The following is a 69567-nucleotide window of genomic DNA, read 5'->3' as shown; positions in this document are numbered from 1 at the left end:
TCTGATGGTGATGCTAGAAGGAAGGTGAGGTGGTCGTGGATCAAAATGTTGCTCAAAGGGAAATCTTGACTTGACAGTGGTGCTTGACGAATGCTCAAGGGGTTACCAACCAAAATGACTAGGAAACATCTATCCTGATGATCAGCCTGAATTGCCATTTGGTTCGTTCAGCATAACATTGTATTCATGTTAGCCGTTATGTTGTTTTGTTCTGCCCTAACCAATCGGCACAGAGTGACGTTCACGCTGACGTCACGGATCCTGCAGTAGCGGTTGCAGCAGCTGGCCAATTGAATGTTTTTCTGTATGTTGACTTACAACCTGCACAGCTGTGTCAAGCTCATCTACTCTTGTTGCCTGTGTTGCTATTTTTGTGGATGTAGCTAAGTAGCTAGCAAGCAACGTAGGAAGTTGACGTCCCAATTCGTAATCAAGTCAACGAAGCTCTGATTGGCATAAATAGCCATCAGTGAACACAACACCAGACTTGAATTGCTGAACAAATCAGGGATGTGGGTGGCGATTCAGAGGTCTGAAACCAGACTAGGAATCATCCTCTTAGGACCATGAATATTCAGACCAAATTCAATAGCCATCTGGCCTGCAGTTGTTGAGAAATCTTGCTCTGAACCAAAGTGCCACAACATTTATTTTACTGCTGTAGATGTTTGCAATGAGGTTCTTGGCCTCCACATTTAATTCCCACACCCCTGATGCAGCATGAGGGTGTGAACTGGAGTGTAGAGGATGATAGTGCATCGACACTCCTCATTTTCATCCTCTCATCACACCCCCTTGAACAAACCCCACCCCTCCTTTCCTGTGGCTGGGCCTGAGGGGAACAGTTGCAAACCCTGATAAGCCGCTCGGAGGGAAGCCTACGCAGGCGGGTAATCAGCATGTTAGATGCTAGCAATCAAGAACAATCACAAGCTCTCATCATGTTTATGTTGCAGTGGCCCTTTAATGCTATTTAAGTGAAGGGCAATTATATAGCATCCCATAGTGTTTTACACCACAGGTTTAAGAGGGGACACATCTGGTAGAATTTGTATTTTTCAATTTCAGGCGAGATAGAAAGAAACTACAGCAACAAGTAGAGGCCAAATAGAAACATTTAAGCCTTGAATGAATTGCATCTTCATAACTTGAACTATCCTTCTCACACCAGGACCTGTGTACTTAAAAGGTTTTGCACACACAACTGCAGACGCTGATAGGCAGCTCTGTTTGAAGATGGCTGAGAGCACTTGAATGCTTAACAGGTGCGTGTAGGATTTTGCGCCATGCCTATCGTGTGACCGTGGGATGTGCAACAGGCATCAGTCAAAACAGAGTGCAGACAGAGGAGCGTGAGTACAGTATGAACGCTGTGGGACCAAAACCACATGTGCAAAACGTGATACAGAGAAATTGCAGTTATGTGTTTTTCCATGACAGCAGGAAGATGTACAGTAACTGACCCTCTGATGCCAGATCAAGCTTTTTATAAAGAGGCGTGGTTGTTAATGGAGGGTTTACTAGTTTAAATCTAAAAATGTAAGATTTAAATAAGCTCAACTTTCAGCAGTATGGCATGCAGTTTGCTTGCAGCTGTGGAATTAAAATGAATAAAATTAAAGATGCATCAAATTTTCAGCATTTATGAAAGATTTAAAGAGAATAGATTCACTTATAATTTACATAATACTTTGATGCCATTAGCTGGGTTCCTGTGTAAGTTTGGCTTCATGAAGACCTATTATATCTACAAATACATTTCAACTCATGTTTGCTGTTTACAGCTACAGTGTGCAGTCGGGAGGGGGGCTTACATTGGGTACTTTGCAGTGTCGTGGGACTCACACATGGAGATAAATCTTGCTTTACTTTCTAGTTTCCTCAATTACAAAGATAACAGAAGTTGTGGTCCCAGGCCACTGCAAGTACAAAATGTATGATAACACTCTGTTAAATTTATATTCGGACTTTTCTTCTGGTAGAGAAAGTGACGACAAATGCATTCAAACAGGGGGCGACGTGTGACATGTCAAGAGCTACTTGAACACATAACACATAATGTGTCTGCGAAGCCACATTTTCCTGTTTCAGTTTTAAATGTCAAGGTAATTGTATGCATAACAGAGTAAGAGCACGAGTGCAGATGCATTAAAGGACACGTAATACCACGTCTGTTGTTGTTTTTTGCTTTTGATTTCCCATAGTCCTTATCCTTACACTTTTAAATCCACCCAGTCTGAAAAGAATTGCTGTCATATTATTGTTGGATGAAAGCCTTTGATTGTCAGCGCTGCAGCTTCCTCTGTAGTACATCCTGATGTCATGCTGCCTCCCTTCAGTGATGTTATAATTGCTTTATCTAGCGCAGGCTTCTTTAAATGACGCCTAATTGAGGGCCTTTGCCGCACCCTTTCCTCATGTGGCTCCATGTGGCAATCAACCTGCCACGTTATCACCACATCTTAATAAAAACTTAAATGATTGGGCCACAACCCAGGACTTCCCATAGAAATAGGAAAATGAAGGAGGGGGGGGGGGGGTGAAAACATCCTGACTTAAACGACAAGGGGAGTGGGCTCTCAATGCACAGGATGTAGAGAGATTGGTGGTTTGATGCATGTCGGTGAAGTAGAGGAGGGAGGGAAAAAAGAGAAAATGACTTGTCACGCAAACGACGGAGCAGACCACACAACTAGGAGGAGCTACCGAGTCTTTGGTATTTAAAACATATACACACTGAAACAGTCATGTGAGTTTCAGCCGTGTAATAAAATCCCTTGAAAATATTGATTTAAAGCAATTTGCCAATTATATGAAAGAATTTCCAGCAGCCACATAAAACAGAACATATGCTGAATGTTTCTTTTGTATAACGATGCGGCTGTTTCCCCCACATGTTAGTTATTACAGGAGGCATGTTAATTACATTACGGGTTACAGAGATGTACAGTATAGAGTCCATTTACTGTATATGAGAAACCATATGTTTGTTCTCTCCTCTTAAAGCTTTTCTCATGACAGTTTAAGACCTCAAGCGGAATCAGTGATACAAACACCATACATTTGGAAAGACATGGTTAGCTTCAAATGTAACAAGCTGTGTTTGGGTTGTATAAACAGCTTGATGTGATAATATTTGCAATTTTCTTTGAAGGTATGCAGGTTTGTATATGTGTGTGTGCATGCAGTGTTGATTTAAGTTTACTGTTAAGGTCACAGAGAGGCATATTGAAACTTTAAATTCCAAATTTTATACTGCATATATTTTCAGCTATTATGATGAGAATTATTTGGGAAAATAGCTAAAGCTCCAGAAAGGAAAGATTCAATGGCACCTCATCAGTCTATGCTCAGTAGCCATTAAAAACTGCATTTTCTTTTCCATTTTTATTTATTATGTTTTTGGGTTGTCCGTCCGTACATACGTACCGCTCTCATGAAGCCTTGAGGGAATTTCTTCACATTTGGCACAAATGTCCACTTGGACTCAAGGATGACTTTGACTTACTTGACCTAACCCCATTTGGAGGCAGGGGGCATCTGCCAGAGCTCGCCATCTCACTCTCTTCTGGGCCTGTGCTTTTGCTTTCTACCAGCTTACTTCCATTTTCTTCAAGCTGGTCTTAGACTTGAACTGGATCAGGCTTTTACTCCCTCGGGCTTCCCTAGAGGTTTGGCCCAAGGGTCTCATCCGTCCCTTACTAGGGTGGTCTGCTTGATTCAAGGGAGAATAATTGCTTCTGGTTTTGGTTTCAGTAATCTTGGTTATGGCTGGGTGGGTGATTGGCTCAAGCAGTCGAGGGTGGAGTTGACCTGTTGGCTTTATGGTCGACGCAGTGTCCCTGGCGCGAGGGTCCGTGCTCCCAAAATGATGTCATTGCTTGATCTTGCGTCACGCCTGAAGGCTCCACAAGTTGTCGCGGCTCGTGGTCGTGCACCTCTGAATTTTTGGTCAAAGGTCAACTTAACTGTGACATCATAATGTCCTGGAAAAACACTTTTTGACCCTTATTCAGCTGGAATCATACATATGTATCATCAATATGGTGATAACTTCCATTTAGCATAAAAATACACTTATATACCTTTTATTCAATTCCAGTATTCATTACATATATTACATGAGTCTGGATAGACTTGGATGGAACTTCAGCTTGACTGGCTGGCGGAGGCATACAACCGCGGGGTGGTAATTCTAGTTAGTAATTTGATTGAACCAACCCTTTTAAATTACATACATTCATCTATAGAGAAGGATTAGTAGTTAAGTTAAATATCATTTTGCCTCCTAAAAATGTTATTTTTGATGGTCATATTATACTCTTGATGCTACAGTAACTTCCTGCTTACATAGTTGATAGCTTTCGATCAGACAATGCTACAGATGTTTTCTAGCAACTGATCTACACATTACTAAAGTATTTACTATCTAGGACATTCCTTAAGTAGTAAATAGTTTAGTAAATTATTAGTTTGAAACTAGCTGGTTGTAGTCCCCAAGAACTTAGGACTTAACACACAAACTTAGTGAAGGATTTACAAATAGCTGGTGCAACCCAGTCCTGAACTTCTTTCCAGGTGAACTTGACCTTTCAAACTATCTTCTCGCATGTCACATAACTGCTGTACCAGGAATGCATTGACTACCACTGAAATAATGAACCGTGAGTGATTGACCCTTGCATGACCAAGCCATGTGAAGTGAAGCTTATGGATTTGGCCCCTGCATCTGTCTGACACGGCTAATGGCAAACAGATTTACCAGGATGAGAAAAAGGAATGTTCTCTGCGTCTTCTGTGTGTAAATGTCAGGCCCGGCAAACGTCTGTGTCAGATTACCGTGGCAGCAGCGATAAGCAGATGTAAAGACCCGTGGGGCTTATTTATTATTAAGGCAGAGAGTGGAAAAAATAGCCAGAGAACTGCAGTGAGAAGCAGCGCTCTGGGGAAAACAACGCGCTCTCATGCGATATTTGTCGGGTCTCACTTGTGTCATAATACACCAGGGTGGATATACAGTTCATGCATTTTTCCCAGACAGAAGTGTTCAAGAATTTCATCCAGAAATAATGAATATCAAAATTGACAGAGAAGTTTGCATACTGTAAGGCACAGAAGCCAACCTTAACCTTAAAATGGCTCGGAGAATGTATGAGAATGCATAGTTTTTCTGAACAGAAGTGTATTTGATTCTGAGCAGAGTAAAAGATGTGGTTGCCTTGAAGTTGTAGTATGTTGAAGAATGACTTAGTGACATATATATATATATATATATATATATATATATATATAACTCGAGCTCTCTCAAAAATTGAAAAATGATTACCATGCTACAACACTCAGTGAGGATCAGGCCCTTCCATCACGTCTATGGGGCCCTAGCTTCTAAAGTAAAGCAGACAGGAACTCTTTCATCCCATCTGCCATTGCACTTAATAACACACATACATCAGTTGCACACTAGGGAGCAGGTGCCCACATGCATTTCTTCCAACTGTAGTTGGCACATGGAATATGTGCCAATGTAGTATTGTGTACTTTTTGTCGCTGTATTGTTTTTCTGCACTAATATATTTTTCTTATATAAGAACTGCAGGCCAGTATAGTACCAGTATAGAGTATTGTTAGTTGTGTTGTTTTCTTCTGCCTGCATGGTTTGGTATCATGTGGGCTGTCACCACCATTGGTCGGACTATGTCTGTGGCTTGTTTGTATTGTATTGTATTTTTTTTGCCCAAGTTAATGAAACAATCAATCAACGTGACAATATACATTCTGGTGCTGAAAAATAGATTGAAACATTGATCCATTCTGACTTCCAAAAGGAACTTTTTTTTGTTTGCATACATTGAAGCGGTTTCAGTGCTGCTTCAAACTATTTCTTCTTAAGTCTGTTCTCACTCTCTTGACTTTATTTTTCTTGTGTTTGCGTTTGAGTGAATGTTTTGCCATACATTGTGTTTGTGATACGCCTACACCCACTATAACCATTTCCTCCACTGCTGGCTTGGGACCCCTCTCCCAATGTTTGTTTAATGTACATTTGCCGGAGGACCATTGAGTGAGAATAGCTATCAAACAGGCAGCGGGTTTGAAGAAAGAACAACACCCGTCTGCTAATGGCTGACGTGAAGCAGGCCTGTTTTATTTAGCTCTGTGTGCTGGGAGAGCTCAGGCTTTGGCCACTGGTTGAACTCGTAGCCATCACGCTCACTCGTAAAACAAATGATCACTAACAGGCACTAGAGGAAGCTTAGGGCACACAAAAGCCCCATACTGTGTACCCAGTCCATAGGTTATGAGCTTCTCAGGACAATATGGGGAAGTATGTGGTTACTATAGAACCAGCTACCACATACAGATTAGAAATAAAATGTTTGCCATGGCTACAGTCCTCCTTCCTTCAGGCCTTTATCGATGAAAGTGGTCTGTCAGTGCTTTGGCATGTGACAGAGGAGATCTGTTGTCAGTGGGCTTTGGTTCGAGGGTGGTCTTACGATGTTCCTGGATTTGTGATGACAGCTTAAAAGGCGAGCTGAGGAGCCCTGTTAGCGAGTTTTGTTGTGCTGCATCTCAAAGCACTCAATGAAAGGAAGGAAGCTGCACAACTACAGCGCTCTGCTTTCAGTAGAGGGAGGTCTGAGGGTTTCTGTAACAGGAGCTCACTTCCCACAGGTGACACTTCAATACAGTGTGGAGTGGCTGTATGACGCCTAAAGCCCTGATCTGGGGCAGTTATACTGCGTAAAGGTCCTAAAGGGGCAAACAGATGTAACCTGAATGTTTCAGTCACTCAGGAGTGGAGTATTGAAAATACAAACTCATTTTGTTTTTAAAATCCCTTTTTACTGCGAAATTTGCTCATGGCAACCGCTGTATGGTTAAAGTTAGTGAAAGATCAAGGTTATTAATGGCAAAATATTGTTAAGGCAACTAAAACACTTAACCACACACAAGTTATGGTTAGGGATATAATATCAATAAAACCTACCATCCAAGAGTTTGGGTGAAGTTACCCCCGATAGCCATCACACCACAGTCAAAGCCCTGGATCTGAGCTATGTGAGGCCTAAAGGTGCAATGACACCTCCAGTTATTTTCTTTCAGTCTGACCCACAATAGGAGAGTTAACGGTTTGTAATGGTACAAATACTATTAGCACTTAACATGACTCTAGTATGACACAAGTATCCCACTACTACGATGATAACTTTATTCTTACAGGACTTAAAATAAAGTTACAAAGTGCTTAAGAGAGAGAGACACACAAGAAAGGAAACTGGTAATAATATCAGGCCAATCAACAGGAAAAATATAATAAAAGTGCTATACTATATACCCACATAACCCCAGACTTGAGACCAAGTCATAGGATTTTCATTTTGATTTAAATTTAAAGTATGGATTTGGTGTAGATAAGGTCAGAGTAAGATCTTGGGAGGATGGGAACTTTGGCTGTTTGACTAGGTTCATCTCTTTATACCCACAAACCCTCATCCTTTTTGTCGGCTCAGATTATATTCTTGCTCTTAATGAGGTTTTCTTGAAATGGCATTGTTGTCACCTGCCTGAGGAACCCTCTCAACCACGACTGAACTGCTGTTTTTTCTTAAAACTTGTTTCCTATATTTTCCTATACAGTCAAATACTCATTAACCAAATGCACAATTTTATGACAGCAACAAGACGGAGTGATACTTTATGTAAAGCTTTCTTTCAGGCAACACGTGTGCCGGATGTGTTTACACGCAGTAAGAGATGTGAATGAACAATGAGCACTTTGGGGAATCACAAGTGATACCAAAACATTTTCTGATTGGTCCTGGTGCAGGGTAAAACCCTCCCATCTAGTTCTCCATGCAGTATAAAACAAACTCAAGTATTGTTTTCTAAGGCTAGTTGACCCAGTGTCATGAGTATTTAATCTTGGTTTTAAAGCAAAGCTGAACACAATAAATAAAATACAGTTTGCTGCACTGAGCGTGGAGATCTTTGTTCAGATTCAAATGGAGTGAGCTGTTTTTTTTCAGCATCCTGTTTCTAATCCAAAGGGATTGTGATGTGGCGAGATAACAGCTCAGACTAAATGAACTGTCTTCAGTCTGGACAGACTGATGTAACTGATCTTCCAGCGTCTTCCTGCCTATGAAAATGCCTTTTTGTGTTTCTGCCAACTTATTTCCCTCTTTCTCTTCTTCTTTTTCACACTTTTATCTCCTTCTTTTCTAAGACTAGTTAATTAAAAGAAATAGCAAGGGAAATGTATCCCCTTCACTTGATTATTTTCTCTGTCACTAGACACACAGAGAGCTGTCTGGCGGAGCTGTCTGGCGGAGCTGTAGTACGCTGCGTTAACATATCTGATTTGAACTCAGAGTTTAGATGAGGTCAGTCTTTTCTGCAGAAATTTGCAGCATTCACCAGGTGACATTGTTGATTTATATGAAATCTATAACAGCTTTAACAATGCAGAACATATACATAGTCATTATTTTCCCCATATTACACAATCTACTTTTCAGGAAGACAAACTGACGCCAAAGTCATAAACATTTTCTGGCCTTGGGACTAACTGTTGAGGCTCGCTGGTGGAGTTGATAAGCCCCACAGGATGGCACAGCCGGGCTTATCAAGCTCTGCCAAGCCAGAGGACCTCTGCTATCGTTGGAGCCACTGGCAGAGGAAAAACTCATCCCCTTATCTCCCCTCTGCTGGGGGAATAACGCTCCTTCCAGCTCCCCTGTCCGCTCAATTCAGGTGGTGCTTTCATATGTCTCCCAAGTTAACCTCATGAGGAGTGCAGCGACGGAGCAGAAACAGACTTTTTATTTGACTCCTACATGCTGCTGTATGAAGAGCGAGGCTCTTTTGGCATGCTGACAAGATGACAGAAATTCAGCCCAAGTGTTTATTTTCAATGAAAGGAGTTTGTTATCACATGAATGGGAGCTAATTTAAACACAATAGCAGTGCGTGTGACAGTGTGGCGATAGGAAATCTAATGTTGAAGTTAGAGCGGATTATTTTATGAGCTAAAGAGAAAACAACCACTTCTGTAAGTGCAGAGTGGAAACTCATTACAGACTTGTAACAGCAAGAAAAAAAAACCTCAGCAGATCCAGTCTGGATAAATTCCAACCAGCCAAGACTGTAGATCCATCTGTGCTTCTCAAGTGTAGACTGCATGAGTCTAACTCACACAAACACAGCCTTATTTGAACCAGGAGCCTGCTGTGCAGTCAGGACATGTGCAGTTGACCCCTGAGGAGAGGCACACTCTCTCAGCCTCAGATGTGGGAAAATAGGAGCATCTTCTTTTTCGAATGCAAAGTAAAAGCATGCAGTTTGAAGGGAAAGTTGCAGCCTGACATGACTAAGGACATCCTACTGGTCATCGAGGGCTGATTCTGCCACCAATAATGACGTCAAACATCTGTTTCCGGATGTCCAAAGCCTGATGTTTTATTCCCCAGCTACAATAACAAAGTGCATTTGATTAATCATAAATCACTAGTGCTCCATAGGTTGTGTTTCTTTACCATGATACCGTGATGTCACAACTAACGTCATTGCAGTAACAACACTGTTACCCCTTTCCCCTCATTGTTCCTACCCTGTTACCCAGTAATAATATTACAGTTGTCTGTAATTATTAATAGGTACTCCCCCTGTACTACTACATATTTGTAGTAGTGCCCGTAAGTATTTCATTGATTAAAGCATTTCTGTACTAAATCATTACAATGTAATTTGTGGCCTGGGATCCAAAACTTATATAAAACTTTAGGACTCACTTTCACACTAAAATGAAATGAAATGAAATGAAAGAGGGAGATTTTTGCAAAATATACAAATAAAACTAGTGGAGTAGAAATATTATGTATTTAAAATGGAAATACTCAAGCAAAATACCTAAGTACAGTACTTGAGTGAATGTACTTAGTTGTACTTAGTAGAACATGAATCAATTACATATTTGATAGATACCACACAAAATATTGAAGGAAGTCTTGGATATCTTCCATAAGGGCAAAGAGACACATTATCAGTAGTCTTTATTATTAACCACAGCAAGCAGGTGTGGTCTCAAACTGTAGTTGTTTCTTGGCTCAGCTTTGGGAAGTCTCTGTGGAATCAACTTTTCCTCCCCACTCCCATCAAATCCACCCTGTCAAATGTGTTCTCCTTCCTCTTTGTGAGTTTACCTTACATACAGTCAAAGGGCACCTGGCTCTGCAGGCAGTGTTTGTCCAGGAAGGCACCATGCCAAAGTAAATTTCCTTTTTAATCTCTGCTAGTTACTGAACTGGTCAAATAGCTTGAAGTATTAAATCAGACGGACACAAGCTTTAATGATGAGTATATTTATTGAAACTGAGTGATGAGTCAGAGCCCATGTGCACATGTGGGCATTTAAATGATCTCATTGGTGCACTTGCAGGACGCGGGACACCAAGAGGCCACGTCGCTGTTGCCGCAGCCCCACTGCTGCTTCAGATCAGGACAGTTACTGTACCTATTAGTGTATGGACAGGGGTTGGCTGGAGGAGACAGAGAAAAGGAGAAAATGAATGGATGCATAAATAAAAACTGCACTCACTGAGGTTTAACTCATCTAGTTATAACTTATATGTAATCTTTATATTTTACTTTTTGCTGTTTGACTTGACTTGGAGTGATTTTACTGATTTAGTGTTAAGTTACTCTTTAAAAATGTCCATATATCAGCATACAACTGTTGTTATAGTGTGATGTTAACCACTTATTAAATGTTTGTATGGTGCTTATAAATGCCAAATGGGTGGGGTTGAAGTAAAGTGTTACCCAAACTCCAATCAGCCATTCTCATTCAAACAAATGGCTGAGAAGATGAAGTCTTCCAGTGCTGTACTTACTGCACAGTTTGTTTTCACAGGCATTGGGGCAGTCACCGCAGGTGCGTCCTGCCTTGTAGGGGCGAGTCTTTTGGCTCCTCAAGTTTCCACTGTAATGTAGTCCAATGCATCAAATATTAAACGCAACAGCATAAAGACTCACACAGCCCTAACATATATGATCTGAGGAGGCAAAACCCTTTTGAATCATATTTAATGACTACTCAGCATGGTGCAGAGCATTAGAGTGCCTTTGTTGCAACAACTTTAGTAATTAGCTTTCAAGAATTAGAGGTAAACCACAAAGTGCTTGTGCTGATTTTTTAAATATTATTTGTATTAGAATTGACACTCTTTAACTAACCCCAGAATACATTTAATATTACATAATGGAACTTGATCCATTTAACTCAATGGACACACAAATATTCATGTAAATATTCACTAAAAGTGAGAAAAATGCTAGACTTTCCATTGAAAAAGAGAATGAAAATGTTGGTACTTACGATGGGCAGTACTGACAGACGTAGAAGTATTTGTATTGAGAGTTGGGACAGTGGGCCATAGCACAGCCAACCTCGTTGGACCTGTACCAAACAACCTGTGTAAAGAACAACAGATAAAAGACAAAATCATCAGCTCATGGCATGTACGGTATAATATTGTTTTTATAGTCACTGTTTGCATAACTGAGTCCCTTTTAGCTCATTCCAGTTTTCAGCAAGTGATGACCCATAGTCAGAATTAACAAGTGCTGAACAAGCTGTGGTTTAAGTTCACCTGTGTGTAGTGTCCGACCATATTTCCATTGATGGATCCCCTTCCGTAGCGGAAGTCCTTCACCTCGTCGTACCAGGCCTGGATAGCGTTGCTCCAGCTGTTCTTGTAGCTGGCCATGTACAGGTTCTCTCCACAGCCGCTAGCTACAGATCAAGAAGAGTAGAGAGACTTTAGTCTTCTTAAAACCCAATTTGAAAGAAAATTAATTGATAGTCCACATCTATCATTTTATGCATTCAATCCAAACGCAAACACGATTAAATGAACTATAATGATTGATTAAATTAAGTTTGTTCCCCTCAGATGTAAAATAAATTTACTCCGTATTCCTACATTCCTACATTATCTCACATGATATTTTTCTAATTAATCCATCGAACCAGATTTTAAATTTCCATTCACTAAGGATCAATCTGATCATCACCACTCATGCATAATATATTTACCTGTATTTGATTCAACCCAGCTACACAAGAGAAATTACACAGTAAACTGCTACATGAAACTAGTCTAGAAAACCTGCCAATTCACATTTATTCACTGCAATGACTAATATTTCTGCCATTAATAGTGGTGGACACAGGGCCTTAAATAGCTGCTAAATTAGTCTGGATGTCTTAATGTCACATGATAGGTCTAAAATGCTGTTTCAGATGACTTTACGCCCTGACAAGAATAAAAAGGTTTTAAGAAGAGGTGTTATAATGAACTTACTGCTGATCTTTCTGGAACTCTTAGGGCTGTGGTTCATGGAGCAGGTGTTGGCCCATTTCTGAGCGTTGGCTGCAGCCTCATCGTTCCAGCTCTGTGGGGAGCAGACCACAGATCAGCCATTAGAACATGTAGACTGCTACAGTACATACACCGGAAAATCTCCAAGTGCTTGTCTGGAAAATCAGTTTATCTTTTACTGATATGCTGCACGAGGGAGCATGTGTGATATCAAATCAGGGCTAGATCAAGTGACAACTCATAAAATTCAATGAAGCACACTGTGCTAAATTATTAAATCATTTTAATGCATGTTACCATTTTCAACATGTTGCTAGCAGTAGGTCGAACATCTCTTCTCAGGGCGTTATGCTTGTTCACAATCTCTCTCTCTTCTGAGGAAGTGGTCTCGGTGCTGCCTAAACACAATTAAAACCAAGAAACGAAAGACAGAAAGAAGAAAGATTTTGTTAAGTTTTAATGCGTATGAATATACTGAATCGTATAATAATAATGATAATAATAATAATAATAATTACAAACACTCACCTCCGCTCTGCCCATTGTTGTTTGAGTTTCTGCCCCCATTGCCCCTATTACCGCCATAGCCTGAATAAACAATTAAAACCGAAAATCAAGATTTTGTAAAGTTTGAATGTGTATGAATGTACTAAAACTTATAATAATAATAATTCCAAACACTCACTCTGCATCAGTTGCGGTTTTCAGAGATGGGACGGAAACAATGGTTAGTCACATTGGAAGCAAAAATAAAGAAATGCATGTTTAGAAAAAGCTAGATTTTTAAAATAACAAAAACAAGAAATATACATTCAATGGAATTCCCTATTAGAGAGAACATTTCATTTTACTTACAAACCAGAACGCAGAGGTGCCAGGCACCAGAAGAGCAGCAACGATGCCAAAGGCACACAGGAAGCTCAAAGTGTACATCGTCATGGCTGAGTCCAGGACTGTTGACCTCTGAGTGCTACAGGTGCAATTTATATTCGCAGGACCACACAGACACGTGACAAGTGGACAAACAACCTCAGGGGCATCTTAGTCTCCAAAGAGAGACCATGAACACACAACCTCAGGGGCATCTTAGTCTCCAAAGAGCGACCATGAACACACAACCTCAGGGGCATCTTAGTTTTCTTTTCAATAGGGTTTATTGTCTTGATGTCCAGTCCATTCAACTTTCTAGCTTATTATTAAACAGAAAAATACAACTGCAAAATGACAAAAATTGCCCACAAAAATACAACCCTATAACCTTAATACAAGCACGCTAATGTTGGCCAGCGAGCTGTATCTTAGCTGCTGCATGGATCTGGCCTTCGTGTTGTGAGCTGATAAAGTGATTTGCAAACGGCAAGCGAGCCAAGTCATCAGCCAGATCAGCCGCGGGAGTCTGGATGAATTAGCTGACGTTATCCACTCAAGACAGCATTTTGTTATGTTTGCTAGCGTTAGCAAGCAAGCTACGTGAACTTTGTGTTTGGCTCTGTGTTTTGGTGGGTGACGGTCTTTTGTTGACGGGAGCGGACTGAGCTGAGTCCTTTCCATAGAAATCAGTCCACAGGCTGTTATAGGCAACCAAGAAAGTCGGGGAGGGTTGTTACATATGGCACCTTTAAACAGATCGAAACAAGAGAGGACAACGAGCTAGAAAATGTAAACGTCTCCAAAAAGATCACCAATTGACACAGTTCTTCTGTTTATGTACATGTTTTTATTTCACACTTGCTTTGGTTATGTAAACGTCTGTTTCCCATGCCAATAAATGAAGCCCCTTTGAACTGAATTCACACACACACACCTGCACTAGTCACTTCAGACCGTCCCTCACTTTACTGGTAACCTGTCGGACTACTTGCACCTCACTAAATAGATGAGGCCAAGCGCTTTGGGAACCTTTGAGCTTGAAAAGCACTAGACTATAAGTGAAGTCCATTTACTGCACTGTTAACAGATTGGTTGATTATAAAGTCTCTCTTAATTGTACATTGTAAAAAAATTCTGTATTATTTGAATTGCTTGATTTTATTTGCCTCAGTCCTGTAATGCTCTAATACTAGTTCAACCATGTAAGGCACTTTGTAACTCTGTTTTTGAAAAGTGCTGTGAAAATATAGTTTATCATTATTATTATTACTATTATTAAAAGCTGCACAAACATAAAGATCCTCTAGCCCCTACCCGCAGGCTGTCAGAGTCACCTGACTGCCCCCAAGCTCAACATGACAAGCACACAGACCCATGGACACCACTCCCCATATCCTGTATACACAAATATTTTCAAGTAGCCACAAACTGCAACTGCTGCTATTGCACTACTTACAGTTTACACTTATTCTATACTCTCAATTATATGTATATAGTACAGTCTTGTACTAGTTTTTGTGTTGTGTAAAAACTATTGTCAATAGTCTACTTTAAAAATGTATCAATGATCTACTTTAGACTAATGAACAATTTCCCACAAGGGACATATAACGTTTCTAGATGCCAACATTGTAATTATAGTGACAGTATCATGCATCATGACTTTTAAGATTGATTAGGAGGACCGGGTGTTACAATCCCTGAAGTTTCTGCACCACAATTGACTTGAGGGGGGCTGTTCTTGGATGATGATGTTGCTGCTTTAAGACACGTCTTGAGTTGTGTACCTCGACGTCTCTGGGTGTTTCGGCCCTTTATCACAGGGCACCCTCAGCCAGGCCCACCGTGGGCTGATCAGTCCTGGGTGTGTGTCTCATGGTTTGTCTCTAGGTGGTCACTTGGCAGCCCAGACAGTATTTCAGTGGCATTGGCTCCTATTTCCCTCAGGAGTCTTGCGGTGGAACTGGCTACAAAACCCCGGAAACCCTCTTCAACTGGACGCACTTTTACATTTCAGCCTCGCTCCTCTGCATCAGCTGCAAGGTTGGAGTGTCGCAGCCTTTTTCGATCTTATGCTTGGGATGTGGCTTTAGCACACCTAGCTGCTTAATTTTGGCAGTGCACCTCCTCCACCACCAGGCGCTGGCGTTCACTTGGAGTTGCCTTTTGCTAGTAGGTTTCATTGTTCCCAGGCCAAAGCCTCCTCTGCCTTGTTGGCAGAGGGGAGATTTTGCGTCCAGTACTTTCCTCCCTGTTGCTAGGGTTGGAGCAACGCCTCTTACAATTTAGTCCCGAAATTCTGTGAGTGTCATGTCCAACCTTGCTTTGGCACATTTATATTCCTCCACCAGGCTAGAGATTGGCAGTGAGAGAGCTTTGTCCCCATAAAGCCAGTCTCGGTAGCCCAAGCCACTTCCTCAGCCCTTTGCCAATTGGGCAGCAGTCCGAATTGAAAGCACTAAAGCTTCAGCATCCCTGGGAGAGAAGTGTTGTTGAATTGCTTGAGGCCGCTGATAAAAAATATCTTTGTTATTAGCCTGTCCTGCTATGAACTTGTACCTTCCTGCCTGCCTACCCACCTGTACCTTTTCGGAGCCCTGTTCCTGTGGATTAAATTCCACTTCTGTTTGAACTCGCCAGTAAGCGAGTATTTATCTTCACCTCTTCATTAAATCCCTGAACTGTTGCTGGGTTGTCTGCATTTCACACTGACAAGTCCTGTCAAAGTCCATTCAGCTTTCAACTTTCAAATTCAACTTTATTGTCCTCAAGGGGAAATTTGTTTCGCAGCGAGGTGAAACACACAACAGGTACAATGCTATACATAAAACATATTATAAAAATATGTAAAACATCTGCTTATAGCCCCCCACACAAGCTTATATATCACATAAGCGATACAAACGATGACATGTCCTGCAAACATTGCCCTATTTCCTCCTCTTGTAAACTTGCCCATGGTATTTTGTATCTTTTCAGCTCAACATAAAGACCCTAAAGGTGCAATGACCGGAGTTGACGGTTGCATTTGTAATTGTACTAAAACTACTAGCACTTAATACAACTCTAGTATTACACAAGTAACCCACTACTATGGTGATAACTTTATTCTTATAGGACCTTTCAAAATAGAGTTACAAAGTGCTTAAGAGAGAGAGACTAAGGCTATGTGACTAGGTAGTCTCCCGTCATGTCTTTATACCCATAAACCCTCATGCTTTTTGTCTTTCCCATTAGTGGGCTCAGATCATATTCTTATTCTTAATGAGAGAAGCCAAGACAGAAGTGTTTTTCTTGAAATTGTTGACATTGTTGTTGTCCTGAGGATTACACAGTCAGAGTTATGATAAATACCTCCACATTTTCTCCATGTTTGCATGCTTTGCATAAAGTCAGTTTTCTTTTAGTCAACATGTTTGCCAGATGTGTTTACACAAGAGACAAACAAACACTTTCTGATTGGCCCTGGGTAAAAGTTCTCCAGGCAGCTTAAAACAAACTTTCTGTGGAATTAACCTGATGGTGTTTTCAGTGTATCATGATACATTGTATTCTCATTGTTTTAGAACATTAATCAGACGAAAACATATTTTAAGAATACTGCACAAATGTAGGAAGTCTGGACAATCTTGGATATCTTCCATAAGGGCAAAGAGACACATTATCAGTAGTCTTTATTATTAACCACAGCAAGCAGGTGTGGTCTCAAACTGTAGTTGTTTCTTGGCTCAGCTTTGGGAAATCTCTGGAATTTCTTTCCCCCCCACTCCCATCAAATCCACCCTGTCAAATGTGTTCTCCTTCCTCTTTGTGAGTTTACACCTTTCATACAGTCAAAGGGCACCTGGCTCTGCAGGCAGTGTTTGTCCAGGGAGGCACCATGCCAAAGTAAATTTTTGACTTTTTAATCTCTGCTAGTTACTGAACTGGTCAAATAGCTTGAAGTATTAAATCAGACGGACACAAGCTTCAATGATGAGTATATTTATTGAAACTGAGTGATGAGTCAGAGCCCATGTGCACATGTGGGCATTTAAATGATCTCATTGGTGCACTTGCAGGAGGCGGGACACCAAGAGGCCACGTTGCTGTTGCTACAGCCCCACTGCTGCTTCAGATCAGGACAGTTACTGTACTTATCAGAGTAGCGACAGGGGTTGGCTGGAGGAGACAGAGAAAAGGAGAGGAATTAATGGATGCATGAATACAAAACAAAACATCACTCAAGAGAGCTCACTATTTAGATTGGAGTCCTACAACTTATTTCAAAATTTTCTGAAGGCAGAAATTATCTCATTGGTTGGGTCAAATCTCTAAGACAGTTTTCCTGTCTCGTTTGTTCCATTAACATCCAGGAAAAAGACTGTAAACTGAGTAAAACTGGAAGTAGCCAATATTATGAAGCTGGATAATTTCCCTACTATCTCAAAAAACTAACTACTTAGCTACCCTGCAACTAAAGATCAGGGATACCATGGTCATTCATGAAAAGTCATCTAGTTATAACTTGTATGTAGTCTTTATATTTTACTTCATTATTTTCTATCTTTATAAAACGAGAGCAGGATCAAGAGATAGTGTAATAAAGTGACATGTTTTAAAGTGTCACTCAAAATCCATTCTCATTCACAAAAATGCATGAGAAGACTCCAGTGCTGTATTTGCCACTTACTGCACAGTTTGTTGTCGCAGGCATTGCGGCAGTCACTGCAGGTGGGTCCTGCCTCGTAGGGGCGAGCGTACTGGTAGTTTCCACTGTAATGTAGTCCAAAGCATCAAATATTTAACGTAACAGCATAAAGACAATCCTAACATGTCACAGATATGATCTGAAAAGGCAAAACTCAGATCAGTTTTTCTCCTAATTGCTTCAGAGCATTACAGCACTTTTGTTGCATCAACTAAACCACAAAGTGCTTCTGATGATGTTTTGACATATTTATCAGGACACACAAATATTCATGTAAATATTCACTAAAAGTGAGAAAACATGCTAGACTTTCTATTGAAAAAGAGAATGAAAATGTTCTGTACTTACGGTGGGCAGTACTGACAGACGTAGAAGTATTTGTATTGAGAGTTGGGACAGTAGGCCATAGCACAGCCAACCGCGTTGGACCTGTACCAAACAACCTGTGCCGAGAACAACAGATAAAAGACAAAATCACAAATCATCAGGAGCTCATGGCAGTAATGTACTGTTTTGGAAAGTGATGGAGGTTAGTCATGCTGAACAAACTGTGATTAAGTTCACCTGTGTGTAGTGTCCGATCACTCCTCCGTTGATGGCTCCCACTCCGTAGCGCCAGTCCTTCACCTCGTCGTACCAGGACTGGATAGCGTTGCTCCAGGTGTTCTTGTAGCTGGCCATGTACAGGTTCTCTCCACAGCCGCTAGCTACAATTAAAGAGTGACACTTTTTCTTTAGAGTCTTTAGAACCCAGAAAATTATCGTCTCCACTGTCCAGTCTTTGTGAAAGCCAGAAACGTGAGCTGTACCCTGACCAACCCTAGCTCTCACTCCTGAGGACATAAGGACACTTTATCTATTCCCTCCACACAGCATTCATGTAGTTCTTTGTTAGAAAAAGATCATTTTTGAAGTCCTGATGATAAACCACGTGTAAGATCTAATCTGCAATTAAAAACATTTGCTCTGTTTTCAAAATATTGCATGATTGGGTTGAGAGCCAACATAGTGGCCAACATAGATTCACACAAATCTATACTGACTTTTTATTAAATATCAGACACTGGCTGCTCATTTCATCGTATGATAAAGTCCCTGAGGTTTCCTGCCATTAAATACTGTAGACATGGTGGACACAGCACCTTAAAGTAACTTTGTAATTTCATTAGTCTGGATGTCAATGTAGGGTTTAATGTCACATGATAGGTCTAAAATGCTGTTTCAGATGATTTTATGCTCTGACAAGAATAAAATGCTTGTTAAACTTAAGTAACACAGTAGTTCTTGCTTATCTGTGTGCTTGTAGAATGACAGTGTGGCTGACTTTTTTTAAGGTATGGTTTTAAAAAGAGATCTTACTGCTGATCTCTCTGGAGCTGGCAGGACTGTGTTTCATGGAGCAGGTGTTGGCCCATCTCTGAGCGTTGGCTGCAGCCTCATCATTCCAGCTCTGTGGGGAGCAGACCACAGATCAGCCATTAGAACATGTAGACTGCTACAGTACATACACCAGAAAATCTCCAAGTGCTTGTCTGGAAAATCAGTTTATCTTTTACTGATATGCTGCACGAGGGAGCATGTGTGATCAAGCAAGTATCAAATCAAGCACTAATAGACTCGATCAAGTGAGAAGTGTTACCATTTCCAACATGTTGCTAGCAGTAGGCTGAACACCTCTTCTCAGGGCGTTATGCTTGTTCACAATCTCACTCTGGTCTGAAGAAGAGACCAGGACGGTGCCTAAATAAACACAATTTAAACAGAAAAAAGCACGATTTTGTAAAGTTTGAATGTGTATAAATAAACTAAATATTAATGAAGATCATGTATGAATTATAATTCCAAACACTTACCCTGCATCAGGTGTGGTTTTCAGAGATAAGAGAGAAATAATGGTTAGTTTATTGTACATTAGAATCAAAATTAAACAAATGTATCTTTAGAAAAGGCTATATTTTTATAATTATAAAAAAAGAAATATACACACAATATACTTCCCTATTAGAGAGGACATTTCATCTCACTTACTGCCAAAGGCTCCACATCCTCCGCCAAGGTGCCAGGTACCTGGAGAGCAGCAAAGAGGCCCAAGGCACACAGGAAGCTCAAAGTGTACATCGTCACGGTTATGTCCAGGACTGTTAACCTCAGAGTGCCAAAGGTGTGATTTATATAGAAGGACCACACAGTCACGTGTCTGACACGCAAACTCAAGGGCACCCTAGTTTTCAAAAGAACGACCAAACTGAAGATAGCATTTTGTCAACGTGGCACCTGTGAAACGTTCTCTGTGATGGATGGAAAGCTACAGGTCTGTGTTTACGTTGTACATACAGTATGTGTTCATCATGATAACTGTGATAGAGGGGCATGCAATATGTTCTGTATGTTCACCTTATGTGCCAAGGTTATGAAAAGAGGCTGTGCAATATCAACCCAGCAAATGGTATCTAAATTAAACCTTGATAATTAAAAGGTTAAACTAAGAATGGGAGCATTGATAACGTGTCCCTCTCTTGTCTTTGACAGCTTCTGGAGATCTTTTTGACGTGCTGCTGTAAGGTTAGGTGCATGATTTCTGGTTGGGACATTTCACAAATGAGGGAAAAATAATCAGTAAAATTAGAATTACAGTGGCAGAATGTATTACCTAAAGAAAGAACTGAATAGATTGTATGATCTTAGTATGATATTTACCCATAGAGGCCAAAGATAGTGTTTATTATCTTGATATCCAGTCTATTCAACATTGTTTATTGTCCTCAAGGGGAAGTTTATTTTGCAGCCAGGCGAAACACAGACCATGCACAATGTTTAACATAATAAAATAGATAAACATATCATAGAAAGATAATACAATATCATATTAAAACCTGATTGTGTATCTGTGCTAAGAGGAGGTTGACTTTGCAGTGTCCTTATTACACTGACCTTTAATGGCGTTAGGTGCTGTTATTCAAATATATACAGGATGTGACTGTTTGTAGTTTTGCCGTTTAAGCCTATTTGCATGTTGGTCAGTGGTGGAATTTAGTACATTTACTCAAGTACTTATGTACAATTTGCTTAAGTAAAGTTACTTCACATATTAACATTTTACATACAAAACATACAAAGAGTTTGTTAAAAATGATACTTTGTTATTGATTAAACTACCCAACTGTATATACAATTAGAGCTGCAATTATTAAACTAAATTGTCAACTATTTTGCTATTTTGGTAATCCTTTAAATCACTTTTTATGTAAAAAAAAAAACAACAACCCAAAAACCCCCCAAAAAACAAAAACATTTCACGATTCCAGCATCTCAAATGGGAGGATTTGCTTTTCCTTGTAATTATTTTTTAATAATTATGATGTTTGGACTTTTGGTTAGACAAAACAAGCATTGTGAAGGTCTCACTTTAGGCTCTGGGTAATCATGACAGCATTTTTCACTATTAGAAAACAATCATCTTAATTAATCCATAATGAATATAATAATTGCAGGCATGCCTATATAAAGTAGTTCAAAATTATCCATAAACCCTGTGGTTGGTCCCCCGCTCAGCCAGCCAGTTGACTCCTCTCCACGGAGATGTGAAGAATGTCTTGAAATAGTGGAGATTCTGCTGCACATTAACACAGAATTCAGAGAGCTTGATGTTGACTCCTGCACCTTAAACACCTCCAACATTAACCCACTTCAGTGAAATCTCTCAGTCAAACCTGGAACGCACCGTTGCACTTTCAAAACCCTCCACCTGCGCTTCAGACTGCATTCCCACTTGGTTTTTAAAGGCTGTATTTCAGACGGTTGATCCAGATATTAACTGCTCTCTGTCTACTGGCATTTTCCCCTCCAATTGTAAACATGCCACTGTTTACCCCCTCTTAAAGACGCTCTCTCTGGATCCCTGTGTTTTGAGTCATTCTATCTCTAAGCTGACATTTTCAATTGATTTCTTTTATGAACAACAATCAATCTGGTTTTCCCTCTCTACACAGCACTGAGACTGATCCGGTCAAGGTCACCAATGACTTACTGCTTACCGCCGGCTCAGCTCAGCCTTTGACACAGTGGACCACAATTGTCTGAAAAACTATGTTGCCATCAGGATTGACTCATCTCTTATCAGTCCAACAGGTCTTGCTGCACAGATGACATGCAACTGTATGCCCCTTAAAAGCCTGGTACCACCAGTGTTTCCTGTATTGTGTCCTGCGTCACTGAAATTAAGAATTGGATGTACAAAAATGTCCTGCAGTTGAATGACTCCAAATCAGAAATAAAGTTGAAAGAAAGTTGTCTTTTGATGCTCAGGTGTCTGAAGTGGTGCAGTTCTGCTTTGCCCAACTTTAACTGAGATCAGGTCATTCCTTTCCTCTGCAGATCATGCTTTAATCTCCTCCAGACTTGACTACTGCAACGCACTTTATTCTGGTATCAGCAGGCAAAACATCCAAAGACTGCAACAACACAAAAACAGTGCTGCCAGGCTTTTAACACGTACTAGGAGAAGCAGCCACATCACACAAAACCTTGCTGCCCTCCACTGGTTACCTGCGAGTTTTAGAATTGATTTTACTATTTGTTGTTTAAGCCTTAAATGGCTCCTTTATGTCAACATTTTATCTGTACAGTAAGTAGTAATTAGAGCTGTCAAATAAATGTTTAGTTTAGTTTTATTAGATTTTTTTCCCGGTATATAAGTATACACAATATCAACAAAATGACCTTAAAATTATGACAGTGGTTACATAATACAAAATCATTAAATCAAAAAATTAAAAAAAAAAAATATAAAAAAAAATTATTAAATTAACAAACATAATAAAAAAAGGTGTAGGCTGAAGCTTAAGCTTATTATGTCTATCCTTAATACTCAAAACATCCCTTACTTACTCTAGAGTAGAAGCATCAAGTAGGATACAATGATAACACTCATGAAGTACAAGTACCTTTAAATTGTACTTAAGTACAGTACTTAGTTGCTTCCCACCACTGATGACAAGCTACAATAAATGCACCTTTATAATGAATGTACTTTGAATGTACTACTTGATATTTTCATTGAATTGCTGGTAATATAATTAATTAATAGAGCATGTATTGGGTACAGTGTGTACAGTGTGTTGATCTGCTCCCCTCCTGCGATGAACACTTGTAGATACAACACCCACTGAGCATGCGCAGAGCCGTTGCTCGCCTGCACTGTTCCAGACATCATCACAGGTTGGACTGAACATCCTCTTCCACACGGAGGGATCTTCTTCATTTATTCCTGCTCTTTTTTTTAACCCCTCCCTTCGCTGCCGCTGCTGCTGCGGTGTGAAAACAAACAGCACGGAGGGAGTAGAAGCCATAAGATGAAGAAACGTTATGTGGACGCGAACAGGCTACGGAAAATGAAAAAGCTGAAAATAACGGAGAAGCTGTCTGAAAGGTAGCTAGCGCCGCCGCGAGCGAGCGAGCGAGCGAGCCGCGTCGCCTGGCGGAGGCTGCTTTTGTTGTGGTGCCCGTCTTTGTGTGAATTTCAGCCGTCGTCACCTGTCTGCCTCACATCCCATCACTTCATCCACGCCTGTTTTATGTGAATCAGTGTGGAGCTTTAAAAAGCTCCAATACGGCTGAATTGCGGAGAAACGTTGTGCGAGTTACTTCACATTGGACATTGTTTACAGAAAGATAGAAATCAGCAGCTGTGCAAGTTAAACGTCGGCCTGCTTCTCCTCAGGCTGTTTCATCTGCTTTTGCGCTGCTTTATTCATCCTCTGGACAAATTAAGCGTACAATTAACACGTTAGGCTTGTCTTTGAAAAAATGAACATGTTTTTTTTTCTTCATGTTAAGCTAAAGGAAACCAGCTAATTTTGCACATAAAAAGCATAATTTTTAAAGCGTCTAGACAAGAGTCCAGACAAGAAATGATTGCCCCAGGAGAAAGAAACCATTTGTTTTAATCTTTTAAATGAGACAGGAAATGAAAACAGATTACTGTATTTTGAAAATACAAACACTGTCTTCTTTTAAGGGTGTTTTTATGAAATCAAATATACAGTTCTTGCTGCTTTTATTGTGGAATAACAGCTATAATAAAAAATACCTGCAAAATAAATTAAAAATACACTCTATTATTATAATATTACAAGGCATACATTAACTGCTTTAAAGAATTTAAGATGCTATTGCCCTCCCTTTCTCTCCCTCCTTGCTCTTAAAGATTAAATATTGCTTTTATTGTGGTGGAAGAACTTGCATATTTGGCAATTATATTTAATATACCTGTGAGATAAATTAAAGTACACTCTTTCAGTAACATTATAAGGCAAATTTGAACTTGTTTTTAAGAATTTAAGATGCTGTGGTCCTCCCTCTCTGTCCCTTTCAGATAAAATATTGCTTTTTATTGTTGTGGAATAACTTGCATATTTAGTATCTATTATAAAAATAACTGTAAGATCAATTATAAATGCACTTTGTAACAATAACATTAAAAGGGAGATTTTAACTTGTGCTGTGGTGCTCCCTCTCTCCTCCAGATGAAATATTGCCATGGTTACCAAACAAAGAAGGGGTGATGTGATAGCAGCCTATGGATGAACAGAACAAAGGAGGAAACCACAGCCCCTGTTTGGCTCGTGGTCGCCTCATAAAATGAATGAGGGAACAGTCATTGTTCTTTAGTGCCTCTACTTAAAAGGACGGACTGCATTTTTAAGATGCAGCTGCTCAATTATAGGTTTAGCAACGTGTATTCCAGTCTTGTTTTGGCTTCTGTGTGTGTTTAATTCCTTGTCTTAAGAGGCATCGCTGCATCTGAAGTGTCTTTATTTACAAGAACCAGAGCCTAGCATACCATAAATGAAACACGTGTTTGGTATTTGATGTATATTAATAACAATGATGACTTTTTTACAATTCCTCTGTCTTTTTGCAGTGCTTACACCGTCCTGAAGTTCATGATGATGTGGACGCTGGTGCTGCTGGCAGATTTCATCCTTGAATTCAGACTGGAGTACCTGTGGCCATGCTGGCTCTTCTTTGGGAGTGTGTACACCACTTTCCACTGCCATGGGCTGGTGAGAACCCCTGCTGTGTGGTTTTGTATTGAGTGCAGTGGCCCAGATCATGATAACCCCGCAGACTGAAACCAATGCATTTTACTGAAATTAATGTTGTCTTTTTTTGTTTGCAGGTTATTTGTGTTGTTTTTGTTTGTGCTGCCTTCACTCTGGACATCTTTTGTTTGATTTTTGTTCCTTTGCACTGGCTGTTCTTTGTGGCGAGCACCTATGTGTTATTCAATTACATATGGCACACAGGTGAGTATGTGGATTATTGTTTGTTTTTTACCACACGTGACAAAATATGCCAAACTGTTCCCTCTCAAAAAAATAAGCCTTGTTTGTAATGGATTTGCTGCTTTTTTTAGTGAGTTACTCAAAGTAAAATTGAATTAGCAGTGATTTTATTTGAGCAAGTGATTATTTACATCTGATTATTGTTGTATTTTTCTGCAGAGAAAGGCATCTGTATATCGACAGTGTCCCTGTGGATTTTGCTCGTGTACACAGAGGCGTCACTTCGACTCAAAGACCTGAAAACCTCTCATGCCAACCTGTCTCATCTTTTTGCTGCACACTGGTATGTAGATTTAATACATATCACCCAAAATCCCCTGTGTGCTATTATGAATCGGCCTCTAGATGTTTGTGCATCATAGATGACAGGAGTGAATTCACTTTTATGCTACTAGCTAATGAAAGATGTAAAAATCTGCATAAATCTATGAATAGAGTAACCATTAATAATACAAATCTGTTTGCAAGTATGGGTTTATGTCTTTATAATGTGGCATACATATTCTAACTGTCTTTTTCTCTTTGTATTCTCATTCAGCATTGGATATCCTGTAGTGTATCTGGGGTTTTATGCCACCTGCTATTTTACCAACATCTTTAAGCTGCGCATACAGAAAGCAGTGCAGAGTGAGAATGACTTCCACATGCACCTGCTGCAGCACTCACTCCCTCCAGGCCTGCAGGTTTACCCCAAGACCGGCACAGATGGCAGCAGCAGTGAGTCTTTCGCTCTTGTTTCTGCCATACTTCCAGGATGTTTCTAATATATTTTTGTTTGTTAATCGAATAGTGTGTCTGGTGCTATGAGACCGAGACAGAGGTTTGAGTTTCTGCAGGTGGCACTCTTTGGTTTGAGCGATCATCACTCAAAGTAACCACTCAGTACTATACTGTTTACTCAGAATGAATGGCGGGAAAGACCTACCAGAATTTATTGATAAAATTATTGCATCTTTAATACTGTGAAATCCTCTTTCTCCACTGCTGTTTACACCAAAGACAGCAGCCTGTACATGTCTTTGCACCCTTCATATGCCAGCTGCAGAGCTGAGATCATAGTAGAGTGACGATATTGACAGTTCTTTGTTTCTGCCTGTACTTGCAGGCTCAAAATGGAAGATAAAGCCTGAATCGACTCAGTATCAGTGTCAGAACGGTGCTGCAGTGGCCCATGATGAGGGACACACTGTGGACTGCCTCCAGATCCGCAGCGAGGAGAGAGCAGCGGAGAAGGGAACACAGGAGGTGAGGTCAGCTGAATCAAACCGGCGGCCGTCACCATCCAAACCTGGTGAGTCCAGGGATCTGCTCCACTGTGGGGCAGGAGGAGCAGAATCCTCTACGACCCCGGAAAATCTACCTCAAGATGAGCCAGGAAGCAAAGCCACGCGGGCGGCTAAAAGCTCCTCGCCAAAAGCCTGCAGAGGCAGCACAAACACTCCTTCGCCACCTGCAGGGAGGACTGAGAAGAAACAGAGATCCAGCTCAAAAACAGTCAGCCCAAACCGGGACGTAATGGACAAGAGTGCCACAGCAGCTCAGAATCACCACGCTGAACAGATGACCAAGTATGCCACTATTAACTTCACTTCAATACAGTTTGAAATTAGTGCATTTGAAGGTAAAATCAGAGCTTAAAGATCTCTTTCTTTCCCTGTAACTCTCTTTATTATCTTTATTATCTTACAGACTGGAGCAGGAGCTGAGGAGGCTGAAGGGTGAGGTGCAGGCGAGCAGGCAGAGCGAGCAGGAGCTGCGAAGTCACATCTGCAACTTGACCAACAGTGAGAGGAGCCTGAGACCAGAGGTTTCCCTGCTCAGACAGTCCAACATGCTGCTGCAGAGCAAGTGAGTCATCCACCAGATCCACTGCTGAAAGCTCGTCTTTGGCTCCTTCTGTGGGCCGTTTCACACATTACATCAGTCTATAAATAAAAAAGCAAGACAGAGATTAATGCGTGCAGAAATGCTGCTAGAACTATAGTTGTCTGTGAAAGCAAACAGTTTTGGGGAGATGTTTTAATCCTCAAAAGGGTTGATGGATCTCTTTTTAAGCTGGACCACAATTATAATATTTACCATATTTCATATTGAGGGATTGTGGCTCACACCTCTCATCCTTAATTCTCCTCCATAAATGAATGATAACTACTTGCATCTTAATTTATACATTTATATAAAGAAACGCAATCTGACCCCTTGAACCAATGTGATCCATTTGCTTTCTTTGATTGTGGATTTACAGCATTGTTCATTTATTACTTTTGATAGATACTTGGATTAATTTATTTGCATTTGACTAATATTATGGCAACAAGTCATTATTTTCATTATTGATTATTCTGCAGATTATTTCCTTTTTCATGAATATATCAATCGTCAGTAAAATGTTCATGCCATTTACCCAAATTCCAAGGTGAGATTTTCAAATTACTGCCAAAACCCAAACACATTCAACGCATTCTGAGAATTACTTTACATTAACAAAGTCACATTTTAGAAGCTGTAATGTGTGAATGTTTGACATTACATAGATGACTAATCCATTATTAAAATTGTTGATGATTAATTCTATGTCAATAGAATTGTTTAATCAATTAATCGTTTCAGCTGTAACTAATATGCAGTTTACATCTGTTAAAGACATTTGGAGACATTTTCTTCAATGATTTAGCTCAGATTCAGTCGATTAATGCAGAACATGAACTCAGCACAAACAGGAATACTAGGCTTTCCTGTTAATTAATTTCCTGTGTAATTAGTACACAGCAAAGTATGTGTTGTGTTTCTCTTGTTTGCACAATAGTAAAAATGTTCCTTCACAATATGGGACTAAAAACAAATTATTACTCTGAGCACATTTAAAACTGAAAAAAACTGTGCTGAAAAAAGGGTTAAAGTGAGTTTAATGCGTTTTCCTTCAGGATTCTCTGTCTGACTAAAACCAAGCAGAGGGACAAACAGAGCAGTGCGATGCTGGAGAAGAAGACCAGAGCAGAGACGGAGGCCAGACTCTCTGTTGAGAAACAGCTGGCTGAGCTTCAGGCTCAGAAACTGGAGGAAGCAGCCAGCACAGCGAGGAGCCTAACAAACAGGTAACTCACACCTGCCAAACCTTTAAGATTCCTGGTTACTGAAGTGCAAACATGTGAGGAAATAGTTCGATTACGTTCATTTGCGTAATCAAGAGTTATATGAGGAGATTGATACCACTCTCATGTCTGTGTGTTCAGTATTTAAGGGGAAACTGCTAGTTTGTCTTTGTCCAAACATAAGAAAATCTGCCCAAAAGCATCTCTAAAGCTCACTAATTGTCACAGTATGTCTTGTGTGGTTTTACAGGGGATTATGTACCAGACTATTTCTTGGAAGTCACTGTGCCGGGCCAAGAAATAGTCTGGGACATAACCCCCTGTAAAACCACACATTTGTGTTATTTGGTTTTTGTACACCTTAAAACAAATGAGATATAATTGTTAAATTAATTAGTGAGCCGTATAGTGCTAGTAGGCAGATATGGTTCCCTTTGGCCAGACTAGCTTTATGCTTTATGCTAAGCTAACAATCTGTAGCCTTATATTGAAAGTACAGACATGACAGTGGTATCAAACGTCTCATCTAAGTCTTGGCAAGAAAGTGAGTAAGTGTATTTCCCCACAATGTCGAACTATTCCTATAAAGCACACATGACATTTTTACAGATTGCTGATATATCTCCTAGCATTAACCATCTTTATTAAATGCGGTGGAATATAAAAGAAACAAGACCGATGTAAAAATTAAAAAAATGCAAATTGACTGTCATGTTTCTTTCTGTGTAAACTGGTCATCATTTCCAATGAAACCTCTCTCTCACTGCTCAAAACTGTTATTTTCTCCATCTCCTACACCAGGCAGGAACACTGTGAAACCCAAATGTTAAGGAAAAGAGTTAAAGATCTAGAGACAGAGTACAAACAACTACAGCTGGAGTATCAAGTGAAAGAGAGTCGTGTGGTAGATCTAGAGAGGGATGTTGAGGTATCTTTTTACACTATTTGGGAATGAACTTGTGAGTTTTAAGTGTCTGTGAGTCTCAAGTGGTCCAGTACTTGGTCGTCCTCAGTTTGGTCTTGTAGTCTTTTTGCTGTTTCACTTGTTGTTTCAGATTATGTCTATAATTCTTTATGTTTGTAAAAAAAAAAAAAGAAAAGAAATATTAGAAAACGGAATGATTTTCATTGAGGATATTTAGTATTTTATTTTCTTTTGGCCTGCAGTCAACATATTGCACTTTGTCATCTTATCAGTATGCAGTAACATTTGGTTGTTTGTGTTGTTTTGACATCAGGTGTGTACATTGTTGTACTGTGTGATCTTTGATTTCATTTTAGTGACATACTCTTCATGAAGCATGCTGTAAAACAGAAGCCAGGTCTTTCAGAAAAACATTGCACTGCTTTAATAAAAGAGGAGAGGTCGCCTCCCTCACAATGTGAGAAACTGTTAAAAGTCAATGTTAACACAGAAAGAATCATCCCTCGGAGCATCTCTGTGATAATGTGAAGCTTTCATGTTTTTTGAATGGCTGGCCAGTTCATCATCAGTGTGTGGAAAGTTTTTTTTTCTGCGGTGCATTGGTTCCCTAAGTGAATGAACCTGAACACACGTCCATGGAGGCAAAAAGAATTATTCCTTAAATATTAAAAAAGGTAAAAAAAAAAACACTTAGGAAACCAAAGCACTGACTCTCTCAGGTGGTCATTGCACAAGACTGATTGATGATGTTTTACACAGGTTCTTAATGTTGAATGTGTTTTTTGGACTCAGGCTTTGGGAAAGTACCGCTGTGTGGAGAAAGAGACAGACATGCTGCTGTCCACTCTGTCAGCCATGCAGGAGAAAGCTCAACATCTGGAGTACAACCTGAGCGCTGAGACTCGCATCAAACTGGACCTGTTCTCGGCTCTGGGAGACGCCCGCAGACAGCTGGAAATCGCTCAAGGTTCCCCTCTCTTCCTCTTTACATTTGTTTTGTTTTCCTCGGCAACTTTTATTTCAATTCTTGTGTTTTCTCTGTGAGGGACGGAATGCGTCCACTAAAAGGGTTACTGAGTGTTTTTAGCCCTGTTTGTTTGTTCATGTGTCTGTTCACAGGATATCGCAAAAAAATTGCATCAGATTAGAACGTTATTTTGAGGAAAAAGTAGAGCACGAACCAAAGAACAAGGAACAAGTCTGGATCTAATAGTGCGACCATGTTTATCTTTCATCTAACGTTTTTTGACCATTCCTACAGCAATATGAATCCAGACTTCACCAGGCATGATTTGGATGACAAATGTATTCATTTGTTTTTTAATATCCTGTATAAGTATTGGTTCGTAACTGGTTGCCAAAGTCTTTTAAGTGTGGTCTGTTTTACATAAACTGCCATAACTCTGGAACACAGCAGCCAAAGTTACTTGACACATGCGCATAACTAAAATTCTGCAAAATTGTATGGCAGTTGGCCTATAGATGGCGCTACACTAACATGATAAACATAACTCAGTCCTTATCAGTCTGACTTTAAATTTTGCACATTTCTTCTTTGGACCAAAAGCCATATCATTGCTGGGCAGGATTGAGGTACTCTACAAAAACCTTGGCTGCCACGAGCCAATCAACATTGTTTCTGTTTCAATTCAGATGCAGGTTAAACATTTTTAAACAATTACAGTATTAAATAACAAATTGAGAATGTTGTGTAGTCTTGGTAAAGGTATGTGCTCTCTGAGTGCTTTCTAGTTTTGAATAATTGACTTTTATTCTTGACTGACTGACTGTGATTTAGTCTGCTCTATCGCTGCTTTTATCTGTTATTCCACTTGGGATATGAACGCAGAGACAACTGCCATGTGGACTTTACAGTAGTGTTCGTAGTTGGGCAACTTGAGGGAAGAAGAATCCAGCGTTTCACATGTCATAGTTCTTAAATTACTCGAAATGTTATGAATGGCTACATCCTGCAGTATCCACCCCCTCATACAGTTTATTACCTTTGTCTGTCCCACAGATAAAGTGATGAGGCAGGACCGGGAGATACGGGAGATGAAGCAGAAGATTGCGGAGGTGATGGCCGTCAGTCCCGGCGTGTCCTACATGGCTCCTCGGCCTCCGGTGCCGCAGTATCTCACCAAGTTACTCAACTCTGAGCGCTACATGCTGAATCCACGAGCACTGATGTACCAGTGTCTGAAGAAATAAAGGATGGCATCGCCTTTTTCAGATCCTCAGACCTCCTTTGGCAGACCCCTCCATCATAAAACATGAGGGGGCTAATGGATTTTTATTACAGAGCTAAATGACACCATGAAGTCATCTACTTCCAGCCATGAGTGGAACCAGAATGAGCCTCCACTAGTCGAATGCCTTTTGCTGCACTGATGGTGCTAACTGGACATTATTACATATATTTCCTGTTTCCTCCACATCAATGGTTGAAGAGTTTCACCCCAAAGTAAGATATCTGATATGCAGAGCTGCTGTAGGTACAATATTTATGTAAAGATACGCTCATCCTAACAGCGTAAACCATAAAGCACAAGATTTCTTCAAATTCAGACCCTGTAGATTTGTCCAAATGAAAATCTGGTGGTGGTTCAGACATTTCTACACAAGAGACAAAAGTGACAAAACAATGAAATAAGTGTTCAAGGAAAGCTGAACCCAATCGTTCCGCCTCTCTCGTCTACGGTCAGATGTGATCTCAGATCAGTAAACATGAATTTGCTTGAAGTAGAAAAACTCTAACAAGTTACCTTCTGTAGCTTTAACTCTGTACAACTCTGTATTTCCTGGCATGAAAGTAAAACTACCAACTCTATATTATTTATGTCTTTATCAAAAGTATTATACTTACAAAGTTGTGAAATTGTAGAGACTATAATAACTTTGTTTGAATTATTACAGAATGATCTTGATCTGCAACGATATTGACTAAAGCATTCAAACTTATAAATCTTGTTTATCCCTTTGAGTCAAATAATATTTAGTATATATCAGAACAAAAGGATCTAATAAGCCTTTTTCACAGCAGCCATTTTGACTTTGCAGGAGCTAATTACTTATAGCAAACAATTGCTCTGTTATAAGCCGTGACAGAGAGTCAGCACGCTCAACGCCAGGACCAGGACTTGTCAAAATATCTTCTGTGAAAAAAGCTCATTAAAATATTAAGATTTAAGATTTCATGCCGCGACAGATTTTGGTTAAACGTGTTCATTAAGACATGAGAACTGTGAACCATTATCTCAATACAGAGAGATGATAAATGATAAAATGGAAGTATCTCTAAGTTTAGTTAGTTATGTAATGACTTCCTTTGAATTCTAAAAGTAAAATAAACCTTTATTTGATAAGATACAAATATTAGGTCCAAACAATGTTCTATATAGAATTAAGTCAAAGCATAAATATAGTTATTAACTGACAACATCAGCATATTAAATTTTTTTAAAGGATGCAACAAGATGCTGTCGTCTGTGCCTGTAAATAGTGGATTAAGATTATTGGAGTTGTGCTGAAATTCAGATGAAAGTCCCGGGTTCATCAAATCAACGCTTTTGGAGTGAGACCCTTCAGAGTTGCGGACATTTCGATCTAACGCGTCGTTTTTGAATGAAGCTTTCCGGCTGCAATCTGGGAGTTTGTTGAGAACAATTTGCAGTGCTATTTAATTGTCGGAGTGACCTGATAAAGTCGAGGAGATGCAGTAAAAGGAGCTCTCTCTATTGTTTCAACTGACAGCTTACAACCACATCTTGATGTTTGGCAGCTCTCGGCTCCACAATGGCAGAGAGAAAGTGGGAGAAAGCTTCTGAATGGTTGCCACTTTGTTCCATCGGCCAGAATTAGATTTTGTCTGTGAGTTAAAGTGGAGTTGTTCATAACAAGGAATGGTGTTGACCAAACATGGTTCATGAATTTAATTACTGTGCCTATATACATTACTTTCAAACTGGGAAGTAAAACACAAATTTAATGTGAAAGAGTAAAGTGTTTGAATTGAAGTGCTATGTACTGTTTTTGTAGTTTTTTTTTTTGTTTGTTTCTTTTCTTTTTTTTACTCAATGTACAGAATTGAAAATACCCTCGCAGCTGAAAAACACTCATGAACTGGATGTCGCCATTTTGGTAGCTTTTTATTTAGAGCGTGTTTCTAGGGTGTTTTATATCAAAAAATATTTTTTAGTCTCACTGTACTTTTATTATACTGCTGTAATTTTGTACGGCAATGTGTTTGTCAGCATGAAATGTGTTTTATTCAACTTGTTATTTGAGCACACATTGTGACTTTTCAGTATGTACATGAATATACTTGTACAAGGGCTACAGTTTCTTAAAATTTTGAACAAATAATGAATTCAAGCAGTGACGCTCTGAGGGTAGAGATCACGCTCCTGATACACCAGGATGGGTTTTTTTTGTATAAATAATTTAAACAATTGAAACAATTTTGTCTCATTTGTGTTTGTCTGTGTGCACATTATTTGACTTGGAACGTAAGTTATAACTTCATTTTTGAACCTTGGAGATAAAACTACACCAAAATGTACTTTTTCTGCAAGAGGAAACACATTCTAAAACTTTCAGTTTTTGTATAATGGCTTTAAAATGTCACTTCCTGCACTTACTCCCAATCTTTCTGGCATTATTTTAGTCCCAAAGAGGTGAATAATTTCCCTCCGGTCTCTCTCCTTCTCCCTCTGTCATTGTATTTACCCACTACACCTCTCATAAAACCTCAGCAATAGCTCTAATGTCTTGGTACCATACACTGCCCCAGGCTTTGTATGCAATCATGATGCCATGCATTCGAAGAACCCCTTAAGAAAGATGGCTTCTCATTTTCAATAATACGATCATTTTACAATCCATCATATTTACCTTATGACACCTTAGAGGGTCTTGTTCCAGGATGGACCCACTGTAAGTACATACTGGAGAGCAAATATACCTTCCTTGATCATAAAGTTGACATGTCGGTGTAGAGCTTATTGTATGGCTTTGTGTATTGATGGAAATCCTCTGACAGTAGTCATGAACTTCTGATAAACACAAGACGAAACCAAACAAAGTCCTGAAGTGCTGATAGTGTAAATTTTTATTTCAGGAAGTGAAAAAAAGGGGGTAAATGCATTGCAGAAACAGCACAGTGTCCAGCATACAGTGTACAAGATGGTTACAAGCATGCCAGGCAGTCCCACACTTGTATCTTGCAGTATCTACAGACCCTGTCAGAAGGTAATCACAGCATAGAGCAGACCAGACTGGATCACGGACTACATTTTTTTAACGACGCCATTTCCAATTTATCGAAGTTCCTCCTGTTGGTGTGAAGGAGCTAGAGGCCACAGGACATTTCAAACAGGATATAAAAGTGTACAGCAGTGCAAACTAGCAGAGAGATCCCCAAACAGTTAACATATAAGGGTGGACTGAGCCAATAACTGAATATCTACGAGGTGAGGGCAAAGTTGTAGCTCTGGTGTCACGCAGAATATCTCAGCCGTGAAGACAACGAATGATTCAGAGCTACGAAATCTAAATGTTGACAGGCTCGAGCTGACAAAACGTCAACTCTGCATGATAGCTTACCATCATCATTAAAGTGAACCAACTCCAGAAGCACACTTGTTGCATGCATCAGTTTCCATTTAGACATAGAAAAGCATACATGCATTCACCGAACCTGTTGACGAACATCCGTCAGATCGTGTGCTGAAACGCGAAAAGCATCTTCACACGGATCTAACCAACCTCTCCTGTGTAAAATGCCACCTAAAGACAACTTTTTATAAACCTAGCCCTAATTGATAAGTGCTGCAATGGGCTAAAACAGAAGCGACAGTAGTAGTTGGACCACAGTCAAGTGACGACACCCCCTTTTCATAGAAAATAACAGCATGACTTAAAGAGGGAGAGCAACTAAAAGCATACATTCAAACAACCACCGGCCTTAGTGCTGGAAGGGAATCACAGTACACTCAAGAAAAAAGATACACAAATAAATAGTTTGATTTTTCATATTTTTTAGCTGTAGCTCTTCGGATTGTGTTGCAGCTGCATGTTTCATGACGATATTGTATAATTACAGAATTTTTTAAAGTAAAAGTGACTTTGCATCTGTTGCATTACTAGCTTGATGCATCCGAGAATCTTCGGAAAAATGATACAAGGTAGGAAGATGCCTCACTCGCTGCTCAAGAGAAAGTTTAAAAGGACCAGAGAACCAGACTTAACCTCACAACACCATAATACATACACATCAGTATGCCGGGACAAAGGGTTTTTTTTCATACAGAGAACTATTTAACAGTTTTAAGTAAAAATGTTTAAAATACAGTTTTAATACTGACTTAACGAAAATACTGCTGTCTTCCAGTTTTTCATTTGGCTTACCTCTAACGTTTCTTCACTAATTAAGAACTGAAAGAAATAAGCCAAACAGTGAAAACATTTGTATTTTCCTTTAAGTTGCAACTACGATTTCCTCTTTTAAAAAGAGAAGCAGATGGCTGTATTGGGTGGGAGGAAAAAAAAAAGATAGAAAGCAACAACCACTTAGTGGCAGCTTTTCCCACCAGAAGATACAAGGACAGGCTGCGGGATCCGCAACCAGACCAAGGCTTCCTCCTCTGTCCTCGCAAAGCTTTCCTGCAACTCAGAGGTGGAGCAAAAAGCTAGTCCTGTTGTAGAGGACGAGGAGGGCTGGAAGAAGGCCTAGTGAGTCCTCCGCTACGAGGAGACAGTCACCGGATTGAGAGAACCGTTCCGGCTGTAGAACTTTGAGAAGGCCTCTTCGAGAACGGAGGCAAGCCGCGGCTGATCGCCCTGCAGAGAGAGAGACAGCAGGGTTAAAAAATATCATCTTTGGGGCTGTTTTACTCTCAAACTAGCATGTTGTGGTTAGACTGCTAATAGCATGAGTGTTAGTGGGGTCATGACGATGAACTCCACTTACCTCACTGATGAATCCCAGCTGAACAAGCTCCACAGCCAGCTCCTGCACGTTCTCATCTGAACAGAAATACAAGGCAGTCAGAAAACCTACATGGTGGCATGCTTATGAGGTGACAAGATACTTATTTTTCCTTTTTTGGACAGCAACTATCAAATAATGTGCCTTTAAAGTATTTCAGTTTGTTACTTAAGTGATTAAAGGTGCACTGGGGAGTTTTGACCTTTAGTAGTGCTGTCAAGCAAAGTCTTCATAAACAGCTTCCCATTTTGTAGCACTGCATGTTCTACCAGCACATACACAAATGCAATCGCACGCGAAAGGGCTGATGTGACATTTCAACACACAGCAGGAGGTAAGTAACAGTTGGTGATGCTAATGTGCCATAAAAGTAGCAATTCACCGAAAAAAGTAGCAGAGGAAGACTGATGTTGGAAAACATTTTTAAAGGACTTTGCAAATGCTTTATGAGTTATTATCCATCGTGTTCTTAGGCCATATGGCCACATATACTAAGTGCGAAACACTACAACAAAACCAATTAAACCTCCAAATGGTGCTTACAAACTGCATTCTCTCTCTCTCTCTCTCTCTCTATCAAATTAAGGCCTAAAACTGAAAAACTGCAGGTGCTGGAATTTCTGCTCATGTCAAGTCTATTAACAACCATTCAAAACATTAAGATACTCACTTGGTAACAAATCACAGCTTAAGTGCCTGTTCAGTTTATCCTCAAGTTTCAACAGCAGAGTCAGCTGAAAGGAGAATAAAACAAGTTATTTCATAAGTCTAGCAAAACATAAAGCACTTTCACATATGACATATTATTATATATATATATATGAAGAAACATTACTTACATGATGCTTGCTGCCCTCGTCAACAGGCTCAATATTGCACTGCATCTGAAGGACCTGAGGTACCAGAAGGGGACACAATGGGAACCTTTAAGTGACCTCTCGAGAACAGTAATTCTCAGAAATCTGACCTACCAGCAAATATTTTTCTTCTCCCTCAGTTTACTTAACCAAAAAATGTACTTACTATATTCTAAATATCCTCAATTACTTTGCAATTACTTTTCTCCAACAGTTCCCTCCGATGTCTTGGACAATTAATATTATATAAAGACCTAATAGGTTTTGTAATAATAGTGATTTATTTGTTGACAAAACAAACATTATGTGACAGAGATCTAATTTCTGTGCGCTCCTACATGTCAGTTCTTACCTTCCTGGTCTCCAGCTCTGCAGGTTCAGGGGTCGGGGTTTTCACTGAGGGGGGCACTATGGGTGACTTCACCGCCTCCTGCTGAGGCTGTTGTGGACATGGTATCCCAAACGCGGTCAGAGGATAGATCCCATTCCTGGTACATCAAAGGAAGAAAGAAGCACAACTTCAGGACAACGGCATATGATTTCATGCTGTGCAGTGTTGCCCTGAACACTGGAGGACATGTTTTAAACTAGGATTTTGTTGACCATGCCTGTATATCCTACTTCACATTTTACAGACTTTGCACATATTTCACTGCAATACAACAACAATTTCCCATTTTTGGCCTCAATTGGTTCTTTCAGTACGGGGTGAGTAATTCTCATTTTACCAGCATTCAAGCCAGATTCTTCAAATCACAGAAAAATCAACAGCAGATTGGTTTCCAAGTTTGATCCCAGTTATAATTGTTTTCTTACCTTACATCTTCCAGGAACTTGTCCAGCTCAAGGGCAGGAAACTGAGAAAGCCTGAAGCAAAAGAAAAGGGGTTACTCGTGCTGAATAGTCAGCCAGTCAGGACCAGAGTGTGACTAAATCTTCAACTCAATTAAAAAGCAGTGCTGGGCAATAAGGACAACTTCTCATTTCACTCCCCTTGAACATGTAAGTTCAGGTATTTTCTCATTTAACTGTAATGCAACCTTTAGGATCAGGAAAAGATAACATTTAAACTAGATCAGAATATGATAACCACAGATACAGACAAAATCTCACAAGCTTTCCTTCCTTCCCTGGGTTTTTCCATCCAATTACCTCTATATGTCAGTGTTATGTGGTTTTGTGATACTCAGACTTACTTCATCTGAACTCCATCCTTGGCCTCAACAATCACCAAGTTAGGGTCCATGTTCTTTGTCATCTCTTCTAAAGCATTTTCAGGAATCATATCTACAGGCACACAAAGAGGACAGCAATCAGATAAGAGCATTCACCCGTGATAGTTTGGCAGCCTTGGACATGTTTACTAAGATTGGAAGCTGACTTAGCACTGACTGAACCCAAGAAGGTCCAGTCAGTGCTGCAATGGGTGATGCACAAGAAACTGCTTTAGTAACTTTGGCTTGAGCAATGGACCAGTAACTATATCTTTAAACGGAAGATATCAATGGCCAGTATTCATACTGATAAACCCTTGTGTGCGTGTATTTTCACTCACGCTGGTGGCTGACGATGCAGTGTGCAGCCAGCAGCTTGAGTAAGGGCACCTCAAACAAGGCCTGGTGAAACAACAGCTCCTTCGCTGTGGGTCGCTTACTGGGGTCCACCTCCAGACATTTCTGGATAAACTCCTGAAAAAGGAAAAAAAGCCTGTTATGTTATGGATTTCTCTTCCAAACAGCCATACAGGCTTCAATTGCTTTCCTCTCCCTCACTCACTCGTTGCAATGGGTCCTCTAGGGACTGAATGGCACTGTTTATGGCTTCTTGGGACACATAAGACGAATCCCCATTACTCTGGATTTCCAACACAGCCATCTGAGAAAGTGATTGGGCAAAGAAGAGTGTTGATTGGAAGTGATTCATAAAAACAAACACAAAACTTAGGTCAACAGCAGCCACTCTCATGTTACATAACACATTGAAGACATTAGTCATCACTGCAGACTGAATGATTAAAAACAGTATTTCCACATTACCGTCCTTGCAAAAGACAGATAACTGACATCCTGATTTCTATGTCTGTAGCGTAAAAAGCGAACTAACACAAACTTATAAAGCAAACAATAACATTCAGCATGTCTTAAGACGGGGTGACATTTTTGTTAAAGAATGCATTGAGACATACACCTCAGGGCTTTACCAATCAAGCTTATACTCCATAAACAAAAGAATGAGTGATTAAGTTCGTCAGTATGCGACTAACAGCTCAGAGCAGAATAAGCTATCCTCTCACCTCTAAGGCGCACATTCCAAAGGAATAGATATCCACGGCTGTGGTAACATTGGCAACAGCTGAAAGCAGAAACAAGCTGATCAATATCACAGAAACACTAGCGTACACCATGACGGTATCTACGACAACTGAGAGGATCTTACCTCCATATTCTGGAGCAAAGAAGTGAAGGCTCTTCTGCTCTTCTCGACAGGTTTTCACATGGTTATTGATGGTGTCTGGAGCAACTGAAATAATGGGAAAAGCCTTAATAATAACACTAATACATGGCCGCCTACTACTACTACTACTACTACTACTAATAATAATAATAATAATAATAACAACAGTGAGGGCATCTGTAGTATAGAAAACAAAAGAGAGGGACATAACATTGGCTTTTACACTGTCCTGATCTTGTTCTCTGAAAGATCTCTTGCTTTAGATGATCTCTACCTGAGCCAATCTTGATGAGGCCATTGTGCTGGATGAAGATGGTGTCACAGGTCAGGTTGCCATGGATGATGGGAGGTTCACAGGAGTGCAGATAGCTAGAGACAAGCGAACAAGGCTAAAGTCAATAAAAAATGTCTACCAAATTAGGGAACAAATTACATTTTGTCAACTGACTGCAGCAGTTGGTGAATTCTAAAATTCACGAGCCACTTTCAAGACAAATATGATTTTGTTTTTAATTGAATGGACTTCTGTGACATAGCTGATTGCCTGCAGTTGTAGTAAACGCACCTTGGCATTTGGACTGTGAATGTCGATGCCTCGCACTATTATATATTCTTGAACTATAAGTAGCTTACAGAAATTAACCTTTTTGTTTTACTTACCTGAGAGCAGACAGTATTTGTGTGCACCAGCGCTTCCAGGCCTGTCAGACAAGAAACAAGTTACTGAGAAGTTAATGTAAAATATGTTTTAAATAAATAGACTAAACAGGATTTTTATCCACGGTTCTTGACTTGTCAGCATCATTTCCAAGTAACTAACAGAGGTTTCACACCTTTTCATTCATGGTTTTGTGGTTTTTCTTCGTCTTTTTCAAAAACTGTTTGAGACTTCCTGAGGACATGTATTCAGTGATGAAAATGACCTGCAGACAAATAAGAAATGCAAACAGATCAGCGTGACATCCATAACACTTGACACTTTTTATGATTTGATAAAAAGGGGATTTTTTTTAGATGATCTCCTACCCTTGCTCTGTTCTCTTTGACATCCGCCCAGTACTTGTGGAACTTCACAATGTTCAAATGTTCCAGCTGGATCAAGTTGTCAAAAACTGCATTGACTTTTTCCTGTGGAAAATACCAAACAGATTAATACATTATGTCACATACTTTTAGCAGGTGGATTTACTGTTTTGTTGCAAAAAAGTTCAGCCAATTCAACCAAAATTTTTAATGGCACGGCCTTCTCTTGGCCAGCAGGTTGGACTCGTGGATGGACAGACTGTCTTGTAAGTGCAATTCAAATGCAAATCCCACAGCTGTTAATGACTGTCCATTAAAAGCAATTCTGGGGTTTTACTCCATCAGCCATTTAATTTCTCACAAAATACATATTATAAGTTCTATTAGACTGAGAACACCTGGTTTTCTTTCAGTCATATGCATATTAAAACTGCCTGTTGCAAACAGTCAACCGGTCCCTACGCAGCTCACACTACAGCAGTTGTGGGTAACAAGACTTGCTCAAGGGCACTATCTAGTAGCTTTCTGACACAGAAGTAATACCTAATTCTCATGCTTTTATTTGAAAAAGTAAACAACAGACTGGATGAATCTTCAACTGAGACAAGAGTGCAACCAAGAAAAGAATGAGAAAATAGTAACCACTTCAGAATGATGCGAAACCATCACGCTAGATGCCTAAAATGGCAAAAGGTACAAGCAAGCGAGAGCCTTTAATACCACGTCCTCTGGTCTGCTTGCTCCCCCCTATCCAAATTTCTGAAAATTGTTTCTGCCACTACACAGGCACAGTGTGTACTTTGCTATGGTGCTGGCAGCAACAAGTCCAACCACTTGCCTAAGGAGCTTAAAGCCAAAGAGGGAAATGAAAACCAGTAGGCTTCTACATTGTTAGAGAGATCACAGTAAAGAAACACAATCCTTAAAGCCCTGTCAAGGCGTTTTGCTCCTTGCAGGTATAAATGCTGTCCTCTTGCAGACATAATCATTATACATGTTTTATTCCTACTGTAGAGCACATAACTTGTATAACTGCTTCAGACACAACCAACTGCATTGGCCTGGCACTGCACCCACCTCCTGTAGTTTGAAATTCTTCCTTTCTGAGAACATGACCTCATTCCACACCACCTCAACTCCTTCCTCAGTGTCCATGGCCAAGTAAGCATTATCGATCCCTGGGACGTTGCGCTGATTCACCTTCAGGAGGAAAACAAAATAATGCATCAGGAGTTATCTATACCTTAGTAAAGGTAAACTTGACTCCTCCGCAGACATATCCCCTACCTCTTCTCTGCGTTTCTGCCAGCGTCCACACGGGCTTTCCTCCAAAATCTCTGACTCATCCTCGCTCTCCTCTTCCTCATCCTCTGTGGCAGCAGTAGCTGGAGGCTGGGTCACCATGGACACAGGGGGAGACACAGATGACACCCCTTGACCTGTAGAGTCCGGCTTCACGTCCTGGGCTGTGTCAGGGGCCTGCTTGTTCTCTCCCTCAGACATCTTCTTAGTCGTCAGGCCCAACAGCCTGCTGTGAGACAGAAATGCCCAAACACAATATAAGCATCACAGTCCACGACACTGACTTGCGAACTGTCGAGGAAGTCAAACACAAAACTTGGCAATGATATCTCATTTAAAAACTAGCTTGTATGTACTAGGTAGATGTAGCTGGCTAACATATATGCAGCAGAGGAATAACCGTTCGGACTAGCAGTTGGACATACGTGTTAAAGACAGGAAATGTGACGATGCCGGCTCCAGCTTAACAGACTCCCACCCGCCGCAGACCAATCCTAATTTGTTATTTGATTAGCTTTGTTAGCTATGAATCTTCTTGGTTCCTCAGCAGAGTTGCAGCTAGCTCCTTGGCTACGTTGACGTTACGTTACTAACTTAACAACCGGCGAGCCGTTCGTTCACAGCCGTGGCTTAATTCGCTTAAACGTTAAATGCCTCTCGATGTTTTGCTTGCTAGCCAGCTAACTAGCTGGTTCGCTGCTAGCTAGCGACAGTTGTAGCAGCCCACCGCCCCTTGCTGCTTCTCAAGACTCCAGCTCTGCTAATGTGTGGTCTGAAAATTAGCCCCCGCTAATGTGAATACACTACACAATACTGCAACGGTCCTAGACGCGTTTACTGATTAATAACATCATAGCAGTTCACATAAACTCGACAGAAGAAACAAAGAGAGGTTAATGATATCATTAACTTTATATCCTCGAACACAACGGCTGACTGACTTGAAGGCTAGCTAGGTTAACATTTAGCCAGATATGATGGCGACAACTTCCAGATGCACACTGCACTACGAGCCCGGGCACGTCAGAGCCGATTGTGGTTGCCAGATACAGTTTGTCCGATCCCCCCTTCTGCAGGGCTCAAATCACTGAAGCAACTTTGTTCTCAGTGATGCAACTGGGATATAGAGTGGTTATACGGTATTACGAAGTAAGTATTTTCACAAAAAGTTAATTATGACAGACAGTTGTTTTTTGGTGAGTTGATTAATTGTTAGGAAATTTGCAAGTACTATATGGCAGATCCGGCATTATTATCTAATCTTTGGGTTTTGTCTTGAGAGGAAACTAGTTGTAGTTAATTAAATAATCTCACCACAAGGTCCATCATGGAATTAAATTATTATTATGTTATTATTAAATTTTCATTTTTCCTAGCACTTAAAATGACATATTGTCCATCAAATGTTGTTTTGTCATCTACTGTTTCCGAAGTCAAAAATGAATCTCAAATCAAATTATTGTAGTTTATATTGTGCACACAGGGGACACACACTTTTGTTAACACACAGACAACCTGGAGCCAGTATTCCAGGATATGCTGGTTAATTTTTGGATCGTTGTACATTTGAATGATGGCACAAGAAAATGGTATTGAAAATAACTTAAATAAAATAACTCCATTGTGGTATTATAGACAAAAAAAATAAAAATAGTCATGGTAGTCTAGCCAAAATTGTGAGATAGAGATTAAGTTTTGCCATGAGCATTACCACAAAACACAAAACAATGTCAGTCTGACGGCACAATTTTATAAAGAGGTCCATTCATCCTGGTTGATACTGAAAACAAGAATGCGGGTTTCCCTCAAACCTGGCAACCCTGCACCCAACAGCCTCCCTTTTCTTATTTGGTATGAGCGTGGATTGACAGAGAATTAGGCCAACTGAATACTGAATTATGATGAATGGTCGTTTTAATTAGTCACAACAGCCGATTGAAAAGGAAGTGAATGTCAAGGCGTTTGTTCTACCACTAGGTGTCAATATAACTAGATATTATAGATGTTGAACAGGTTTTGAGTGATTATAATCCAGTTAGTCACATGGTGGTACTTATCTTGAACATTGATATAAACTAAGTTAAGCTGATAAAATGTGTAATTGCCAGTAAATATCAGATTTGTTGCTAATTATAAGCACTAACTAAATGCTTTACATCCCATAGACCTTTTAGTTCAGGAATCACATGCATTTAAAGGAGGTGTGACAGTGCATAGTGCACATGCCACTGGATACATGACCTGACTCTGACCTACATCATATATATTTTTCACAATTACATTTCTCCAAAAACGTTCCCTCAGGTAATAATCCACCATATTTTCAGTTAGATGTACATATTTTGGACAGTCCCCCTGAACAGCACACTGTGACCTGAAAATCTTGTGAAAGGGTCAGAGACTCTCTTCGAGAAGTCTCCTCCCCTCCTTTAAAGAGGCCTATATTTAGGTCCAGTCAGCACCAGGGACACAACAGTGGCTGTGTGAGTGCTGGTGTGAGAGGCTGTTGGTTGGTGACTGTCCGTGTGCAGTGGCAGTATTGCCCGCAAATAAAGGAACTAAAAGTGATTATCGGAGTCAGGGAGGAGACAGGAAGTTTCTTTGGGCTGTTTTGCAAGTTCATGCTCTGTTTCTGCAAATAAGGAGGGACTTTTCTTGCACTTTATAAACTGACTTTGACACAAACAGGAATACTAAAGGCAGAGGCTTTCCCTGATAAAATGGGGGATGAGAAACATGAAGGTGAAGTGCCTCTTGTTGAAGATACAAAGGTGACAGTGCTTCATGAAACTGAGGCATCACTCGGGCCCGATGACAAAGCCGATTACCCTCTTGCTGGGACTAACTCAATCTACTCTGCGATTCTAAGCAGAAATGAGGCTGTCAAGGATGCCAAGCGACTCAAGACTTTTTTGGAGCTTCGAGACAAATACGTGAAGAAGAAGGTGGTGTTTGAAGACCCTCTGTTCCCTGCAAATGACTCCTCGCTCTTCTACAGTCAGAAACCTTCGATGAAGTTTGAGTGGAAACGTCCCTCTGTGAGTGCCAGTCTTTTGTCACCCTATACTTTAAGCCAAGTTGCACTTAATGCAAAAGTGGCTCTTCTCTAAAATCCCTGTGTATCTCACCACTTCCTCCGCAAAGCATGGCTGGGATGTCAAGTTGATATGGCTGCATGGTTGTGAAAGCATAGCTCTGGGTTATCACCTTCTTCAATCACAGACAGCTGACAGATGCCCTCTGCCTCTGCTGGGAAACATAAGGGTGCAACTCAGTGTTGGCTTCAGTGTTTCATATTTTTATGATATACATTCGCAAGAGGGTTTGATAGTCTTGACACCACAAGGTTCTGACTTGTAGCCTGGCAGCTGGACTTTTGGCAGAAAACATTTATCTCTGTTCGGCATGATGAGACCATGACTCAAAGTACCTGCAACACACTGACACAGATATTAACACTAATAGACAGAAATGCAGACATGACAAATGACACAAGCCCTTTCCCAAGACCCAACACTTGCAATAGCAATACTGCAGTGTGAAAATACTCAATTTAAATTTTACATGCATTCAAAACAAGTAATGACAGATGTCAGATAAATGTAGTAGAGTAGAAGTATTATGGAAAGAGTTTTTTTCTCTCTCGTATCTGTCCAGTAAATATTTTACAGTCTTTATGCTAAGCTAGCTGCTGGCGTCAGCTTCATATTTGCCTTGCAGACATGACAGTGGTATCAATGTTCTCATTTAATACTCAGCAAGAAAGCGTATTTCCCAAAACATTGAACTATGAAGACAGTTTCTTTAAGTAGCATTAAATAGAAATACTCTAGTATTAGGGTTAGGGTTAGTACTTCAAAATGACACTTAAGCGAAGTACTTGAGTAAATGTATTTAGTTACTTTCAACCTCTGCCCATGAACAGTATGAACATGACAGTTAATCCCTCTCAGTTTTATGTGATTGGTGTGGCGATTAATAATTACTTTTATCTGAATATATATTCATATTCAAAAAAGTAAAGTGTATTCCCACAGCATTCATTTATTCTATATAAGCATGAAACGGGTCCAAATTATTTTTTTAGTTCTTACCAGTAAACACAAATGACAAACATTGAACATTTTCAAATTTTTGCTTTGCAGTCGACAAAATCCAGTGTAACATGAATCTGAAGCTTGATTGCTGCTGAGTGCCTGATGGTGAATGTAGCTTTAGCCATTCAGCTGAGATTAGTGATACATGAATCCCATCCAGGGGTCAGCAGTGGAGCTCGCTCTATATTCGGAACATGAGGCTGCATTTTTATAGCCTTAGTTACGGTCAATCGCGTGATGAGGTGAACAGAGGCGCTACTGTGAATCCCCTGAATTACAACTTGATTTACAATATCTTTATCCTGTCGTTATCTCTTCTTTTTGTCTTTTCTAACCACCGAAAACTGCACATTTTGGATATTTCAGGAGTTAGAAAAGGCTGTGTTGTTTTTTGCTTGATAATCATGCATTTTTTAGTTTGTCCAGAGGGGCTTCAAAAGGTTTTAAAGAACAACCTTTGTGGCTTGTGACCGCTCTTCAGATGCTGTGGCCTTGATTTTGTTTTGCTTTATTTGAAGGATTTGTAGAGGCCTAAAGAGGTGAAAGTATCTAATATTTCACAAGAAAACAGGAAAGAAAAAAGAGGAAAGTTGGGAACCACTTTTGACGAAGACCATAGAATTTCTTTCATAACAACAAGCATTATGTGCTCCATCACAATGACACACAGTGCGTGCATAAACATATCCATTAATACTGACTGAAGTCAAATGTTGAGAAGAATAAACCATGAAATCCCTTTAATAAATCATACATATATAATATAGATGGATGATAAACTGGTAATTTCCAGTAGGACCACAGACACAGTCAATCACTCTGCCGTGACAGAGATAAGTAGTTATGAGGTGAAGGCTTCTCATCATTCAGCACAACGTTATCACTTGTTCAGAGGACTGAAGGGTCGTGACCAGGGGACCGCCAACAGCTGCTTCCTCATAAATATGCAGTGAATGCAGAGGGGGTTTCATGGTCCCAGCAGGTCCAGGTCAGCCAGAGAACCTTCTACAACGCACTTTCAGTTTCAGGGTCAAGTCCTCATATTGTCAGTCATGTCGAGTGTAGATTTGTAAGTACAGATTTTAAATTGTTGTGTGATTCAAATGTTGACCAATACCAAAATGATACCTTTCTTTGAGAAATATGAATACGTTCTTTTTACAAACATATTGAATTTAACAAAAGAAGCTCTTGTAAATGTTAAATGCTGTCTAATCACAAACAGCTGTACAAGAACGTAATAAAACAAGAATCTAAGACTCTAATTTAATGTCTAAAATTGGCAACATTTCAATTTAAATCAGGAACTCAATCTGCTCAAAGAATAAGCAAACAAGATTATGAATCGGACCCGACATTCAAGATTTCCGTCTATGTCAAAAAAGTATTGAGGTTTGATACCCAGGGCTAGTAAAAGCATGATTAATCAGTCCGATAGTAATGATTATTAAGCGAAGGGGGATGGCAGCCAATTAAACAGAGCTTCATGCATGAGTATTTATCCTTGTTATAGAGATTGGATCAATATATTTACATACATTTACACTGAATGCATCTATCATTTCATGAGAAAACAGATTTGAGCTCTGACGCTGATATTTCACAACATGCTCAGAAATATCACCCTAACCCTCTCTTTTGTCTATGACAGGAAATTTGTGAAAACCCCCAGTTCATCGTGGATGGAGCTAACAGGACAGACATCTGTCAAGGAGAATTGGGTAATGTTTAAACTGTTTCTGCTTCCCAACAAGTGGTTCAAAAGTTAGACTTAAGTACACCATGCTGCCTGGGACTGGTCTTTTCCTCTCTACTGATTCTCCAGGCCTCTATATCAAAACGTTATGGTGCATATACAGACGCTTTTTTGACAAGACATTACCAGTACCATTTTGTTTTCTTACTACGGCCTACATGTTCATAATACCACAATAGAAAACAAGAATAGAAAGTAGGTTACTGACCATGGAAAATGTGGAAAGAAACAACAATATCAGCTGCTGGTGCCCGATGGATGTTCTTCAAAAAGCTGAGCTTGTTGAAGTTTGTAATGCAAAAAGGTAATATGTGTGTCTTCTGTACAAGCAGAAACAGTCCTGTTGAGGGACATGGCAAGAAATAAAAAAATCTATAACAACATAGAGTACAGCCAAGCAATGTGGGACGGAAAACAGAGCCGGGAACACGTTTAACAGCTGCAATGACTATGAGATTTAGCCATAACCTTATTGATGCTACCTTACTGATGTTGATGACTGACACCTGCAGCAATGTGGCTTTAATCTGTGACAACTGCAGTAACTGATGAAGCGATATGCTTGTTTTCATAGCTCATGAATTTGCTGTTGACAGGTGACTGCTGGCTACTGGCTGCCATAGCCTGTCTGACGCTGAATGACAAGCTGCTGTACAGAGTGATTCCCCCGGATCAGAGCTTCACCGACAACTACGCCGGCATCTTCCATTTCCAGGTTTCTAAATGGATATTTGGCACATTGTGCAATAAACAACTGAACTTTCATGTTCTGAAAAATGTACTCTTAATTTCCAAATGCAGTTTAAAAGAAATACAGTTTATTAGACAGACATAAAAACACAATGTCAAATTCATGTTTTTACATGTAAATATGCTATCTCACATGTGAAATATGCAAATTCATCATATGCGAAATACAGTTTCACATGATAGAGCACATGTGAAATGTGATAGTTCATGTTAAAGTTATTGTTTTCACTTGTGATAAACATGTGACATATGATTAATATGTGTTTTTTTGGGTGTTACTTATTGGTTTTAAATGAGAAATAGTTTGGAAATGTGCTTATTTGCTTTCTTTCGAGAGTTAGATGCCAAGAAATAGTCTTAGAGACTTCAGATTCTGTACAGATTAAACAAATGAAAGTGTTAATTTGTGAGCTTTAGAGGTGCTTGTAGGTGAATTTTGTTACTTTGGACAGAGCCAGACTAGCTGTTTCCCCCTGTTTCCAATAATGGCCTCAAGCATCCAGTGTTGGGCAGGCATTATCAAAAAAACAGACGTTGCTTAAGAGATATGACTCTCAAAGATGACTGATTTGCTGCTTTAAGTCTGTTCTGTCTCCTTACACTCAGTTCTGGCGTTATGGTGAATGGATCGATGTGGTTGTGGACGACCGCATCCCCACCTGCAACAACCATCTGGTCTTCACCAAATCCTTCAGAGAGAATGAGTTCTGGAGCGCTCTTTTGGAAAAAGCGTATGCCAAGTAAGCAAAGTCTATTAATGTCCACTGCAGAGTGGAGTCGTGCAGCTCTCCTCGTCGTCACATCCATGATGTTATTTCATTCAGTTGAGATCAGATTTCTATCCATCCACTGAAAGAAGTTTGTTAGTAAGTTAGTCTGGATAAAGCCTGGGGACATGAAATCATTTCAGGTGTTTTAAATGCAAATTCTCCTGATTTGATAAATGTTTTTTTTTATCAGTATTGAGAAACAGGGAAAATTACTCCACCGACATTGAGGTGATGCCAAGACAATCTGTCAAACAAGATGATTGACCTCTCACCTCACTGGCATAAGATTTCTTGAACTTACTTGAGGTGAAACAAGTTTTAAGAGTTAAGAGTTAGAGTTAAGTTATGCGCTAAATGTCTTATTAAGGTGTTGATTATTATTTAATTATTAGAGGCAGTAACTAGGCTCGCAACCCCTCCCTCCTCATGTTTCCCACATTGGCTGCAGACACTGGGAAAAATCCAAGCCTTCAAGAACATACATGTCAGCGCATTGAGCAGAATGATCGACCTCTCTCTCTCAGGTTGCACGGGTCTTATGAGGCCCTGAAAGGGGGCAACACTTTGGAAGCCATGGAGGATTTCACAGGAGGAGTTACCGAGTTCTTCGAGTTGTCCGAGGCGCCCAAAGAGCTCTACAACATCATGAGGAAGGCGCTTGAAAGAGGCTCACTGATGGGCTGCTCCATAGACGTGAGTGGTGATGAAAGTAGTGAAATAAAGTGCACAGAAAATAGGGAAGAAATGAACACATTACAGGAACTTAAGCAAACAAAAGCAACAAAACTGGTTTTATTAGATGAGTCATGCAGCAACACAACTGACTGAAATATGAAAATCTAATTCAACTGTAAGGAGGAGGTGGATATTAGGGACACTGCACGAAACGTCTTTTCCCCCATACAAATTAGCCCGTTTCCCTGCATCCCACTTTTACATTTTTCTAATTTGATTATAGGAAAACTAGATTTTACCCATCAACTTCAGAATAAATGAATGAATTAAAATGATGTTTTCACAAGACTATTGCCTCAAAATTCAGTCTGTGTTTTGCTCTGACATGTGTTGTATCTGTCAGATTTTTTCGGCCAGTGAACTGGAGACTCGGACTGATCATGGGCTGGTCAGGGGTCATGCCTACTCCATCATAGGCCTGGCGGAGGTACAGTAAAAATGTCCACTCACTGTACAATAAATGCACATTCTTGGTTGTAATGCTAACAGCTTGGTGGTGTTTCTAGTGTGACGAGGTTGCAAAGGACACCAGAATTCGTCTGATTCGCTTGCGCAATCCCTGGGGTTTTGTGCTGTGGAAGGGACCGTGGAGTCCAAAGTAAGATTTGATCTGAGGCCAGCAAAAACTTCAGTTTTCAAACTTTTCATTTTGTGATAAAAAATATATAGTATTCACAAATAATTCTGTTTATGTGAATCTACAGTACCAAACGAACATGTAGGTGGGAGGCTTCTGCATCTGCCAGCATCATGATAGTATTATAGCATTATGACTGATGCTGTAATATATGTAATTCTGATTTGGTTTTTCCAAAGTTCAAAGGAATGGTCGACCATTTCCATCGCAGACCAGGAAAACCTAAAAAAACAGACTGTGGAGGCGAGCGAGTTCTGGTGAGTAAAACCACCGTCACATACTCTTCATCACATCTTTAATTTTGCCCAATCACAAATGTGCCTTAAGGGGCTTTACAATCCATACAGCTTCCTCTTTCGTGTTCCCCTCCAGGATGTCTTTTGATGACTTCAAGAGGAACTTCACAAAGCTGGAGATGTGTAACCTGACGCCCGACACACTGCAGGGTGACGAAAGACACAGCTGGACGGTGTCGGTCAACGAGGGCCGCTGGGTGAGAGGCAGCTCTGCCGGCGGCTGCAGGAACAACCCAAGTAGGCCTTCACTTTTTCTTCTTATATTGACCAAATCAAAAGGCTCATGTGTCTTTTGTCAGGCTGCTATCATGTGACTCCTTGTTGCAGATTTACCTTTTGTGTTTTACAGACACATTCTGGACGAACCCTCAGTATCGGCTGCAACTGTATGAGGAGGATGATGACCCAGAGGACGGGAAGGGGGCCTGCACTGTTGTCGTGGCTCTGATGCAGAAAGGTCGAAGGATGCAGCGCCATCAAGGAGCCAGATTCCTCATCATTGGATTTTCCATCTACGAGGTACCCATCACATGACCTTAAATCGCTGGATAAGCTGATGTACATGGACTTCTTCTTTAACTTCCTCTTTGTTTCTGCAGGTGCCGAAGGAGGTATGCCCATCTTGGAGAAGGATGTTATTTTGATGAAGTCAGCCTTTCACAGCATTGATCTGTATCTCCAGAGAGTTGTGTTTGTGTGCGTTTGACTTAGCAGTACATGTGGTGGCGGTAGTAGTAGTGAAACCTCTATGTACACTTTACAACACAAGCTTAAATACAGGATTATTTTCATTGTTGAATAATCTGGTAGTCATTTTGTTTGATTATTTTGCTGATTGTTGAGTCCACAAAATGTCAGAAAATAGTGAAAAATGCCCATTAGTTTCCCTGAGCCCAATCAAACTGCTTGTTTCATCTGACCAACAGTGGAAAACTCTGTATAAAACTAGCAAATCCTCACATTTGAGCGAATATTTTATTTATTTATTTATTTTCTTGATAAATGACTCAAATGCAGGAGTAGAAGTATTAAAGTTTCACATTGGAAAATAAGCTGTTTTGCTTTATTGACGAGAGTTAGTTGAGAAGAGCGATACCACTCTCGTATCTGTACACTAAATATAAAGCTAACACCAGAAGCTGGTTAGCTTAGCTTAGCATAAAGATTTTAAGCAGGGGGAAACAGCTAGCCTGACTCTGTCTAAATTATTTCCTGCCCGGGCGTAGTCACTTCCTGGAGTGTCCACTAATTGCCTGGCAACCTCACAGTGATGACAAGACTCAGCCAAGAAATAGTCCGGCACATAACCCACCATAACACCACAACATGTATTACACTTTGGTTTTTGTGCAGACAAAACAAACAAGATGGTACGGGTTAATTAACGAGCTTTATCTTGTTATCTTTGGACAGAGTCAGGCTAGCTGTTTCCCTCTGCTTCCAGTCTTTGTGCTAAGCTAAGCTAAATGACTGCTGGCTGTAGTTTTATATTGACAGATGCGAGAGTGGTGTCAATCTTCTTGTCTAACTCTCGGCAAGAAAGCAAATAAACGTATTTCCCAAACATTTTGAACAATGCTTTCAATACTTTTTCAGTATTGACTACTTTCCTATTTGAAGAGTTCATTTCCACACTTTCTCTGATTTCTTTCCGTTCATAGATGTGTGGACAGAATCAACATCTGCAGAAGGACTTCTTCCTGTACACAGCTTCCAAAGCTAAATGCAAGACCTACATTAACCTGCGGGAGGTCACGGAGCGTATCCGTCTGCCTCCAGGGGAGTATGTCATCATCCCCTCAACCTTTGAACCACATCAAGAGGGAGAGTTCATTCTCAGGGTCTTCTCTGAGAAGCAGAGCACGTCCGAGTAAGGATCAGTGAGGGTGGGGCACCGGCCATATTTAGTGGTGCAAATGATGTTATTCTGGGGGATTATTGACCAGTAAAATTGCAAAATATAGCGAAGTCTGTTTTTCCTCACAGGGAGGCGGAGAACACAATCGGCTCTGACCAAACGCAGGTTTGCAACATGACTGAAGTAGTGGGGTCGAAAATATATTTGGATAATTCTGACTGATATTGTAGCGGTGAAATGACTCGAAACAGATGGGATTGTTCAGGTCTCCTCATATTAGGATTTCTGGGCTTGAAAGAGGATACTGTCCATCCTCTAAAATATATTTAAAAGGCCAGATTTCTGTTGCAACACACTTTCTTTTATAAACATTTTAAATTTAACAGAAAGACTGGGATTTAGAACAAAAACTTTAGGACTAGGATAGCGTCATTCATTTTCACAAACAAATACAAGTACAGTTCATTACACAGGGATATCATCCCTCATATAATACTAATATAGAACAAAAAGGAGAAATTAGGAAGAATGTTAAAAACAACAACAATAAACAGCATTAGTCAGTGTCTGTTCCCTGTGAGTAACAATCGTTGCACCAAGTATTTCTCACCCTTGTCTTTCTGAAAGTGACTATGAAAAGGTCCATGGTTTTATTTTTACTTGTAGCCATAACCCTCCTCAGGGAGTAGACACAAACCTTTAGGTGCATCTCCAAAATACAGAGAGAAATTAGACTTTAATATAAAAACCAAGTATCCTTGACATCAAGCTGAATGTCCTGGAGAGGCTGAAACACACTTTCACACTGCAGTATCAGTTTGAATTTGATATACTGTAAATCCCAAATATGTAACATACATATTTCATATTTCATTGTTCTTGAAATCTCTCTCTATCTATTCATGCTGTTCTCATTGTTTTTCCCACAAGAGTAACTAACAGCCTTGAAAATGCAAGTATTTTTCCTCCTTTTCATCTCATTTCATCCTTCTGTCCTTCCTTGTCTTATTGGCCATCAGCAAGACAACAAAAAGAAAGAAAAGGTAATGCATGCATGTGGCACTAACATTGTTAGATTGTTTTTAAACTCTGCATTCCCCACTGCTTCTCTCTCATATGTTGGCAGCTATAGTTTGTGCCTTCATCACATATATAGATAATAACCAGTGGAATAACCATAAACTGACTCTCTCTTTTCTGTTCTGTTTGTCTCTCATAACCCTTCTCTCCTCTTATCAACCACTGCCATTACCCACATGCCAGCCTATTGTATTTGTGTCAGACAGAGCACTAGCCAACAAAGAGATCGAGCATGACGGCATTCAGGGGGAAAAGAAGAAGAAACCAAAGGTAATCTGTTGTTTCGTTGAGCCAGAACACCGACACTGCTGCCACGCAGGAAATAGCTCATAGTGACCTTTGCCCCGTCGTAATTTCTGGAGTCTGACGGCTCTGAAACGCAATCTTTACTGGGTCAAATAACATCGCTGGGAATAAAACAATTGAGTTTGAAGCCAACTGATCTCAAGTGGCTCAGCTGCACCTGTTTTCCTGTAAGGCCTCAGTGTGCACAGGCCTAGTTAATGTCTTTCTCTAATGTGCTGCTCTCCTCTGGTACTACAAGGAAATGCAATCTAATCACACCCCTGTCACTTCTGCCTTGTAATTTGGACTTTAACATACTTTTACTTTTATATACCTCTTATTATTTCTTTTATTTCTTTTTCTGTTTTATCTATTTATTTTAAATACAAATAGTATACTTTCTCTTTACCTTATCTTACAAACACGTCTGTTTTACCATATAGCAATTATTTTGCCATAGAAATGTGTCATTTTGTGCAGTCACAGCTAGCCTAAAGGCCTAAAGCTAATTTACCAACCTTTCTGTAATTCAGAAATCTATTTTGAGACACCAACGTCATTGAGTTTGTTATATCACGTTAAATAAGGCAGGAGCTGAATTGAATCATAATGGAGAAAAAAAGGAAAAGAAATACCAAATAAACAAGTCCAGCAAGCCAAAGCTAACTAGCCCACAGGATAATCCTCCTACCAATAACGCTCTTTTTAAATGACTTCTTTCTGATCTGTCGCTCAGCTAAAAGTACTCCAACCTGAGGAGGAGACAGAAGAGGAAAAACAGTTCAGAGCCATTTACCAACAGATTGCTGGTGAGGTGAGTACACGGAGAGGAGAGAGGAGTGTTTGAAAGACAGAGACAGGCGTGGACGTCTGAGTGTAATATTTGTCCCTCCCTTAGGACATGCAGATCTGTGCCAATGAACTCAAGATGGTGATGAAGAACGTACTCTCCAAGCGTGAGTGCACTGGAAAGATTAACATCATTTTTATAGTCTGTGTTGTGTGCTGATTATCCGAGCTGTCCTTTTCCACAGATAATGAAATAAAGACAGAGGGTTTCAGCCTTGAGACATGTCGGAGTATGATCGCCCTGATGGATGTATCCTTCCAGGTGGCATTAGCAGGTGGTTGGTACTGACTCACTGTCCTGTGGTCAACACGTATTGTAGAAGAGCAGCAGAACAGGCAAACGTTTTTTCCTAAATGCTTTACTCTGGCAACCAAAAGTTAAAGGGGTAAGACGTGTATTAAGTTAGTTCACTGTGCTGCTATTTTTCAGCAGTGAGGTACGGTGGCCCTGAGAGCTCAATGTACTGCAACTCAGCACATGCAAATAGACAAAACATGAGCAAATTAAGAAAACATGACCAAATAAGGTGAAGATGTTTTCTTAATCTGCAGGTGTTATCTTAAATTGCAGTGCGTCGAAGCTCTCAGGGCCACCGTATTTATGACCATATTTTATGTTGAACTATATTTGAAAAAGAATTAAATCATTATAGGTGAACCCTTAGTGACACGTTCAAAATCTCCCACATTCAATAGTTATTAAATGCACCTTTGAAATTGGCTCCACTGGCGTCTGTGTTGGTTTTTCCATAACTGACCATTTCTCAGACTGATGGGACGGGGAAGCTGAACCTGCAGGAGTTCAAACACTTGTGGAAAAAGATCAAGGCGTGGCAGGTGGGACAGTCGTAACCACCCTGTAACTTCTGCTCATCTTTATCAAACATACAAGTTTTCATCCGACTGTCCATCTCCTCATGTGTTTGCAGCTGATCTTCAAACGTTACGATACAGACAAATCCTGCTCCATAAGTAGCTTTGAGATGAGGAACGCTGTTAATGATGCAGGTGAGCGGCACTTTAAGAATGAACCACTCACAGGATGTTTCTCTACGCGTACTGTATATTTCCATTTTCAGATCCAATGATCCAATGTCTGTTTTTTCTTCTCCACTTGAAGGCTTTCACCTCAACAACCAGTTATATGACATCATAGCCATGCGCTACGCAGACGAGCACCTCAACATCGACTTTGACAGTTACATCTGCTGTTTTGTGAGGCTAGAGGGCATGTTCAGTAAGTACAGACCACACGTCACACCTTTTTTTTAAAAATATTTTTGGCTTTGTGTATATTTCGATTTTGTGGATTTTTGTTATCTGTTTATTGATATTTTATATTTGCACTATTTATATCTTTCCTACTTTGTACTCCAACTGCTGCACAACAGTTCCCTCAGAATAAATGAAGTTCCATCTTATCTTATTATATCTTATGTATAAATAGATGAATGGAGACTGATCTGTTGCGTCTCTTTCAGGGGCTTTCAATGCCTTTGACAAAGATGGAGATGGATTAATAAAGCTCAATGTCCTGGAGGTGAGCCAGCTTTAGTATTCTGTGTCTCTTGCTGTGTTTCTGTCCATGTTTATATGTTGTTCCACATAAATGTTCTTCATGATAAGACTACTGAGACATGCTTGTGACAAAGTGCATCAAAATTCCTTCTTGACCGAGGAAAGTACGAGTATGAAAGTTTGACAAAACGTTCCCAACTTAAGGTCAATTTACTACGTTTTACCCGAGCTTCTAACCTTCAAACTCGTTAAAACAGTCCGAGTAACCAGAAAACAGTAAATATGACCTTACCTTGTTTGTGTTTTTTTTAGATGTTATTTTGAGGCTGCACTTTGAGGGTCTACCATGTTGGATTACATCACAACACATACAAGTGTTTCTAATATTTTGTCCACTTCATTTTCATATATAATACCAAAATTATCAGAAAACCTCTCCATATGTTGCAGTCCAATACAACAACACCACAGACTACAGCCTCAAAAATGATCATAGAGTTGAATCAACCTCTCTGACACATTAAAAATAAGCTTCACAAAGGTAAAAACTGTGACACTACTGTTGTGTTTCGCAGTTTTTTGGTCAGTACACTTTCAAAATGAAAACCCTTTGTGCTCATATTCGTTTTTTCTTTTGCTCTTCTTCCAGTGGCTTCAGCTGACCATGTATTCTTAAGTCACCCTCTTCACCACTGATGCAGCTGCAGACAGTCGGGGCTCCTGTTCACGACTCAACTCCCGCGGCCTCTTAATTTTTTTTAGAAGTATCTTTGCACAGATTTTGTGACTCCAAAATCAGAGGTTTGATGATTTCTCCAGCTGTATGTGATATTTAGATTTAATGTCAACTTTATTTTAGCTTATTTCTAAGCGACTGACATCATACAGAAACATCATCATCAGTTTTCTGGACTCTAGAGCGCCTGATGAAAGCGACATGTGATGAATGCTGACGTCAGTGCAGCCTGATAATCATGTTACATCACTGTCCAGACAAAGTGAAGTAATGATGTAATGTGATGATGTGAACAGATGTTTTTACAAATGTAGAGTTGACCTTTGTTAAAGTTCATATGTTGTAAACAATACGTGGTTAGTAATGCAACGCTATCAGTGTTGAGTGAAATACTTTAGAGAAATACTGAATGTATGTTGTTTTTAAAATGTAGTGGAGGTAAACACTGTAAATGATATTTGTCTTTTTTTTATTTGCTGTATATATACAGTACAAATCAAATACACACTGTACACTGTAACATACAAAAGTTAAGGCAGTATTCTTCAAAGTTACTCTCAGGACAGTTTGGTCGGACAGCTTTCACTACTTTCACTCCATCATCCAAAAAGTTTTCAAATATGCATTGTACAAAATGATCAAAGGGACAAGGACATTGCCTAGAATAATTATCTGAAAAAAGTGAAGTTATAAATGAATACATGTAGATGGATTTTATATTCAAGGATGCAAAACACATTTTTAACCAAATCAAAGAGAAACCTGACCTGAAAGCAGGCAGGTAGAGATACAAATGTTATTATCTATACAGAAAGTACAGGTTGCTAAATATTAGCCTGGATTTTAAACTCTGGAGTTGTTCCCAAACTGTACCTTCTTTAATTAATAATACAGTGCACCAGCAAGTTAATCCTGTTTATTTCCACAATTGAGCCGTCGGCCCTGTGCGCATGTCCCGTCGACATTGAAATGAGGACAATCTCTTATAAAGGATTTGAGAATCCTGGTTTCCTGAAGGGAAAACCATGACCCTTCCTAAAATGACCAAGAATGATCCTTAATGTCTAAGGCTGAAGAAATACAGGAGATGTCAGGCACTTGTGGGGTTGTACATCATCAAGGGGAACTCAACCAATTGTAGATCCATCACGAGTCTGACAATGTTACAGGAGTGCATCGTTACATCTGAGTAAAATAACTGCTGTGCAGACCGATGGTTTCACAACAAACTGGGTGTTGAGACTTGATGTGTAACTAAATTAATTTTGATCAGGTTCAGACACTTTGGCATTTCTGCTTTGCTGCTCCTTAACAGATTCAGCCAACATTAAAACATGTTCCCTCCTCAATCTGCAATACATCTGCAATCTGCAGCATAGTTGTAAAAATGTTCTGAGCGATCAACTTCACATGTACTAATCATTTCTGAAGAGGCTTACTGTATAATATATTTTATGGTGTATAAAGCCACGTCATGTCAACAGATCCAAAAGTAATTAATCATTTTACTCCTCAAATAAAGCTTAATTACTGAGAACTTAAACTGCAAGTAACTGATAAAGAAAATAGATGAAAGTAGTTATTTAAACAGCTGCAGGGATCAATAAGAAGTGGCCTTACAGAGGTCATGTATGCACAAGACCACAGAGGTGTGATCAGCACCTCAAAAGCCAGAAAAACATAAGAAGTGAATGGAAAATAAAACCAAAACTCCTGAAAATAACTTGTGTTGTAACGGCTGAACCTCCAGCCTCGTCTGCTGCATTACTTCACCGCAGCTGTCAAGGCTGCACTTCACCGACGTTCTCCACGTGCCTCTGCATGTGTTCAGGCAGCTCCTGCCGGGAAAATACAAACAAGACTGAGGAGTTGTTGTTGTCGTGATATCGTTCAACCTGCCTGTACTCCTCACTTTTGATAAATGCTTAGATAGTGAGCTGATGGTAACCTCCACTTTGCTGAAAATAAGATGGCGTCAGTTCATTACCTGCCTAACCGACTGCTGCGAGGAGAAAAAACTGCTGCAGCCTCTCCAGCGACATTTGACCGTCTGCAGACTCGGGTTGCTGTGATCTCTGAGGAGGTGCTGCACAAGATGCTCCGCTATGCCGAAGATCAGAGAGCAGTTCTGCCACTGAACAGAGGGCGAAGGTCACAAAGACAAAGACGTGTTATGACACAAGAAATATAACAAACCTTACAGATATATATATCTTCAAGAAAGAACGTTGGATATTTTGGATAGGCAAAGAAAAGTGGGTACTCAAATCTTATCATCAGACTTAAAATATCTAAATTCTCTGTATAAAGAGTCCTTACCCAGCAGCGGTAGTTCTTCATCAAGTTGAGCTTTACAGCTTGAACACTGCCATCGTAACAGCCTGTATAGACCTGGGTGGGACAAACAATGGTAGATACATAATTCAACGACATGAACCTGCCATGCATTAAATGAAAAATATGGCCGCGCCAGTTTTAGTTCACATACCACACTCTTGTGCACGGCCATGCACATCACCATGTCACTGTGACCCCCGTACACCTGCAGGCGGTCGTGGGACTAAAAAGACGCAAATGTTCAAAGTTCAAATGAATAGGGAGACAATTCACAAGACGACAGACACAAGGCTTAGTTCACAAACAGCACACTAGATATCTGCAGCTTTCAAGAAGTCAAATTTAAAATCTTTCTAGAATGGTGGCCTGAATTGAGTCATAAACACTGTACCTGTAGCTCATACACTCGGACCAGTTTATCCAGGCAGGCTGTCACCATCACTTTCCCCAAGATGACTATTGATGTGACAGCGTGACCGTGGCCTTTGTAGATACGAACCAACTCACCCGTCTACAAAGAAAGATGGAGGGTGACAGCGAATGCATGAAACAAACCAAAGCACAAGCCGAGAGAGACACTCTGCATAAATTAACATTTAAATGTTTTAAAGATAATGAATCCATTGATCACCTCAGTAACAAGACAAGACACAAGAAATGTTCAGATTAACAGATTCGTAATGTTAAAAGGCATCAAAACAGACTGCAAGTGCGCGTCCATCGATACACGGAGATAATTCAAACTCCTGGGAATCTTTAACACCTACGTGGATGTTGTGGGCGTGAACAGACGTGTCACTGGAGCCGCTGAAGACCAGATCATTGACCACCTGGAAACCACAAAGGAAGGATAACTCAGTACACCTGATATACAAGTGATAATCTCTTTGATGATCTACATTTCATCTGCAAGAAAAAGAAGAACTGACCTTTTTAAATCAAATGTCAGTCAAAATACAGTGATTTACCACAGCATTTAAACTATATAGCACATTTGTTTGAGAAGCATCTGCAAGTGATATGAATACAGATCTACTGTTTTCTTAACAGAATAAATAACCTTTTCAATTCTTACAACACACTTCCAAGTAAAATCTCAAATCATTTTGTCTCCTTATCTGGATAAAGACCACTTTAACAGTTTTTAACAGCTGAAGTGTACAGACCTTCATACAGAGTACAGTTTTGGTGTGACCCTCCAGCGAGCGCAGCAGCAGGCCGCTCTTGGCGTCTCGCACGCTGATGGTGCTGTCGTACGAGCCGACCAGCAGCACTCGGCGGGCGCCCTCCTGTGCTGATCCCAGGCAGCTCACGCCTCGCGGGCCGTGGCACTCAAACACGTCCAACTGCTTCAGAGTCTAGGAAGAAAATATGATAGAGGGAGAGTTGATCGCTACTGACGTTTTAAAGCAGCTTTTAGTACGTCCCCACGTATTAAAATCATTTCACTCACATTTAAGTCGTAGCTGGCCACTGATCCATTGGCGAGTCCAGCAAACAGGATGTTCCAGGCGACGTGCAAACACAACACTCTGTCCGATAGCGAGATCTGCTCCAGACACTTCTTAGACTAGAGGTGAGATGTTGAAAAATAAATCACCAAATTACAACAAAAAAACAAATGCAAAACAGAAGATAGGAGGCAGTCCAAGTAAATTATAACTACTGGGTATCAGAGTGAAACCCTTCCTATGTTAAGTTAAAGCTGTTCAGCGACCAACAGGACAAATTCATGACAGCAGCAGGTCTAATAACGGTTGAAGTGTCACATACAAATCACGAAAGAAATGTGTTTTGTACCTTTGTGCTGTAACAGCGGATCGTCTGGTCGCTGGATCCGGTGTAGAGGCGTGCCGGCTTGTTTGGGAGGGACGACACCAGCAGACAGTTGATTTTGTTCGTGTGACCATCAAACACAGCTTGGCACTCCCTGTTCTGGATACAGAGACGAAACATACAGCTTATTGTTTCACAGATTATATAGTTTGTGGATCACAATTCTCAATTACTGCTTGATACAGATCGTTTTGGTTTGATAATACTTGCTCATTGTCTGAGGAAGGATACAGTTTTTTAAGCAGGGAAAACATTTGTCACAAGTGGGTTTAAATGAAATAAATCAACATACCGTCAGACTGTAGGCCCGTGCTGTGTTGTCCCCTGAACATGTGTACAACCGGCCCTCGTGAACTTGGAGGCCGTGAACGGGGCCTGTGTGGTTCAGAAAATCTCCCAAAGATGGCTCGTCGTCGACACACTCTGAAAAACAGTGATTACGTTTTTGTAGCTCTATCTTACCTTTGCATCTAAACATGTTCTGTGAGACATTTAATGCAGGAGAAAAGACACTCACCTAGAGGAACAGCAGAGGCATCTTTCACTGGCACAAGTGTTGGCTTCATTTTTCTGAGAGCAAAGTCAAGGGAGAAAAGTCGGTCATATTTCACATTTGCCAGTAAAGCATCCCTGTAATGTTCAGGATTCTAGACCATAATATCTCGTGAAGTCACCTCACCTCTCAACATCGTTCTGCTGAAACGTCTGAGTGCTGGAAGAACTGAACTCCACGCTGACAGACTTCCGAGGAGGCTCTTGGTGGACGGGGACATTGGAGGCCGTCTCCTCGTTGTCCGATTCATCAATATCAATGACCACCAGGTCGGAGGGCTCCATCATTTCGACAGAGTCATCGCTCTCAGTCCCTCCACCAGGCTCCTCTGCTGCCGGCTCGTTGTCAAGATCTCCTCCCGTCTCTGCCTCAGAATCACTGTCAGCTTCTTCTCTCACCAACGTCACACAGTCCTTTAACCGCTCCCTCGCCGCTGGCTCCTGTTTCCTGACAGATGACTCAGGAGAAGGGTTTGTATTCCCTGATGTAGGGCGCTCCGCTTTGAGTTGTGTGAGAGAGGTAACAGCAGTTGTAGGAGCAGCTAAGTGAGGCGATGTAGGCAGCAGTGAAGGGAGCAAATCAGAGGGAAACAGGGACACAGGTTGGTTACAGGAGACTGTAGGTCGTTGGCTGATTTCTTGCTTTACAAGCATTTTTGGCAGGTCAAACAGGGTTGGGTGAGGTTGGCTGGTGGAAGACATTGGGTTTGTGGGAGGTGACTGCTGGCTGGAGGAGGCGGGGAAGGCACTAGTGGAAGGGAGGGGAGAGAGTCTTGGTTGCACAGCAGCAGCAGCAGACTCTGCTGAAGAGGTGGAGGCTTTCTCTGCTACATTAGATGCTCCTGAGTATCCTCCTGAAAGCGATTAAGAAAGGAAAAAGGTAACTAAATTTGTTGCGTATGAAGCCATTTAAAGCAAAGGGCGAATGTACTGCACCTTGCATCCCCTGCAGGATCTCAATGCGCTTGGATCTCAGGCTGTTGACCTCGACAGTACACTAAAACAGCAGGAAGAACAACTTAATGTAAACTTGATGTCTGAGAAAAAGGAAAAAATATATATTTCTGTGATGTTTTCTTCATTAGGGGTGGCACCTGCTGTCTATATAGCAGGAGTCTTTGGACTTCCGTGTAGGCAGCTTGCAGGGCATTGCGGGCCTGGACCAGAGACTTGTCCAAATCCTGTAACGTGTGGCTCAGCTCCTCCTCCCTCAGAGACACAGCCAACAGCTGGTCCATTTGGTTCTGGTCTATAGGGATAGAATAAATATCATCCAATAAATATCAAACATTATTAAGGAGTTGAGTCGGTCTGATTAACGATCTCAGATCATAGAAAAGATTAGCTGACCTCAAAATGAAAATGCCTTCAAAGAGTACTCCATCGATTTAGCATCGCACTGCTATAACATCATCAGACTCACAATGGACAATAAAATAAAGAAATCTGTGAATCTGAATCTGTTAAATGTCTTTTTTATTCCACACGCCTGCACACTGACTCACATAGAGAAATGTATTTAGAAAATCATTTTAGATAAACATTTTTATCCCAGTAGCCTTGATTGTGATGTGTGTATAATTACACTTCTATTAAAAAAAAAAAATGCCATAAATCATTCGCTGTATGTTATACCTTGCGCTTGTTTTATTATGGAACTAGAAATAGTATAAAAGATTCCTATTAAAAATATAGAACACAAAATATCAGAATCACCTTTGTTTGACTTTGTTTTCTTCTTTTTTCCACTTGGTTCCTTCTCAGAAATGCCATCATACTGTAAGAAAAACACAATAATTAAATTCTAACAATAAAAATGTATCAGCAAACTAGATGTTTAAGCTCTGGCCTACTCTTAATAATACAATAAACTGCTCAGTTACCACCGTGTGCTTCCTCTTGCTGGCACTACGATTGTCTCTCAGATTTCCATTCTCGTCCTCAACGTTTGGCTCCACCTTCACAGAGACGACTTCAACCGCCTGACTGCTGCAACCTTCCTGTGCTGCACCTGGCTGCCCTGAAGGCTCCTGCATCTGAGAATCTGCCTGCGTTTCTATGTGAGAGTCTTTATGCGTCCAGTCCTGCGGTGGAGGAGGCAGTTCAGTCCAGTGTGCAGCTGAAGGACTGTCTGGGAGCGACTCCCAGTGGAAGCCCTCTGACAGAGTCAAGTCATTGTCCTCTGCTTGTGCTGAGTGTTCTTGGTCAGACAGAAGGTTCACCAGCTCAATTCCAAACCTGTTACCACACAGAATTAAAACAGATTTAAAAAAAATCATAATTTCTGTTTGGCAAACAAAGGGTGAAATGGATATGGTTGAAAAGACGAGACAAGGGTTACCTGGGCCGGCCTTTCACCCTCTCCTGCTTCTTCCTTTTCATCTCCTCTTTCATCTCCCTCCAGCTCGGCTTACTCTTGGCCCCTGACAAGCTGAGCAACTTATTCAAGGTCGATTTGAGCTCCGCCTCTCTCTCCCCCTGAACTTTGCCTGACCCGTGGGCAATTCGAACCCTGCGGCCGATGTTCAGGTTGGGCTCAGAGGACGTGATCCTGTCCGAACATCGGCTGAGTGAAGTGGGAGGTTCGGTCTCCCTGCTGTTTGATGGCCCGTTTGAGTCACCTGCAACCACTGAGCTCTTCTCACAATGCCGAGTCGCGCCTTGTGTCATTTTGACTGTTGTCTGCTTTGGCTTGTTGACTAGTGACGACTGCACAGATGTAGTTGCAGCAGAGGTGACGCGAAGTGTAGTCTCCTTGCCACGGTTTCTGGAGGAGCCACCTGCCGGCTGCTCTTTCTCAGTTCCAGCTCGGTGCGCGGCCCCGTGATCAGCCCCCCGGACGCCTCCCTCGCTGTTCTGCCTGCGGGCTTCACGATCTGCTCTGCATGGCTCCCTCACACCCAGCGTTCTTCTGATTTGCCATAGCATCGCACTGACGTCGACGTCCCGTATGGGAGCTGCGTTGACGGATCTGTTGTTTGCAGAGTCAGGTCGAGTTGAATGCGAACCTTCCTGTCCTGGCTGAGAAGATCCCGTACTCTCATTGTGGCCGTGATCAAAGAGGAAGGCTCCGGTCAGAGGGAGGTCACTGGTGAAGTCTCTTTCGTACTGCTTGTTGTAACGGTCATGCTGGCTGATGGTTATTTGCTCTGACATGTTAGTGGCCCGTCTTTGGGTGCTGTGTGGTCTTCTGTGGTCTGTTTGGGAGCTTTCAATTTGGACTTTTCTGCACTGACTGTTGACGGAAAAGCTGTCATCATACCTCAGCTGGTGAGTTGATTGGGGGAACTGCTGCCGAGCATTAGGGTGATGCCAAGTTCGACCTGCAGGCTCTCCGGGCCAACAAGAAAATCCCCCACTTTGATTCTGCAGAGTTGATTCTCTTTGGTGAGGAGGTCTTTGCACACTGGACACTTTATTCTCTTTGTTTTGAACAACAACATTGTTGCTTCCTGTCTGGTGGGTTTCCCGGATCTGTTTCAGTATCTTCATGTTCCCCTGGTTGGATTTTTCCAGCCTCACAACTTTGGACATGACTGGGTTTTTTCTGGCAGCTCCCTGTCGAATTTTTGCATGCTTCTTACCAGCTACTTGCTTCAGTTTCTTTTTTTTCTTTCTATTTACTTTCTTCCTGTAACAAAAATAGACAGTTTCAAAACAACACATGACATCATGGAGAGAATAAATGCAAAATCTAATATAATTTTGACTCAATAACAGCTGAACAGGTGAAACTCTTACTCCTCTTTCTTCAGCTCCTTGTTTCTCTGCAGGATTCGGCCCATAGACTCCATGCTCAGAGTCTTGTACAGAGGGAGGGGCTTCACATTTTTAGACATCAAGCTATTCAACTTGGCTTTGTGTTGAGCGGTGGAGATGTGCTTAGCATACTCATTCAAACCCATGGAGGATTCCTTACATGCCTGACATTCATGAAATGAACCCCTGTTAATGGAAGAACAGAGATTTGGGTCAATGCATGTTATGATTATGTCATCTCAGTATGGCAGGGAAACACTCTGGGGCTGCGTGTCATTTGAATTTCTTTTATACTAGTGCAGATAAGACACCTGAGTTTCTGTATAATACCAAACAATATTTTTTATACTTTACTTGAAGGATTATAAACATGTTTTTCTACTCACTGATTTCTTTTGTGAGTCAAACTTCTTAAATGTTAAAATACAGGCGACTGTACAAGAACCTTTCCTAAATAAAATAGATACTTGAACACATCTCAGGTGGCACAAAAAACTATTGATATTCCATACCCAGGTGGAGGGAAAATACTCTGAAGAATGCAACCTTGACATGCGTTGTGCATAAAGTGGCATCCATCTTGTCTCTTTTAGTTTTCTCAGATCATACTATGCCTCAGACCAAAATGTCTTAGAACATCATGTATGTTTTACTTAAAATGAAAAATACTGGTGTGTTTTGGCATCCCTCGTGAAAAATTAGAGCAGGTACACATTTGTATACTTGACAAATATTACTCACTTGCCCAGCGCTGTCTCCAGCTCTCTGTGATGCAGCATGCCATGCATATGCTCTTGTCCTTCCTGTTGTTAAGAGATATATTGTCAAGATTATACACCATTTATAACGCACATATTAGCCAGCACTGCTTCTCATTAAAATGTCTTGGTAAATCTAAAGCCACTTACATGTTTCAAATATGCCCTGCGACACAAAACACAATGGGAATATTTGGTCCTCCGAGTGGATAGTGCTTTGTTGTTGTTCTTCTTCACAGGGGTCTTACCCACCTTCTCATGTGGGGTTTCAACCTTTGCCATTTCTGAGCAGCTGAAACAACAACAAATTATAACAGAACATATATTACAAGAAACAAACTTACACTAGCATAGTATCTGTAACTAGTAAGTATAATAATAAGCTGATAAGCAAGTATATAATAAATATAGACCCAACGTCAATGTCTCAATAGCATCATCTTATAACAGAATAAAGATTATAGCCTACAGAATATAGACTGTTGGTGGCATTTACGTTATACTGGCGTTAAGGCGAATGCTCGACAAAGTTTATAACCAATATAACACTGCAATCATCTCTAGACTTAAAACAGCAGCACAATGTGGTTGTCAAGTCACAACTAGCCAGCGTTGACTACAGGTTAACAGCTAACCTTTGAGGTGGACTGCTGCAGATTAACGGTCCACGCGCCCAACAGCTCACGCAAGCCGTTGGGGAAAGTTAACGGCATTTAGTTAACATTTTAACAAATTACACTGAACACGATATTTTAGGATTAACGTGTAAACAGATCATAATTACCAGACAAATTTCACATGGCAACAACATTCAACAGCTGCCCGACCGCCATGTTTCCCTACGTAAATGACGTTGCGGCGGCTACGTCGGCCAATCGTTCGTTAAAGATGACACCGGAAGTGCTGCGGCGGGCAGTTTTCTTAGATCTACAAAACATGAGATAAGTGCGAGTTGGGGCTTTTGCAACAATGTCCGATAATAAGTGTTTTACAGCTCTAACGAGCTACAGGGACCGCTGTTCCGTGCGGAAGAGGAGTTTTTATCACCCAAAACAATTAGCTATTTGTTAGCTGTTTACAGTGTGTTATCGCTACCTGACTTTTAAAACAGGGGTTTCAAGTTAAAATGTGCAACGGCTGTGTGCAAAAAGAATACCCGGACCGGGTAAGTTGAGGCAACTGGGACACGCCACTATTTGTTTCGACGCTAACTTGGTATACTAGTAAATACTACTACTAACGTTATAGTCAGCTATGAGTAAGTTAACGTTAATGTATCAAGAGTTATAGCTAGGTTAACCAACCACCTCAAACAACGACGCTCTAGTATTCCGCTTAAGTATACAATTCAGGGTGTCTTTGAGAAAGCAAAAAGAGTTAAATGTGATGGTATTAAAAGGAGTGCTCCTGTGATTTCCTGCTCAGGGGAACACTTGTCTGGAGAATGGCTCCTACCTGATGAACTACCTGGGCTGCGCCAACTGCCATCAGAGGGACTTTGTGCTGATCAGCAATAAAACCACAGAGGATGATGACGGAGAGGAGATAGTCACATATGACCGTTAGTCACTCATCCTGTGCTCCCACTAGACAACCAGTTTTACACTACTACATTAAACTGTTAAAAATGTATGTACCTCTGGGGCTTTCTCAGTTTCTCAGGTTTGGGCTAGACCCCTTAATTCATTTTGAGGTTAACTGTAATGCTGCAGCATACAATGATATTTCAGGCAGTAGTGTGTGCTTCCAACTTTGTGGCAACAGTTTGGGGAAGATGCTTTTCTTGTTTCAACATGACAATGCCAAGGTGCATAAGGAAATGTTTTCCCAGTTTGGTGATGTGGAACAACTTGACTGGCCTGCACAGAGCAGGAAGACCTTGAAAGAAGGGTGGAAGCTGTTATAGCAGCATATTAAAGCTCATGTAATGTGTCTGAAGGGTTTTGCTGATATAGTGTATTTGGTTTCCAGCCAAAGGTCACCAAAAGATGGTGGCAAGCTGTAATAATCCCAACCTTCTGAGAAACTCATGCACAGCATGTTTAAAAAAAGAATCCACTTATGTCCATTTGTTTCTCCAGATGTTTGTAAAAACTGTGACCATGTCATCGCCAGGCACGAATACACTTTCTCTGTGGTTGATGAATATCAGGTAAGGTATCTTTATACTGGTATATTGACCATAAGTAAGTAGATTATAGTTAGTTGTTGCCACAGTATAATCTTTTTGTATGTACATTAATTGTTTTATGTTGTCCAGGAGTACACTATGCTCTGCATGCTGTGTGGGAAGGCAGAGGACTCCATCAGTGTGTTACCCGATGACCCCAGACAGTCTGCACCTCTCTTCTAGACCTCAAAAGACACCGAACCTGCCGGCCATGATTCACTTTTTACATCAAGTGTCACCTCCATTGTCATGCTGCTGGATGCTGGCTTCAGGGTTACAACCATTTTTATCATTCATTGAAAATTTTATGCACATCTTCAACTAAGTACGCCATATTTTAAGTTCTTGAGTGCTTATGAATTACTATATGCTGATATCAGTTGAGCAGGACGTATAACTTTTTATTACCCTCCATGACAACAAATGTTATGTACTGTATGTCAATTGAACTATGTACTTTAAATAAACATTTTTTTTAATACGAATAATTTTTTGTTACCCTCTGCATTTTACTGCTCAACACATATCTGATGTTAGAAAAGTAAGAATGAGCCTACCATGCAGCTATAGAAATTACACATTTTTTAAATCCAAAAATACCTCATTTAAAAACAAAAACAAAACAGAAGTCCAAATGTCAGGTATTGAAAATAAAATATATATATATTTATTTGCTTACATCATGCAAAGTTATTTGTTTTTGCCAAATAGCTTCATATTTGGAGGTCAAGGGCAAGAATGAACTTATAAATATACATTTGAAAGCCAACATAGTCCTTTACATGCTCAGAAAAATGGAAATTTTGAACATCTGTGATGTTGGTTTTGTCAATTAAGTTGCTTGATATAGTGTCA

The 69567-nt window shown here is 40.5% G+C and overlaps 7 protein-coding genes across 10 annotated transcripts; 3 read left to right on the top strand and 4 right to left on the bottom strand.

The window, feature by feature from the left end:
- Positions 1-10413: 10413 nt before the first annotated feature.
- Positions 10414-13325, bottom strand: LOC139302396 (cysteine-rich venom protein-like). The gene is given in 8 exon segments (XM_070926074.1): positions 10414-10541; positions 10896-10984; positions 11381-11475; positions 11655-11797; positions 12369-12459; positions 12684-12773; positions 13037-13070; positions 13252-13325. Coding segments are annotated over 8 exon segments (744 nt in total).
- Positions 13326-17260: 3935 nt separating this feature from the next.
- Positions 17261-20647, bottom strand: LOC139302641 (serotriflin-like). The gene is made up of 8 exons (XM_070926343.1): positions 20644-20647; positions 19971-20084; positions 19586-19686; positions 19306-19396; positions 18511-18653; positions 18295-18389; positions 17929-18011; positions 17261-17417 (listed from the first exon to the last, which is right to left on the bottom strand). Exons 1-8 carry the CDS (start codon positions 20645-20647, stop codon positions 17290-17292), a joined length of 759 nt encoding a protein of 252 aa, XP_070782444.1. The 3' UTR covers positions 17261-17289.
- A 2632-nt stretch (positions 20648-23279) lies between these two features.
- Positions 23280-31520, top strand: LOC139302045 (macoilin-1). The gene is made up of 11 exons (XM_070925601.1): positions 23280-23374; positions 24869-25010; positions 25127-25253; positions 25452-25575; positions 25831-26009; positions 26398-26860; positions 26982-27140; positions 28217-28387; positions 29186-29312; positions 30102-30276; positions 31330-31520. The coding sequence occupies exons 1-11, from the start codon at positions 23298-23300 to the stop codon at positions 31518-31520; spliced, it is 1935 nt and encodes a 644-aa protein (XP_070781702.1). The 5' UTR covers positions 23280-23297.
- Positions 31521-34401: 2881 nt separating this feature from the next.
- Positions 34402-42831, bottom strand: nrbp1 (nuclear receptor binding protein 1). Of its 3 annotated transcripts, none has more exons than XM_070925433.1 (18): positions 42359-42831; positions 41919-42162; positions 41709-41831; positions 40635-40736; positions 40442-40531; positions 40269-40309; positions 39883-39977; positions 39591-39674; positions 39448-39506; positions 38931-39029; positions 38710-38842; positions 38351-38441; positions 37971-38021; positions 37507-37642; positions 37137-37190; positions 36968-37031; positions 36280-36335; positions 34402-36149 (listed from the first exon to the last, which is right to left on the bottom strand). In XM_070925433.1, the coding sequence occupies exons 2-18, from the start codon at positions 42132-42134 to the stop codon at positions 36054-36056; spliced, it is 1590 nt and encodes a 529-aa protein (XP_070781534.1). In that variant the 5' UTR covers positions 42135-42162; positions 42359-42831; the 3' UTR covers positions 34402-36053. The 3 variants fall into 3 exon arrangements, with proteins under 3 accessions (XP_070781534.1, XP_070781535.1, XP_070781536.1); XM_070925434.1 differs by having other exon boundaries at positions 38710-38839; XM_070925435.1 differs by having other exon boundaries at positions 41919-42159; positions 42359-42383.
- A 1822-nt stretch (positions 42832-44653) lies between these two features.
- capn3b (calpain 3b) lies at positions 44654-57377 on the top strand. The gene is made up of 23 exons (XM_070925702.1): positions 44654-44971; positions 47682-47751; positions 48383-48501; positions 49143-49276; positions 49831-49999; positions 50385-50468; positions 50548-50639; positions 50858-50935; positions 51051-51211; positions 51324-51493; positions 51574-51585; positions 52636-52844; positions 52961-52997; positions 53852-53875; positions 54096-54182; positions 54934-55011; positions 55096-55153; positions 55232-55296; positions 55815-55883; positions 55976-56054; positions 56167-56283; positions 56528-56586; positions 57214-57377. The coding sequence occupies exons 1-23, from the start codon at positions 44654-44656 to the stop codon at positions 57238-57240; spliced, it is 2316 nt and encodes a 771-aa protein (XP_070781803.1). The 3' UTR covers positions 57241-57377.
- Positions 57378-58782: 1405 nt separating this feature from the next.
- Positions 58783-62039, bottom strand: LOC139302640 (zinc finger protein 106-like). The gene is made up of 11 exons (XM_070926342.1): positions 61991-62039; positions 61766-61896; positions 61438-61572; positions 61091-61207; positions 60804-60995; positions 60405-60467; positions 60029-60148; positions 59789-59860; positions 59620-59691; positions 59288-59434; positions 58783-59138 (listed from the first exon to the last, which is right to left on the bottom strand). The coding sequence occupies exons 1-11, from the start codon at positions 62037-62039 to the stop codon at positions 59082-59084; spliced, it is 1155 nt and encodes a 384-aa protein (XP_070782443.1). The 3' UTR covers positions 58783-59081.
- Positions 62040-67584: 5545 nt separating this feature from the next.
- On the top strand, positions 67585-69299 carry churc1 (churchill domain containing 1). 2 transcript variants are annotated; one of them, XM_070926056.1, is made up of 4 exons: positions 67585-67707; positions 67968-68101; positions 68619-68694; positions 68803-69299. In XM_070926056.1, the coding sequence occupies exons 1-4, from the start codon at positions 67669-67671 to the stop codon at positions 68893-68895; spliced, it is 342 nt and encodes a 113-aa protein (XP_070782157.1). In that variant the 5' UTR covers positions 67585-67668; the 3' UTR covers positions 68896-69299. The 2 variants fall into 2 exon arrangements, with proteins under 2 accessions (XP_070782157.1, XP_070782156.1); XM_070926055.1 differs by having other exon boundaries at positions 67968-68103; positions 68624-68694.
- The last annotated feature ends 268 nt before the right edge of the window (positions 69300-69567 follow it).

The sequence above is a fragment of the Enoplosus armatus genome, chromosome 19 (assembly GCF_043641665.1).
Source record: "Enoplosus armatus isolate fEnoArm2 chromosome 19, fEnoArm2.hap1, whole genome shotgun sequence".
NCBI lineage: Eukaryota > Metazoa > Chordata > Actinopteri > Centrarchiformes > Enoplosidae > Enoplosus > Enoplosus armatus.
This window is presented reverse-complemented; position numbering and strand designations above follow the sequence as displayed.

Coding starts and splice junctions, on each gene's coding strand:
- LOC139302641 (XM_070926343.1), bottom strand. Junction 19,397..19,585: donor CTAGCAACATGTTGGAAATG/GTAACACTTCTC, acceptor TGCTCCCCACAG/AGCTGGAATGATGAGGCTGC. Junction 18,654..19,305: donor CAGCTCCAGAGAGATCAGCA/GTAAGATCTCTT, acceptor CTTTAATTGTAG/CTAGCGGCTGTGGAGAGAAC.
- LOC139302045 (XM_070925601.1), top strand. CDS start 23,298: ATGAAGAAACGTTATGTGGACGCGAACAGGCTACGGAAAATGAAAAAG. Junction 23,375..24,868: donor ACGGAGAAGCTGTCTGAAAG/GTAGCTAGCGCC, acceptor GTCTTTTTGCAG/TGCTTACACCGTCCTGAAGT. Junction 26,010..26,397: donor CGGCACAGATGGCAGCAGCA/GTGAGTCTTTCG, acceptor CTGTACTTGCAG/GCTCAAAATGGAAGATAAAG.
- nrbp1 (XM_070925433.1), bottom strand. CDS start 42,134: ATGTCTGAGGGAGAGAACAAGCAGGCCCCTGACACAGCCCAGGACGTG. Junction 40,737..41,708: donor AGAATTTCAAACTACAGGAG/GTGGGTGCAGTG, acceptor TATTTTCCACAG/GAAAAAGTCAATGCAGTTTT. Junction 36,336..36,967: donor AAGCTGTGATTTGTTACCAA/GTGAGTATCTTA, acceptor ATTTCTGTTCAG/ATGAGAACGTGCAGGAGCTG.
- capn3b (XM_070925702.1), top strand. CDS start 44,654: ATGGGGGATGAGAAACATGAAGGTGAAGTGCCTCTTGTTGAAGATACA. Junction 50,640..50,857: donor AAGGGACCGTGGAGTCCAAA/GTAAGATTTGAT, acceptor GTTTTTCCAAAG/TTCAAAGGAATGGTCGACCA. Junction 50,936..51,050: donor GTGGAGGCGAGCGAGTTCTG/GTGAGTAAAACC, acceptor GTTCCCCTCCAG/GATGTCTTTTGATGACTTCA.
- LOC139302640 (XM_070926342.1), bottom strand. CDS start 62,039: ATGAAGCCAACACTTGTGCCAGTGAAAGATGCCTCTGCTGTTCCTCTA. Junction 59,692..59,788: donor TGGCCGTGCACAAGAGTGTG/GTATGTGAACTA, acceptor TGTCCCACCCAG/GTCTATACAGGCTGTTACGA. Junction 59,139..59,287: donor CGCAGCAGTCGGTTAGGCAG/GTAATGAACTGA, acceptor TTTTCCCGGCAG/GAGCTGCCTGAACACATGCA.
- churc1 (XM_070926056.1), top strand. CDS start 67,669: ATGTGCAACGGCTGTGTGCAAAAAGAATACCCGGACCGG. Junction 68,102..68,618: donor GAGGAGATAGTCACATATGA/CCGTTAGTCACT, acceptor TCCATTTGTTTC/TCCAGATGTTTGTAAAAACT. Junction 68,695..68,802: donor CTGTGGTTGATGAATATCAG/GTAAGGTATCTT, acceptor TATGTTGTCCAG/GAGTACACTATGCTCTGCAT.